At 39.0% G+C, this 53,347-nt stretch overlaps 5 protein-coding genes across 6 annotated transcripts in view; 2 read left to right on the top strand and 3 right to left on the bottom strand.

The window, feature by feature from the left end:
* LOC109828020 (ras-related protein Rab7-like) overlaps positions 1-1,075 on the top strand; it is a 7,441-nt gene extending 6,366 nt beyond the window's left edge. The window contains exon 7 of one of the 2 annotated variants that reach the window (XM_020395055.1): positions 457-1,075. In XM_020395055.1, coding sequence (XP_020250644.1) covers positions 457-523 — 67 coding nt within the window. In that variant the 3' untranslated portion in view covers positions 524-1,075. The remainder of the gene's footprint in view (positions 1-456) is intronic. The other variant, XM_020395056.1, reaches the window with a different exon arrangement.
* A 12,368-nt stretch (positions 1,076-13,443) lies between these two features.
* Positions 13,444-22,503, top strand: LOC109828019 (protein CLP1 homolog). Its single transcript, XM_020395054.1, has 12 exons — positions 13,444-13,564; positions 15,199-15,461; positions 15,550-15,618; positions 15,834-15,935; positions 17,629-17,870; positions 18,054-18,192; positions 18,974-19,030; positions 20,207-20,329; positions 21,057-21,292; positions 21,873-21,917; positions 21,996-22,097; positions 22,190-22,503. The coding sequence occupies exons 1-11, from the start codon at positions 13,444-13,446 to the stop codon at positions 22,081-22,083; spliced, it is 1,485 nt and encodes a 494-aa protein (XP_020250643.1). The 3' UTR covers positions 22,084-22,097; positions 22,190-22,503.
* Positions 22,504-27,355: 4,852 nt separating this feature from the next.
* LOC109828016 (serine/threonine-protein phosphatase PP2A-1 catalytic subunit) lies at positions 27,356-36,220 on the bottom strand. The gene is made up of 6 exons (XM_020395051.1): positions 35,812-36,220; positions 31,043-31,157; positions 29,621-29,729; positions 29,464-29,541; positions 28,563-28,754; positions 27,356-27,913 (listed from the first exon to the last, which is right to left on the bottom strand). The coding sequence occupies exons 1-6, from the start codon at positions 36,062-36,064 to the stop codon at positions 27,740-27,742; spliced, it is 921 nt and encodes a 306-aa protein (XP_020250640.1). The 5' UTR covers positions 36,065-36,220; the 3' UTR covers positions 27,356-27,739.
* Positions 36,221-37,601: 1,381 nt separating this feature from the next.
* LOC109828018 (protein MAIN-LIKE 1-like) lies at positions 37,602-39,374 on the bottom strand. The gene is made up of 3 exons (XM_020395053.1): positions 38,740-39,374; positions 38,024-38,651; positions 37,602-37,666 (listed from the first exon to the last, which is right to left on the bottom strand). The coding sequence occupies exons 1-3, from the start codon at positions 38,881-38,883 to the stop codon at positions 37,602-37,604; spliced, it is 837 nt and encodes a 278-aa protein (XP_020250642.1). The 5' UTR covers positions 38,884-39,374.
* Positions 39,049-41,619, bottom strand: LOC109828017. The gene has a single exon (XM_020395052.1). It carries the CDS (start codon positions 41,617-41,619, stop codon positions 39,049-39,051), a length of 2,571 nt encoding a protein of 856 aa, XP_020250641.1.
* Positions 41,620-53,347: the final 11,728 nt, after the last annotated feature.

Here is a 53,347-nt window from a genome sequence, read left to right as displayed (position 1 = left end):
AGCTAACTAAAATTCATTGCTGGACATGCATCACTTATTCTCACCTGTTGAGAGAACGTATGAAAGGTACGAGTTGCTTAAGAAATATGCAGAACATATGATGTTGGAAAACACATGACATTTACACTTCTAGTATTTTCAGCACAGACTTTCATTTGATTTTACATGTAGTACGGGTTGTAGGAGAGAGTGGATGGATTTAAAAGGATACCTGTTGATCACTGTATCTTTATTTGATGATGGTTCGCTTGTGTGTTGGGCTGACACGGAACTGGTTGAGAATTCGTCCGAAATTACCCCTCTGTGGACTCTGCGCATACCAGGCTCAACGTGCACAGCGCTGCCCCTTCTATTCAAGAACAATCTACTTTCATGATAGTTTTTGGCTCAACGTGCTTATGTTCTGCTTGTTTCTTCTTTTAATGTATTTCTTTTTCTTTTTTTTCCCCATTGCAGATATTTCCAGAATCCCGAACCAGCTCCTGAAGCAGAGCAGTCAAGAGGAGGAGGATGTGCCTGTTAGCACAAGATATCTCCCATATGGCAGGCGATGCCTTTCCTATTCACCTGCTAATTGATCATGATATTTGTTTTTTAACCATTCATTCATGATCATTTCCATTTAAATCCCCAATTGTTACCATATGTACACTTGTGCTTTTGTATTGAGGTCATGACACAAAGTGTAGTAGCCTAGAGCCGGTTAGTGATTATTCGCTTCCTTTTGACCCTTTTAACGGCATAAGCGAGTAGTCAGTACTCTGAAACAAGTGTATCATATATGTACATTGTTTTTTTTTGAGGGTTTCAACCTTCGCAGTCTGTTGATGTGATGTGCAACTGACTCAATTGACGTATTGATTTTAAGGTGATGCCCCATGTGTAGACAATCTCGGCCTTTCGGTTCGATTATGGATGACGATTGATGGATGGAATCAGGTAGCACTGTAGGCTCTTGTGCTCTCTAGGTCAAGCGAGTAGTGGAGGTACACTCGTAAAGATTCCTCATTCCTTATATGCAGCATATATTCACAATTATGTACCTTAGCTTATACTTACTGTAAACAATTTGTCGCAGATTTCATTATCTTATTACTAATGTAAACTGGTTCTCATAGGATATCAGTCTATTTAGATGCAAAGTATGTTTCAAGATTGACCATGTCCTTAACAGTAAAATTTACTGAATAGCCATACATCAGGCCAGCAAAATCCCTTCGTAATTACACATCCAAGGTGCGCTCGCTCTCCACTCTATGACCCTCATCGTCATAGAGAAAGCAAGCATAAAACGTTACAAGGCTACCATTCGCGCTAAAAGCCAAGAACACGACCACTACAGCAAAAGGTGCTATCGACAAAACCTTATAGCTGAACAAGGCATATAGCTTCGTCGGAAAAAACCACACTGCCGACTTCAAGTACTGCCTCATCGCGTTCTTCTCCGTCGCTTTCATCAGCTTGTTGGAACACAAGAAGAGGACTATGAGGTTGAGATGAATAACGGCAGCGAGCCAAGGATTTCAAGTCGTCGAAGGACCGATAAATCTCTGAGAGCAAGTTGAAGAAGAGGAAGATGAAGATGAGAGGGGATATTAAGGATTGTTGCTCTGGGTTGGGTTTGGTCTCCATTGCTGTTTTTGTTTTCGAGAATTAAGGTGAGTTTAAGCTGGGCATTTAAATATCGAAGAAAATTTTAAAATCAACCCGTTCCGAATTTTAATCCCAAAAATCGACCCATTCCCAACTTATTTATCAAAATCGAAGAATTAAGGTGAGTTTAAGCTGGGCATATATAGTTGTTGCCTTCTTCTCATTCTTACATTTTGTGTTACCTTTTTAAAGTATAAAACTCATAATAAACAAGAAATCGAAGGAATTTTATTATTGAAGAACCTAATTAAAATCCACCAAGAATAGAAATCTGATCTCAAACATGGCTAGTTGTGATCAAAAGTCTGCCAAGTCTGAGAAGTTCACGTGTAAATTACAAATATCGAGCTAATCTGATGCGTTATTGCTTACAACCCTAGGTCTCCTCTCTGTGTAGATGGTTAAAATATACTCTTTCTTAGACCAATGCTTAGTTTGAGTCCAAGAAGTGAACGCCCATGGACTAAACACTTCAGATGGGCTTAAATATAAGCTACAATGAAGTTTGTTCGGGTCACACGTGAACATGACTGCATGCTAAACTCTAGCCCAGTTCATCCGATTCAAAGAAGACCCGAGTCCGAGTTAATCCTCTAGTTGGACTCTAGGCCGAGTTGAAAGGCGTCTTCAAGTCGGACTCTGGACCGAGTTGAAAGGCGATCTCAAATTGAACTCTGGGCTGAGTCCAAGTGTAGTAGCGAAGTTCGCTCAAATTCGTATGCGAACTTCGCCCAAAAGACCTATGTGAGCCGCATCATCCACATCCCAAGGATTATAGACAAGCAATTAATCTCTCAAGTCACGAGAGGTCTGAATTGATACTCGGCATAAGTCTGATACTTGAGTCCAATACAAGCTCAAGAAGTGGACGCCTAAATTAAAATGGCCCAAGCACATGCCCATGAAGTTCATTGAAACCATACCGAAGTTCGCCGAAACCAAAGCCGCAGTGAAGCTCACTAAAGCAGTAGCGAGTTTCGCCCAATAGCCCACGTGGGCATGTCATTGATACTAGCAAAGTTCGCTCATGGTCGTTATTGACGAACTTCGCTATGGTCATCATTAGCGAACCTCACCCATGACCATTATTAGCGAACCTCGCCCATAACCGTTTGCAGAAGCTACTTTTAACAAAACGGTTCACCCCACTAACTCACTCATTTAAGGGGGTTAATGACCACTAATTCACTAGAGAGTTAAGGCCTACTAAACCCACTTAATACTCCTAAGCCTATAAATAGACATGGTAAACATGAAAGAGTTTAGAAGCTACATCGACAAAGAGTCCATCTCTCCTCCATTCTCATTGATCTTCATAGATCATTGTTATCAGCTAATCATTTGGCTCGATTAATGATCATTGTGGGAGAGGATTCGTTCTAGCTAGTCGCCTAGCTTAAGCACCAATACTTGTGAGAAATGATTTGTTAATATATCTTCGAGTTAGATAATATCTATTCGCTCGGAGATCATCAGACATGCGAAAGACTAGATAACACACACGCACACGAACAAAGGCGAAAGTGGTATTCAGTTTCTTCTTGATATCTCTTCATCCAGAGAAGACTGCACATATTTTCCAAGAGATCAGATATCATTAACGGCAAAAGACTCATTGTCTTAGTCAAACCGTCAATGGAGTACAAGATTGACGCTCCATTGGCACACAGAAAAGAGCAGGAAATATAAATTTTCCTTATTTCAATTATTCTTTTTATTGTAGTTTGAGCTAATTATAATATAAAAGACTTGAAACACTCTGCAATTGATGACCGCACCTACCCATACTCCTTCATCACCTGCTAAAACCCCTCAAACTTTCACTTCTTACAAAACTCCCGAGGGCATAGATTTTTATTTTATAACCGAAATTCTTAGCACATTCTCTGACAAAATTCATGACATTTATTATGAGTATAAGGGTGCAAAAGAAATGCGGGAAGCAATAGAGTTTTTTATTGAATGGTAGGTGGTAAACCTATCAATGGCCAACTCCATGAACTTCAGGACTTCATTCGACACCTCTAGAGTCCAAAGGAAATACATTGTCTAAAAGTAACTCTTTACTACGCCCTACGTGTACCTTCATTTAGGAGGAATCTGATCAGTGAATCCATTCTGATGGAAGTTGGAGAATCAAATAAATTAATCATTTCCAAGAATAATGTATTTATCTCCTATTATAATGAACCTTCCAATAATGCATATTTTTCCTTTCTTTCCTCCTATTATAAAGGTTGAATCTTAGGGGGTGTTTGGTTCAATTTCTAGAAATTATAGAAAATGTTTTCCACCTAAAATATGATTTCCTTGTATTTCTTAAAAAAATTATAGGAAAAATTTTGAGAAATAAAAAAATATCAATTTTCTTGTTTTTTATACTTTGCTTGTTTGGTTCAAAACAAGAAAATAGCTAATAACTTCATAGAAAATAATAAGATTTGGTAGGTTTTTAATTAAATATTGTATGTGTCAGATTTCTGGTGATTTCCTCTCATTTTGAGAGGAAATTGTTTTTTGTAAAATTTGGTAGGTTTTGATATTTTATAGAAAATATTTCTGTAAATATTTTGTTGAACCAAACGCAATTTACAGAAATCTCTGAAAAACTTTTAATTACAAATTTACCATTGTCAGATGTTTTGAGAAAAGTTTTCTCAAAAAGTGTGTAACCAAACAGCCCCTTATGATAAATGGCATGCATGAATGATCTTTGACAAGCTGGTTCTTGGAATGAAATTATCTACATCCTTTAGGGGTACGTCTCTTGTGTATGTTTATTATCATTGAGAAAATGCCTCATCAATCCATTTTTTTTCAAAAACTAATCCTTTAGGTACCGTTTGGCAAATGGTTAAGTGAGGGGTTAAGGAGACTTAACCCATTCTTAACCTGCCAAACACAACAAATCTATATAAAGGTTAAAGTGAGTTAACATTCCATAATTTGCCAAACATAAAAAATATAGAAGGGTTAAGTTAACTCCTCTAGAGGGGTTAAAATGAGTTAACCCCTCAAAATGAGGGGTTTACTAATACTCCTATTTAGATGGAATAAGAGTTAACCCTTCTAATTATAAAGAAAATAGTCAAAATCATTGTTATTCCCAAACACTAAAACTGATCATAAGGGCTAAAATAAAACTTATTTAACGGGTTAATAATTTAGTCATTCGGATTATCAAATGGGCTAAGTACATTAATCCTTATCTTTAACCCCTCTTCATTAACCCTTTACCAAACGGGGTCTTAGTATACCTGAGTTTCAATTGCCCTGAAGGATAATGAAGGTGAATATGCGTCTCAATACGCATACACTTTTGAAGACCGAGCTTATAATATTAGATACTAGCTGTCCTAAAGCTGAGTGCCTCTTGACTTTGTAAAGACATAGGAAGATCTTACAAACCACTTGATACAGGGTCTATCTAGGGGACTTTAGTCCTATAATCATTGAGGAGAATTAGGTTAAGCCCATAGTTGAGGTCACCTGTAGTGAGAACCCGACTTTCTGATTGGCGAACTGTTCCCAAGAAGTAGGTTCATTATGGTATAAGCAAGTTGGACCGGTGACTCCCATATGGAGCATTAACTTTCGGAGTTACACTCCTTTTTGTAGCGTTAAATACATTTATGATTTGCACTATATTAGCTATAACTTCATGCCTATGATGACGTTGCTCTTATGATGCATCTTGTTAGGATGAGTTGTACTCTTAATAAATCCAACATATGATTTGTACGTAGGGGTACAATATCTAGGTGTAGCACTCTTGGAGGGCTTACCTAACCGTGAATGCCGCAGTTGAGGGACATAGGATGCTCTATAGAAACTCTCGTGAGACAGCATTTGTGAGCATGACCATTATCGCCCCAACCCGCTCGCTCAATGGATGAATGCATAATGTGTGTGAATTTCGACAATTTGATAAAGAGGCCTAATTCAAGGCCTAGTCCATTATTGTCTCTAAGGATGCAACAAATATCATTACAAGAAGGTTCAAAGCCAAAAGCTACCTACTGTAAATCCACGGTATAGGGTTGCCTGACCTTTTTTTTATTTTAAACATATTTCTTTCTCCTATAATCATCCTGAAACCCAACCTTTTGAGAGGGACTGTTGGGTTAGTTATGTTTTGTATGAAAAGATCGAGTTTCTAAGACGTCTTATCTTTTTCCTATGTTAATTATTCTTATCTCTAATTCAAGAAACTGAATTTGTTGTAACCAATCCTAATCTCCTACGCTTCTTTGGCACTCGAAATGGGGAAAAAATCTGTTAAACATGAGAATCATGGGGAGAGTTTGTGGGGAATCACAGAGGAAATGCTGTAAGTTTTGAAACATCTCTTTCCCAAGGCCTTTAAAAAGGATGCATAGAAAGAAAAAGGAAAAAAAAACTCATGCTCTCCTACACCTCTCTCTTTCTCTCAAAGCTTTAAATTCCACTGTTATAATGTGAGGATCCAAATCCTCTGTTGAATCTGGTGTTGTTGTTTCTGGCCATGATGAGCCTGAAACAAGGTTGAGAAGAATTTGCAAGAGAGAGTTGAGAGAGAATTGAGGGAGAATGAGAACTGAGAGAGAACTGAGATTGAGTTTGGGAAGAAGAGAACAATTCTAATTTCATTCATATCCTTATTCAGTGTTACAACTTCTCATTTATACAGCTCTCATCAAAACACAGAGAAAACAGAAACGTGCACCAAAACGTGCACACACTGTAACAACTCCAACAGAAACAGTTAATTCTATTCCTAACTAACTCTCAGCATTTATTACAATCTAAAGCATTGTGTAACAGCTCTAGGTCTTATGCATCACTTCAAACTCTTGTTTCCATGTTCTCCAGCTTCAACCTTCTCATTGCACTTAACAGGTTCCAGCTGCTCATCGCACTTGACAGGTTCCAGCTGCACTTGACAGGTTCCAACTTGATCACCTCCCGTACAGGCTTCCTTCAAGGCTTCCTTCCTCCGAGCTTGTACAAACAAAAATGATAGTGGACAGAACTAACACACTGGAGGATTGAACTAACACTTCGAGCTCCAACGCAATTGACAGGTTCAACTTCTCAGGCTTGTTCTCCAGATTGATCTCCCGTCCCTGACATATAATTTATAATTTTTGTTCATTCTTCGGCCAACAACCATCTGAGCAAGAGGCTTGAGGAGTCGCTATATCCTCAAGTGTTGGTCTTTCTGGGGACTTTTACCACTAAGAGATGGATTGCCGTGAAACCTACGCAAGGACGGACGTCTATTTTTTCTAGGATAGCATTTATGCGACTGCTCCCCACAAGCTAGATTATTTCTTCTTTAATTTCTTGTACATTGAATTGCATTTTTTATTTTTTTTTCTCCAATCATTTTAGATTTTGAGAGGAAAATAAAGAGAGATGAGCGAAACAAAGAAGAGAGAGACATAAAAGCTTTTAGAAAACAAAGATAGAGAGGAGAACAAAGTTGGGGTTTTAAGGGTTATTGTTGTAATTTACCGTATACCATTGAGAGTTAACCATGCTAGGGTAAAATAATCGGATGAAAAATCTTTCCCCGAAGCTCTTTTTGGAACAACTTAAAGGGAATGTGCATCTTGCTTAGAAATACCAAGATTTTAGCGCCAAATATAGAAATAAAGGAGACGGGGGTCTTTTATCAAGTTTTATCATGAAACCACGTTCGGAACTTCACTAAAAGTTTTACAATATATAACAATAGAATTTAACAATAATATTTCTCTCTTCATCAAATAATTTATGTACATCATGTAGAAATGGAGAAAACGACGACAAATTTCAGGAAAAACGAAGCAAGAATCAGTTTGAGCTCTGGCCGGTCGACCGCGACGTCAAGTACAGTCGACCGGAAAGGTGCACACTACAGGGTGTAGTTTCGGATCTCTGTCTAGTCGACCACGGCGTCAAGTGCGGTCGACCGCAGACTCTGTAATGGATTTTCTTGGTTTCTGTCATTCTGTCTGGTCGACCGCAAACTTTGAAATTGATTGAGGATAAATTCGTCAAACGATGACGTAAGCTTCCTCTTTGTAAACAAAAACCAAACTTAAAAAGAAACTTAAACGATCTCTTAAACTCTTTAAAACACTTGTTAAAATCCTCCTTGATATATATGAAAATGAAACAGTAAGGGGTATTTATAGGATGAAAAACCAAAGCCCAAAAACTAAGAAAACCCAGCGAAAGGATAAAAAAACAGAAAGCTGGAAAAACTAGCTGTTACAGACATCAGTCGACTGATACTGTTCATCAGTTGACTGATGAGCTGACCGTTACAGGCAACTCGCAGCTCATCGGTCGACTGAAGAACTCATCAGCCGACTAATGACCTTATCAGTCGACTGATAGTTTATCAGTCACAAAAACAGAAATTTTTGGCAATTCCAAACGAGTTTATCAGTCGACTGATAACAGTTTATTAGCTTGAAATGAACAAAAAAATTAAATTTCAAACCTCTTTTAAAAATAGCAAATAAATTCTAAAAAATGTAAAACTTTGGGAAAACTTTATAAACATGAATATAAATATGTTGGAAAAGAAATTTTTTAAATTGCTCTTACCATTTGTGAAAACTCAAAAATATTCAAAATGCTAGAATACATGTGTATATAAAACATGTTAATTTTAATTTTTAGCTCAAAACAAGTTTTGAAAACTTGTGTAATGTTTTTATGGACTTAAAAGATGTTTATAATGTTTGTATAGTCCAAAACATGTTAAATTGTATTTTACATAAAAACACAAATGTTTTGAGAAAATTCACAAATATATGTGTGTGTAAAATTGAGCTTGTAGAATTTGCACACATTACATATAAATTCTATACTAAGCATACCAAGAGGATATCATATGAAGCTTGATCTTGATAGATTTGATTTGCACATGCTTCAATATCAGTGTAGCTCATTTTCCTGGGCATACAAACCAAAAATACTAAAACCAATATTAGTCGTAAATTGTTTGTTAAATCATCATTAAAACAAGAAGGCCAACAACTGTTCGGGTTCGAACAGACACAACTCAACCGAACAGTTGCGACCCTTTGTGATTAGATGCGCCCATTAAACTTTAGTTTTGGTCCATCTTCCGACTTGAATATCTCATTCATTCGGAAACCGATTTGGATAAGTGAGTATACCAGATTCATTGCCTTTGAATGAAGAACGCGTTCTAACCCACTCCCATCCATTTTTAACAGTGGGACCCACCAAAAAGTTTAGCTCAATTTGCCCAAAAATTCACTTGGAGAAATCCAAGTTTCCCCAAGAATTTCAAAACATCCAACACCTATTATTTAAATCCCACTTATTTGTAATGGATATAATATACAACATATACATGCTAAAAATTGAACTTATCAAAGTACCCTTATCATCCAAATCTTACCTTTAGCGAGCCTTGCTTTGAACTTGCTACATAAACAAGAAACTAGTTTGCCTTGACTGCTCTGTTGGGACAAACCCGGGGCTCAATAGAGCAGGGTCGCAGCAATAGTAAAGCAAAAGTAGAGATAAAATGATAGACACACAGATTTACGTGGTTCGGCACTTGATTACCTACGTCCACGGGCAAGGATAGAAGAATCTACTATGAGGAGAAAACTCTGGAGTTACAAACTCTCTCTCTTTACAAGGAGAAACTCTCTCTATTTTTTCTCTCTCACTCTTCTTATATAAGAAGCTGTTCTGGGATGAGATTTCCTTAAGGATTTGGAGCCCTATTTATAGTTTTTTGAAAAATACTATACACAATAAAATATTAATATTTTACTGTAGCAGTGGGCCCCACCATTTTGTTTTCTTTTTCCTTTTCAACATTGGCTGCTGGATGTGAAGGGTTTTTTCGGTGCTTGGCTTCATTAGGCGCCTAACAATCTCTCACTTGAAGATTTGATTGAATATCAATCATATCTTCACACCATTCTTTCTATCTTGCCATCTTCATGTTGCTTACGTCTCTGACAGACCACAAGAGGATCGACACCAAGTAAATTTGTCGGTATGGACTGCTTTTGTCAAAAAATCTGCTAGGTTGTCCTTGGTGTGAATTTTCTGCATATCCACTGTTCCTTCTTCCACTTTCTCACGAACGAAGTGATACTGAACTCGAATGTGCTTGGTCTTTGAATAAAAGGCTGGATTTCTTGCCATGGATTTCTTGCCAAATGCAAAGCACTCTGACTGTCACAAAATAGAGAAATCTTCTTTTGTTCATAGCCGAGTTTCTCCAGCACCATCTTCAACCACATCGCTTCTTTACTAGCTTGTGTAGCTGCTACATATTCTGCTTCTGTTGTTGAAGTAGCCACAACTGACTGCAGTTTTGAAACCCAGCTTACAGCTCCGCCAGCAAGTGCAAACACATAACCTGTGGTGGATTTGCTATTATCACGATCACCTGCATAATCAGAATCAACATATCCACTGACAATAAAATCAGATCCCCCATAACATAATGCAACATTTGAGGTTCCTTGAATGTATCTTAGAACCCTCTTTACAGCATTCCAATGCTCTTTACCAGGATTCGCCATGTATCGACTAACCACTCCCACTGCTTGTGCAATGTCTGGTCTTGTACAAATCATCGTGAACATTAAGCTTCCCACTACTGATGCATACGGTACTCGAGACATCTCCATCTTCTCTTCTTCACTGCTAGGACACATCGTGGAGGATAACTTGAAATTAACAGGAAGTGGGGTAGAAATTGACTTACAATCTTGCATGTTAAAGCGTCACAAGATTTTCTTCAAATAGTTCTTCTGAGAAAGCCAAATCTTCCTATTAACTCTGTCTCGGTAAATTTGCATCCCTAGAATCTTGTTTGCAGATCCTAAATCCTTCATTTCAAATTCCCTAGCCAACTGAGCCTTTAATTCTTTGATACGATCTTTGTTGGGGCCTGCAACCAACATGTCGTCAACATACAACAATAAGATAACAAAGTTATTTTCACCAAACCTCTTGAAATATGCACAAGGGTCTGAATTAAGTCTGTTGTATCCAAGGCTCATGATGAATGAATCAAATCTCTTATACCAACACCTCGGCGCCTGCTTTAGACCGTACAGAGATTTGTTCAATCTGCAAACCAAGTTCTCTTTTCCTTTTTCTTCAAAACCTTCTGGTTGGAGCATGTAAATTTCTTCTTCAAGATCTCCATGAAGAAATGCTGTTTTCACATCTAGCTGCTCTATATGTAAGTCAAATATAGCGCTCATAGCCAGGACTATTCGGACTGTTGTTAGTCGCACTACAGGAGAAAATATTTCATTAAAATCAATACCTTCTTTCTGAGCATATCCTTTTACCACCAATCTAGCACGATACCGCTCCACTTGATCATCGCCATTTCGCTTGATCTTGTAGACCCATTTGTTTCCAATGGTCTTTCTTCCTTGTGGCAGTGACACAAGTTCCCAAGTCTTGTTCTTATGGAGAGCTTCAATTTCTTCCTGCATTGCTGCCATCCACAAAGATGCATCTGTGCCATTTATAGCTTCATGAAAAGTTGATGGCTCTCCATCTTCTGTTAGAAGACAGTATGCAACATTACTCTCCGTAATATACTCCGAGTGCCAAGTCGGTGGTCTTCTCTCACGAGTTGACCTTCGAACTTCTGGAGCCTCGGCCTCGACTGGTTCTTGTACATCATGCTCCGGTGTCGCTTCAGAAGAATTCGGATTATCTTCTACCTGAACAGCTACAGTCTCTGAGTCCTTCCTCGAACTGCTTTCTTTCTCTTCACTTTGTAGTTGGTTCTCTACAAAGATAACATCTCTGCTGATGATAACCTTGCGGGTAGTGGGATCCCACAGGCGATACCCCTTTACTCCATCAGCATACCCCAAGAATATGCATTTTCTGGATTTTGAATCCAGCTTTGTAATTTCTTGGGCATTGTACATTACGTACACTGGACTTCCAAATATATGGAGGTTGGAATAATCAGCTGGTTTGCCAGTCCACATCTCCATCGGCGTCTTCAATTGTATTGTAGTTGATGGAGATCGATTCACCACATAACAGGCGGTTTTTACTGCTTCCGCCCAAAAGACTTTTTCCAGATTTGCAGTAGCCAACATAGCTCTTGTTCTTTCCAACAGAGTTCTGTTCATCCGCTCTGTCACTCCATTTTGTTAAGGGGTATAAGCCGTACTGAATTGTCTTTTGATGCCTTCATGCTTGCAGAATGCTAGGAATTCACCGTCTGTGTATTCTCCTCCATTATCTGACCTTAAGCACTTGATCTTCTTCTCAGATTCAAGCTCTACCCGCGCTTTGTAGGCTTTAAAGACTGAGAACATATCCGCCTTCTTCTTGATAGGATACACCCAACATCTCCTGGAGTAATCATCAATAAAGGACACAAAGTACTTTGCTCCTCCTAAGGATGTAACTGGTGCTTGCCATACATCAGAATGAACCAGTTTCAGAATAGCCTTGCTTCTAGAACTCAGTCGATGTTGCTTGCTTGTAACACAATGCTCGCAGAATGGAAGAGCTACCGAATTAAGTCCAGGAAGCAGTTTCTGATCGGAGAGAACCTTCAAGCCTCGTTCTGACATGTGGCCTAGCTTGCGATGCCACATCATGGTTTGTTCTTCTCCACGGCTGGTTGATGCCACACATGAATCAGCTTCCTGCAGAGTCTCTCCCTTGAGCATGTACAGATTTGCAGCTATCTTTTCTCCTTTTATCACCACAAGCGCCCCTCTAACAATCTTCATGACTCCATTTTCTATATGAGTCTTGCACCCGAGCTCATCTAATTGTCCCAAAGACAATAGATTCTTCTTCAAGCCCTTCACATGTCGCACATCTTGAATGGTGCGTATTATACCATCAAACATTTTGATTTTGATAGTACCAATACCACAAATCTCCAAGGCATGATCATTCCCCATGAATACAGATCCTCCTGAGATAGGTTCATATTTGTGAAACCAATCTCTCCGAGAGGTCATGTGCCAAGAGGCTGCTGAATCTAGAAGCCAGACATCAGCAAACTTCTTTCTGCCTTCATCAACAGTGGTTGCTCCACTGAATAGAATTTCACCATCCTCTGACGTGCTGACAACGCATCCTTGAGATGTTGATGGCTCTGAAGACTTTTTATCTCCACTCTTCTTGTTGTGCCAACACTCCGATTTGACGTGCCCTCTTTTGCCACAGTTGTAGCATTTGATATTCTTCTTACTTCGTGATTTCGATCTACCATGGGCATGACTCCCACTGGAGCCACGTTCTGTTGATCTTCCTCTCGTCACCGACAAGGCCTTCGCTTGCTGCGAACTTGTCTGCCTGTCTTCCTTGTTCTTGCGCCGATTTTCTTCCTCCAGAACAGCGGCTGCAACATCGTCGAAGACTAGATTGTCCGTGAGGACGTTGTTCGTCAGGTTGATGATGAGTTGATCATACGAGTCAGGTAGACTCTGAAGTAGAAGTTCTGCACGTTCATTCGCACCAACTGTATATCCCAACGTTGTGAGTTGGGAGAACAGTGTGTTTAGGGTGTTGATGTGGTCGGTCATCGATGTAGATTCCTCCATCCTCAGAGTGTAAAGTCTTCTTTTTAAGAAGATTTTATTGTGCATGGATTTCGCCTCATATAGCTTTGTTAGAGTATCCCAGATCTCCTTTGCTGTCTTCTTCTCCTCTATGCTTGACAGCACCCCGTCTGCTAATGCCAGATGGAGATTTGCAATAGCATTTTCGTCCATCTCGTTCCACTTCTTATCATCTGTGATGTCGTCCGGCCTTACACCAATGGCTGCTAGACAATTATCTTTTCTCAAGATAGCCTTTATCTTCAACTTCCACAGTGAGAAATTACTCCCGTCGAATTTCTCGATCTTGAACTTCGCCGTCATTGCTTCTACCACGAACAGTAACTTCTTACTATTTCACGTAAATAGTACTGTATTTATGAACAGTAACCGTATCCATGAATAGTATCGTACTTATGAATAGTACCGTATTTGTGAACAGTGCCGTACTCGTGAATAGTACCGTCACCTCCAAAGGGTAAATGATAACCTAACTTATTTTCTGATATGGAGGATCCACTTTTGGTGGCAGCCACAGAGCATACGATAAGTAGATATATACAAGTACCCTAAGTTGGCTCTGATACCACTTGTTGGGACAAACCCGGGGCCCAATAAAGCAGGGTCGCAGCAATAGTAAAGCAAAAGTAGAGATAAAATGATAAACACACAGATTTACGTGGTTCAGCACTTGATTGCCTACGTCCACGGGCAAGGATAGAAGAATCTACTATGAGGAGAAAACTCTGGAGTTACAAACTCTCTCTCTTTACAAGGAGAAACTCTCTCTATTTTCTCTCTCTCACTCTTCTTATATAAGAAGCTGTTCTGGGATGAGATTTCCTTAAGGATTTGGAGCCCTATTTATAGTTTTTTGAAAAATACTATGCACAATAAAATATTAATATTTTACTGTAGCAGTGGGCCCCACCATTTTGTTTTCTTTTTCCTTTTCAACATTGGCTGCTGGATGTGAAGGGTTTTTTCGGTGCTTGGCTTCATTAGGCGCCTAACATGCTCCACACATGTACGCAATTTTTCATGCGATTATCACGTGCCAGTCCCTTTTAAAAGAGCTTTGCTACAGGGACCCAAAATATGTGACCAATAGAGGGGACAAGTGAGGTGTCTCCCTCCTATTGTATAATGAGTTGGCCATCATTAATGATGGCCAACTCATTATCCAATAGGTGGGAGACACCTCACTTGTCCCATATATTGGTCCCATATATTGGGTCCTTGAGGAATTTTTCCTTTTAAAAGGAATGCCAACTGTAAATTAATTAGAGGATTTAATAGCATGTGGCTCGCTTATTAGGCGAAGAAATACAAAACCGGCTATAAAACTTTTCCATTATTATTCATCCAGAGAATAAGCACTAAACCCTCAAAAGGGTTTGCATACTTTTAACCCAAATTTATGACTCATTATTTCTACGAATCAAAAGCGTGCAACATTAATCATCTTTTAACTCCACATTTCTATACTTAATATGTTTACTAAAGAAGAAATTTACAAAACAGCCTCAAACCATGTTTTAATTTTCAAAACCAACTCACTTTTTTTTAACCAAAATCGACTCACTTTTTGCCATGTCAGCTTAATCTCATTCCTAAACAGTCGGGGTTGCTAACCCCGACTGTTTAGGAGCTTATTAAACCCAAATTAGAAGCCTTAAACCCGATTTTTTATCTTTTAAATAGTTGGGGTTGGCAACCCCGACTAATTAGGAAACGAGATTAAGCTGACGTGGTAAAAAGTGAGTCGATTTTGGTAAAAAAAAAATGGACCGGTTTTGAAAATTAAAACATGATTTGAGACTGTTTTGAAAATTTCTTCGTTTACTAAAAAATATTGTAGTTCTCACGTTTATTTCATCCCCTCCTTTTCTTTTATTTCAAAATTTTGTTTAAAAAAATAAATTCAAACAAAAAAGTTATATTAAAAAAAAAACCCTTAACTCCGTATAAATAGCCTTCGCCGCTCGCTTCACTCTCTTTTTGTGGTTCTGCTGTCAAAATTTGGCGCTTTCTCTCGGTTTTCGAAGCCGAAGAAAATGTCGGGGATTCGCCGATTCGAGCTCGAGAAGGAGACGGAGCTCCGGATCGAGGTGGGCCCCGATTCCGACCTCGACGGTCGCTGTCGCCGCGCGGGGCCCCACGCGCCGACGATCTTCGGCGCACGCGAGGCTCCCTCTCGCCACCTGGATCCCGATCTCCGCCCACCACAACATCGCCGTAAGTTCGAAACCCTAATTGGGGGGTTTTCTCTTTTAAGTGGTTTCGTTCCTTTTTTTTTGGTTCTAAAACCCTAATTTTGTTCCAGATCTTCACTTGGAAAGGGGCTACGGTGGAGGTGGATGGAGTTAGTGAGGTGGAGTATGTTGCTGATGAAGTGAGTTCAATGGGATTTCTTGATTTTGGAAATTTTAGGGTTTGGGTTTAATTTTTTACCTTTATAGCCCCAAATCAACCCCATTTGCGAACTCGCCCTTCAAATTTTAGATATTTGCTAATTTACCCTCTAAATTCCACCACTTTGTGTGAGAATACACTAATATGGATGATTTGTAGAGTACATTTTTCATTAATTGATTGGTTTTGGTGTAGACACCGATGGTGAGCTACGTGAATGTGCATGCGGTTCTTGATGGGCGAAGGATTCGAGCTATCAAGGCTGCTGCTTCCGGCAGTGATATCAATTCAACGCAGGTATATGTAGCTTGTGAAAGAACTTTGTTGCGTTAAAGAAAAAGAAAAAGAACGGCAGAAATGAAGAAACAGAAAACAATGAAAAAAGGTGGAGATATGACATTTCCAGATAATGATTAAGTTTGTGATGACAAATTTATGTTCACCAGAAATTAACATGAATATGCTGTGTATTTGCAAATAAATGATGATGTCGGTTTTGGATGATATCTTCAATTGTCCTGGCTATATGTGCGGCCACAGCCAAATTCAACAACATAGAGTTCATCTCAAGAAGACATATCCCTTTAGTTTCAAGCACGATAAAGTTACTGGGTAGGTTATTCGTATTCCTTAGGCCAGGTTATTCATGTTTCTAGGATGATGTGGTTCGGTGTTTTCTGATGCTATATGCTTGCTTCTATGAGATATTTAATGTATGGCTATATGCCTACCTGGTACTTCTTTGTCCCTATGTCCTTTAATGAAAGAGAAACATGAAGGGTCAATAAGCTATTGGTTTCTGTGCCTATACGGACACATTTCTTTCATACCGCGTCTTTGGATGGTGTAGCTTTGTACTTCCTCTCTCTATTTGGAGTGTTTTAAGGGTCTGAAAATAACAATTTTTTTCTTGTTGATTATTTAATTAGTTAGTGACCAATTAGACTGGAGCTTTGGTTTATTCATCTTTAGGATAACATTTGTCCATCCATTAGCCTATTTTAAAGAGTTTAATGTTAAATGAGATATTGAATTGTATTTATTTGGGGTGAAATCTGCATTGGTGTTTCTTGGTTAAGTCTGATGCATACTCTTTGTTCGAGCTTTAAATAATGCTTGAGCAACTGAGTTACCCTCTCTAGGTTTTTTTCCCTTTCTGTTTGGTCTTGTACTTTCAGCTATGTTGTGCGGATACGGTTGCGGTGCGTGTGCGGACACGGGTGCAGACACAGGATAGGGCAAAATCGTAAAGGTTAGGATACGAGGACACAACTATATGCATGCAAATTAAAATTAATAATCTATAGATCGATATTGTTTTCCATTCACATGTTATGAGAACTAAAATCCTTGTAAATTGAAAGACCGCTCATATTTGAACTAGATATCCAAATTACCCTTTAAAATCATACTTATGAACTAGGTAAGAAACCTGCGCCGAGTCCAATTAGTTGCATAAATTTGAGGTGAAGTTACGATATATGAAGTTTATCACGAGTTTTATGAACTAAAACATGTGTTATATAATTGACTAATTGAGTACACATTTGAATAAAGGCATGTATATATTCAGGAGGAGTGTCCGACACAAACACAGATACGAGGACGGACACGGATGCACGAGCCTAGATGAAGTGTCTGGGTAACCTAGATTTTCAGTTTGTTGTAAAGTGTGCGTGAGTGAATGGTGATCAAATGAATTTTTACATTCTTTTAAAGTGATTAGAGAAGTATACATCTGTTTAATCACCTTGTTCCACGTGTGGGAAAGTGAAAAATTAGTTTCAATGTTCAGGTGAAATCAAGTTTGCTCGTGACATGTACCGTACATATAGTTCTTTTCTTTATAAAACTTTGGATCTATAGGTCAGGTTGCTAATTGTGGAATTTAGCTTTTCTGCATGCATTCTGACCCTTGACGTGCTTTACTATTGTTTCTGTTCTTTTCTCTTTCAAGGAATTTCATGCTTCAATTCTTTTAGTGATGCAGGGTCCAAGAGTAATGGTTGTAGGACCTACAGATTCTGGAAAAAATAGCTTGTCAAGTATGCTTCTTAACTGGGCCTGCAAACGTAGCTGGAAACCTACTTTTGTCGATTTGGATATCGGCCAGGGATCTATTTCCATTCCAGGATGTATTGCTGCTACTCCAGTTAAATTGCCAATAGATGCAGCTGGAAGGACTCCATTGGAATTGCCCCTTGTTTACTTTTACGGACACACCACTCCAAGGTACCCATAACTTGATAAACACTTAAATTCAATTTTCTTGCCCCAGCTTGAAATGTTTGATTTGTCACATAAGTTTTTTGCCAACATGACATTGTTTACTACACTGGATAATACTTGCTTACAATAAAATCCATTGTAAGATATCTAGTTCCAAGTATTGTTTCTGAATATGCTTTGTAACAGTACCAACATAGAGCTGTACAAAGTCCTCCTCAAGGAAATGGCTGAAACAGTGGAGCTACAGTTTTCCAAGAATATTGAATCTCGAGCTGCTGGCATGGTAATCAACTCGATGGGATGGATTGAAGGTGTTGGTTATGAGGTAGTTACTTGCATTTGAGTCCCAGTTTGTTATTTTCTCTTAATTATTACTAGTCTTTGTCTATAAACCCAAAGTTTTACCTTGATTTATGTTTAAACCTAAGTATTTTTATTTGTACCTTTAAACCCAATCAGCTTTCTCTTTTTGTTTTTGTAAATCCAATAGTATAATTCATAGTCAAAGTGTATTGTATTTATTCTTTTAGGAGGTAAAAACACCAAAATACCCCCAAATCTCCTTAAAACTCTCTCTCTCCTTAAATCTCTCTCTCTCTCTCTCTCTCTCTCTCTCTCTCTCTCTCTCTCTCTAACATATGAAATAAAAGCAAATTTTTTTTATCTTTTAGTATTATTAATTCTTATGAATTTTAATAAACAATCATTAGGAATCATGAGTCATCATGTGAAAAATTGTGATAAAGAAAATGATATTAGTGCTATAATTGTCTCAAATACGTACGTTACTTTATGCTAAAAAATAGGAGTTGAGGAATTGCGAGAATTTATACCTCAAAATACCAAGAAAGAGATGAATCATCACCAAAATTTAGTATTTAAACCTTGCGAATTAAGAGAGTTGAGGAATATTTAATGGGTTTATGAAAGTTAAAGAAGGAAATAAGAAAATTAATTGGGTCTAAAGATATAAAGAAAATTAATTGGGTTTAAACTTAAGTCATGGTTAACCTTTGGGTCTAAAGACAAAAACCCCTAATTATTATTTACTTTTTTTTGTGGATAATTCCAGCCTATACTTATACCTTTGTATTTATCATGTGCAGTTGCTTCTTCATGCAATTGACACTTTTAAGGCTGATGTAATTCTAGTCCAGGGACAGGTAACTCCAGTACATAATGTGCATTAGGTATTTATCCTCTCAATGAATACTATGTGAATATGTGTGTGTGTACATATGTACACACACATACATACATATACATATACATATATGTATATAGACACACACACATATGTATATATACATATGTATGTATGTATGTATATACACATATGTATATATGTAATATGTATACATATATACATATGTATACATGTGTGTGTGTATGTATATGGAATGATGGGTATGAGGTGGTGACTCATTTTGCTAAATGAGCTACCAAGACAGAGTGGTGAGTTCCATACTTTTTGATGTGACTAGCAAGGTGGGTTTCACCACATAGCTATCTTTTGGTAGCTCATTTAGCAAAATGAGTCGCTACCTCATTCTCATTATTTCCACACACACGTGTATATACATACACACGTATGTACACACACAGAATATATATACACACACATGTGTGTGTTATACAGGAAATAATAAGTATCAGATGGCGGCTCATTTTGTTAAATGAGCTATCAAGAGATAGCCATGTGGTGAGGCCCACCATGCTAGTCACATCACAGGTTTTTTTGGAGCTCACCACTTTATCTCTTGGTAGCTCATTTAGCAAAATGAGCCGTCACCTCATACCCATCATTCCCATATATGTACACATATATATGTATATGTGTGTGTATATATACACACATATACACATATGTATACATATATATGTATATGTATGTATGTATTTATGTATATGTGTGTGTGTATATATATACATTTTATTAAGACCCCTTTCTGCATCAGTTTCAAATATGAAATTAAGGAGAAATAATATAAGCCTTTTCCCAGCAAAGTGTGGTCAGTTTTGAAGTAATGCTCTGTTTGACTAATTTCAGGCTACATGCATGATCTAATTTTTTTTCTTGGGCATGATAATCATAGCTCCACAATCTAGCTGTGTGAAGGATGTTCTTTTGATGATTACTTGTCTTATATGTGCCAAAGATGAAATGGTCCCTAAATTTTTGCATACAAACATCTTACTAACTTCTGAAGCATGGGCAACGGCACAGTGTGACTGCTAAACTACCCCTCTTGTCTTCCATGACATATATGTGGTTATTTACATCTAAAGCTTTAGACAACAAAAATTTCATACTAACATATCACTTGATTCTTATACAGGAGAAGCTTTACAGCATGCTTAAGGGAAAGCGAAATGTAGATGTTGTTAAACTTCACAAATCCGGTGGTGTTGTTTCGAGGAGTGCTAAAGTCCGTGAACTGACCAGAAGTCTTCGGATCAGGGTATTTGGATTCTACTGTCTATCCTTCTATTTTTTTTGTCTGTTAAAGTTTCCTTTGCTTGAACGGTTGTCCCATAGCAAAGTATCCAAGTCAAATCTGTTTTTCCTCACCCTGGTGTCTAAAATAATATATTTGTTATAGGAATTTATCCATTTAACTATTGTTTTCTTATAAATGGATTGTTGTTTGTTTCATGCAAGTGAAGAAGCTTTTTTATCAGTTATTTATGAAACACAAAACTAAATAGATCTCCAGATAATTTTGCCTTCACTAATATTACGAAAGCAAACTTTTCTTCTGTATTCCTCTATAAAAATTCCACTTGTAAGGTTTATTTTAAAACTGCTACAATCATAAAATTCGTTTAATTTTTCTGTTTTGAACGACAGAATGGAATCTCAAACAATCTTCATTCAGATGTTCTTTATGAGACATAATGGTATCTCCAAAGGCAACTTATATTTCAAGTCGTCAATTTTCTTATTGTAAACTAAATATGTTTCCTAGGCATTTCTTTCCATAGTCAACAGAAGGCCCCATCTTTGACCTGATCCTTCATTTTAGGTTATAACCTTGAGGGTGATCTTTTACCTTATCGTCCTATGCTCCATATGAATTATTATATTCAGTTCTGTATATTTTTTTAGTTTTCTACATCTAATCAATTGCTTTCCCTTAAGTATTTTGTTGTTTCTTATTATTATTATTATTTTTTTTTCGGCTGCAGGATTACTTTTATGGGTCAGTGAAGGGTCTATCTCCGCATGCATATACAGTAAACTTCAACGATATATCTGTTTTCCGAATTGGTGGTGGTCCACAGGCACCTCGTTCAGCACTTCCTATAGGGGCAGAGCCTGTTGCAAATCCTATTCGACTTGTAACTGTCAGCATAAACCGCGAATTGCTTCATTCAGTTCTTGCTGTTTCATATGCAAAGGAGCAAGATCAAATTCTCTCAAGGTAAGCAGTATCAGTAAGTTGAATCTCCATACCAAAAGAATCCTTGTTGATTATATACCCACATAGAAGGCAAACATGCTTTACAGTCATATATAGCAATGTTCATATTTCAGCGAACGCACAAGAATCCTTACTTTTTGGCACTTTCCAGTTTCCACCGCATTTTGTCATGAACAGTTGTGGTTACTGACTTGAGTCATCTTATTGTTGAACTGGGTGTGATTGGCTCACGATGAGGTTATTTGCAACAAGTTAGCTACAAGAGACCTTATTCTGAAACTGTATCTGTTTAGTTTTGTGCTGCTTATCTCCAATGAAAAAAGTAGAAATAACAGAATTCATCAAACCTGTTTCCTTGTTACCTAAACCTTTTTTTTCCCCATTATCTAGGCAACCTACAGGTTGCCTTTTCTTTCTGCATTTTATTTCATTATATAGGCAATCCACAGGTTGTCTTCTTTTCTTCTTTCCTTTCTCATGAACAATGGATAACTTAATGCTTCATTTGTCAACTTTTTTCTTCTTCTCCTTTTTCTTCTTTTTTTTTTGTCGCATAGACAGCTGACAGATTTTCTGGCAGTAATGTTGCAGGGTTTGTTAATGTCATAGATATCGATATGCAGAGGTATGATCCTTCATTTACTCTTTTTTATTACTGGCTCTTTGGTTTATATTCTAATCTTTAGGGGTCATGTTATAACAGAAAAGTACTCACATATCTTTCTCCTTGCCCGGGAGAGCTCCCTGGAAAGCTACTGGTTTCGGGGACGCTAACATGGTCGGAGAGCTAGGGTTCTTTCGAGTGGTGAGGAGGCAGATTCCATGCTTTTTGTGTTTAGGTGCTTGTGAAAACCTTTTCTGGGTTTCATTAATCTTCTTCATATCTGGAATGTATAGATGACGGCCAGCAGCAAGCTAGGAGACGGTTCGTTGCTATCAACCTAATGCAGTTTTTACGATGCCAATACTGTCAGGAGTAACTTAGGACATATAAGCAGGCTTCAAGTTGTTCGGTTTGCTTTTCTGTTTTATTTTGATTTTATTCTGATATGTGTCAAATTTAAATCATGTTACAAGTACTGCTGTTGGTTGTGCTCTTGGCTGTCCTTGGTTGGTACCAGGATAGTGAGCATTGATGGGTCTGCAATTTTGGCTCGAAGTATTGTTAGACCAGCCGCAATAGAAGAGCAAATCTGAAAATATTAGATGCAGTAGTAGAGCAATTTGGATGGCAGGAGAGAGAATGAATTGGAAGGCAAAATTTGCCAATGGGCAAATCTGAAAACTCAGCCCCACACCTGCAAACCCACGCGTCCGACAGGTTTGCTGCAGGCCCAGCAGGCGCAGACGTGTCGCAATCTTATTGGTCCGGCTAATTTTCTTATCCTCCTATTTTTTTTATTTAATATTTTGGCCCATAATTAATTGAAATTATTTTTTTATTTTTACATCAATATTTTTCATTTTTCAAGCTCTATAAATAGAGCCTAAAGTTTGTGTCATTTGGACACCAAAAAAAATCTAAGATTTTTACACCCTATTTTCATTCCTTTTTGCAATCTTCCTCCTCCTTCATGGATCCTTCACAAAACTTTAATTTTCCCATGAACTACAACTTTCCCAACCAACCTCAAAATCCAAATATGCGACGTCCGGAAAGTACTCAGAATATGGGGATGCACCCCAATTTTCAAATGTTGTATATGATGCCACAAAATTTTGGCATGCAATACCCATACAACCATCCTTATATGCCATATGGCTATCAATCAGTCACTGGAAATAGCTATGTTCCATCCCACATGAATGATCCAAGCACGGATCCGGATGTTGATCCAAACACACCGTTTTAGTAGCGGATCGACTGATATCCCTGAATTTTCAACCCAGATATCGCTGGGAACTGCTGGTGGGGATACTCCCCATAGTTTTCTACCACCAGCCCAACAGTCAGCCAAGAGAACAAGTTACGATACTTGGAGCACCGAAGAGAACAAAATCTTACTAACGGCTTATTTTCACGTTAGCAATGACAGTGAATTGGGGACAAATCAAAAGGGCGATACTTTCTGGGGTAAAATTACAAACTATGTGAATGAGCGCACACAAAGTGGGAAACAGAGGACTTCAGGGCGGTGTTCAAGTCATTTTCGACATGCTGGAGTTTGCTGCAGGTCAAAAGGAAGTTGCACGTGCTAAGAAGCTGGAAATGTGGATGATCTTGAAGAACAAAGAATATCGGGATGATGAAGATGAATATGCATATAGGATGTTGAAGAAGGAGTTGTTTGGAGAATAATTTGCATAATCTGTGTTGCAACTATTGTTTCAATTTCTGTAACGTGTGTTTCATGCTTTGAGTGTTTGTTTGAATAAAAATGTGTTTGTTTGAATAAAAGTGTTTGTTTGAAATGAAAGCGACTAGTCTATCCACTAACTTCCGACATTGAATGCGACTACTCTACCCACTAACTTCTGACATTGAATGTGACTTGTCTATCCACTATATTACAAAAATTGAACGTGACTACTCTACCCACTAACTTCTGACATTGAACGTGACTTGTCTATCCACTATATTACAAAAATTGAACGTGACTACTCTACCCACTAACTTCTGACATTGAACGTGACTTGTCTATCCACTATATTACAAAAATTGAACGTGACTACTCTACCCACTAACTTCTGACATTGAACGTGACTTGTCTATCCACTATATTACAAAAATTGAACGTAGCTACTCTACCCACTAACTTCTGACATTGAATGTGACTACTCTACCCACTAACTTCTGACATTGAATGTGACTTGTCTATCCACTATATTACAAAAATTGAACGTGACTACTCTACCCACTAACTTCTGACATTGAACGTGACTTGTCTATCCACTATATTACAAAAATTGAACGTAGCTACTCTACCCACTAACTTCTGACATTGAATGTGACTACTCTACCCACTAACTTCTGACATTGAATGTGACTTGTCTATCCACTATATTACAAAAATTGAACGTCACTACTCTACCCACTAACTTCTGACATTGAATGTGACTTGTCTATCCACTATATTACAAAAATTGAACGTGACTACTCTACCCACTAACTTCTGACATTGAACGTGACTTGTCTATCCACTATATTACAAAAATTGAACGTAGCTACTCTACCCACTAACTTCTGACATTGAACGTGACTAGTCTACCCACTAAACTTTTCATTCAATATTGTTAAATAAACTGATTGGAATTCGGAGGTCATTCATTATAAATAGGAAACCACACATCAGATGAAAATCACTCATTATCAACACTTATCCACCAATGGATCTACCCCAAATGACTTCAATTTCGAAGAATACTTTCGACAACAGTTGGAGTTGGTTTGATGATTAATAATATCGTGTGTTGTGTTGTTTTTTAAGTAATTTTTAAATTTAATTAATGCCATTTAAAAAAATTATATATTATTAATTGCAAAATTAATGCCATTTTTAAATATTATATATTATTTATAAAACATATGTGAAATAAATAAATATGAATGTAGAATGAATAAATATGGTGGGGTATATGATAGAGTGATGTGGATGAAAGATAAAATATGGTGAGGTATATATAAAGTAAAAAGTACATATTTGCCTTCCTACTGTGGAGCTGAAAGAAAAGAGGGTGCTAAATATTGAATTGGTGGGGACATAAGCTGAGGTGGATGGAAAATATTGCCCATCTGCTGCTGATAGTCTTAGGGTATGGTACACTGAACTCCCCATTAACTTTCAGCAAATTGCAGTAAGCCCAAAATAACTTATAAATTGCACTAAACCCCCAATAGCTAAAAATTCAACGTGTGCGGATAAGCCCCACTGACGGTGTCAGTCCACATTTTGTGTTGGTGACACATTAAGATCCTAAATGTGTACTAATGCCATCGTGGCGATTGCCTGCAAAATGTGAGAACTTATTGGGGGTTTTGTGGTATTCCAATAGTTATTGCGGGTTAAATGCAATTTTAGAAGTTATTGCCGGTTTCCTGCAAAATGCTGAAAGTTCTTGGGGGTTTAGTGTAATTTAGCCATATTAATACATAGAATAGGCAGTCTAACGAGCTTTTGACTTGTTACTTTGAATCTCAAATCTCGTTCCATATTAGCATTTGTTAATCAAGATTGTCGCTATCATTTGGTAATTAACCAGATATCTTAAACCTTGGTTGTGTAGGTGATTGGTGCTATGATATTGGTTTATGTACTTTTTCCTTCTCGGTTGAATGATGTTCTCAGATTAATGCCTCTCCATTGTGACATGCTTTGAGCTTGTATGAATGCTACATTACAAAATTGCAAAATTTTATGATCTGAAGGACCTTACAGCGATTTCAATGATTTAGTGGATTAATCTCAAATTATTGAATTTGAAGGATTGGTAACCTTAATTGCACGTACAGCCTATTCTAAAAGTGGTTAGTTATTTGTAATTATTCCTTACAATTTATGCCACTAAATATGATAAAAGCCAAAATAAGAAGCCAACCTGCAAACTTTTATTCTCTTTGGATGGAATTGTGAAATATATGTACATGAAAGAGGAGGACATCGCATGTTATAACTCCGTAGCCAATATGTGCATATATGAAGGAAGAGAATTCTTAGCATGTTATTATTGCTCAATAGACAATGTGTGTAAATTAAAAAAGAGAATACAGTGTACTACAGCTCAATACTTCATTTTTTTTTTCCTTCCCTCCCTCCCTGAATGAATATATCTGCTTTCCCATACCTCTATTAAAGAAAGGGCTACGAAGCCCTTGTTATTCCTGCTAAAAACTTGAAAATTCATTCAAGAGCGACGAACCATTGTACACCAAGATTTACATGGTTTGACTGAATTCTTGTCTGCTCCGCATTGTAATCAATAGAGGTTGACAACCCATTATTGAGTCAGGGATACTGATCCTATTTATCACCATCCCTTAAGAATGAATCTTTTATATTTTGAATCCAACAGTCCCACTCCCAAGTATGTTTTATTTTTGCTTTATATAAGAAAATGTCCATACATGATATATATATAACGGTTTTCTTTCATTTTTATTTTATTTTATTTTATTTTCCTTGACTAGCCGAGTCCCCCCCCCCCCCCCCCACACACAACGCACGGACCACACCTAAAGGGACTAGAATTCTATGCAGGACCCCGCACGCACATGGATGGGGTGGGGGTTCCGAGACTATAGAAGTGGGGCAGGGAATTACCAAAATTTCTCCTCTTTATAATTTGAATGGATCAAAACCTCCCGCACGGTACAGGAGGTTCTGATAGGATGCGGACTCCCTGAAAGGACATCCGCTTTCCCATCTCGTCCATTCTACTAAAACAACTAAGGTTTCGTAGTCTTCAATGGATCATCTATTATAACTATTTCACATCAGTTTTATATTTGCGCCTTCTAATGCTTCAGAGATATCATTCGAATGACTAATGAAGTCTTTCGAACATACAAGCTGACCGAGTTGTTTTCTTTTCGCAAGGTATTCGATTCTTGCAACGTTGATTGAATCAATGCGGAGCTTGGCGCTTTCCTGATCTTGCATCAATTCGCATATCATAGATGCTACTAGACTAAAAGTGCTGCCATTATGGCCGCTCCTCTTCCTACGTTGGTGCGATTTGGAAAAATATCCAAATATAATATTTTTTTCGTCGAAGGGTTGGAAAAGGTTGTAATTTGTTGTTGTCAAAGAGTAGATTTGTACTTTATCTTCTGTTTGGTTTCCTGTTAAATTTGGAGTCTTGACAGTTTGATGAAATTTTCCTCTCAAAGATGCACACTTCTTAACCATAATTTCCTCTCAGAGCTGCATCCTTCTTAATCTTAACTGGTATGCATAATTAAATAAATAATCAATCAATTAAAGTGCTCTGTTTTTGTTCTACTACTGCTAGGTACCTTTCGTAATGAAATGTAGATTGCTGCAAACGTACATTCAACAGCAGCACTCAACAAACTGTGTACAAGAAAAGCGCGTCAGCTCGAGAGACGTTATGTGAAACAAGAGATTGCTCAGTAAACTATCTGCATTAGAAACAAACGAATGTTCTGTGCTGTAGCTCAATACACTATGTGCATATATAAACAACAGAAACCTTTCAGTGTTATTGCTCAATAAATAACATATGCGTACATGAAAAAGAGAGAACTTGCATGTTCTCTCAGAGGGCTACGTATCGCTGCTTCTCATTTCTGATAATAAAATACCAAAACAATACGCAAGAAAAATCCTACCGAGTTCTCTTAAACTATAGAAGCAGCAGCAAAAGAATGATGATGCTGTACGTCTCCATTTTACCAAAACTCTCTTTTCCAAGGAAAAATCTACAGGGGGGCACTGTAGTAAAAGTACTAGTATTTGTACCGAGTAGGAGGAAGGGTTATCCAAGAGATCACAGAAAGTAGTCAGGGGTTTTGCGTGTAGTATCTGGCTCGATTTGCCTTGGTGCTGGATCAAACTGGAGAAAGTTCTGATCCATATTCTCCCCTATTTCCAATATTGCCGCCATGTTACCACAACGATAACAGTAGTTCGGAGCACTGAATACAGTGACAACATTTTTATCCTGCACATGAACGACGATTATTTCATTTTAAGATGATAGTTAAACACCAATAGTAACAGTGTTGTCACTGGGGGAGGTATCCTAACATAGGGGTAAGAGCAATGGTGGTGAATTGTAGTAACGAAGTCCCTTCCGTTACATCAGAACTTCGAGTTGAGGGCTATAATTTTGTGCTCTAACTTACACTCGAACAGTACTATACCCCTTCTTGAAGTTGAGACCGTCAACCAAGTTGTCGGTAATCTAAATAACTATACGACCATGATTAATGAGGTATTGGTACAGTGAGTGGTTCCTAACTTCCAGTGGTGATGAAGTATTGTATAGAAAGTGGTTCATAATGTGCTTGCCTGCTTGGTCCTGTGAGTTTAGATTTCTTTTGGATTATATCTAACCTGACAAGCAACTAAAGCAAGTAGTCTTATTATGAAGCATAGTTAAATAAGTGAGCGCAGTTGCATGGTTGTATCCTCCAGACTCCAAGGAAAACAAGGGCAAAAAAGAATCTTACCGTGTAATTACAAGGGTAATCCAATATGTGACTTTTGATTCATTTAATATTTACAGATTCGAAAACTAAATAAATATAAATGTAATGGTAGTTCATACTTATATAAATAAATAATTCAGTTTCACCAAGCCAGCTCACCTGACACCAATTGTAACCTTCCATAACAAGCTGATGGGCTCTGGCAACAAGAGAGAGACCATTTGTGTGATTAAATTGTTGGGCAATGTCCTGCCCGAAAGTGTACCCAGCTCCCCTTGGTGATATTCCCCATCCACATCGATCATCTGGATCAGACCACAGAAGATCACACATCGGGCCTTCATGAGGAACCTACATACAAAATCACATTAAATGAAAGCGTGAAAAATCGTATAGAAGTCTGTATTATGGTTAGTAGCATATAATCCAAGGTTCCAGCGCAAGTGGATGTGCAAACTAATTACTCACTCATGGTGTTGTGCACTAAGCAGTGGCTGAGAAAATCATATTAGGAACAGTATAAATTGAAAAGGAACAAACAATAAGATGTGTAGCTACGGTATAAGATGATTATGACATTGAATGAACAAACAAAGGTAACAGCAGATAAAAACATTGATTTGCGCACCCAATAAAGTTAAGGTTATTTCTCCTATCATGGCAGCACAAAGGAACTAAAATCCAAATGTTTGAAATCGAGATATTAGTCTTTTCACATATCTGCAGGGGGTTCTTTAAAGAGAGGAGGAAAAACAAGAGGAAGAGGAAGTTGGGAGAGGTCAAGGAATGTGGAGTTAAAAAGAATCAAAAAGATGGTAATTCTTCATGCTTACTGCATAAAAGTCGAGCAAAAATGGATTCATCTTCTTTCTTTACCAAAAAAACAGAATTCAGAGAAATTATTTTGTCAATAGTATCATTAGCTTCACTACTGACATCATCACTACACTCACTACTATATTGTTTATCATCCAATAAATTTAGAGCCACATTGAGAATACACTGTCTTTCACAAAATTGAGCAAAATAAACAAGCCATTGAATCAAACCATATCCATACCTCTTGTATACGGTCAAGAGCACGAATATTATCCAAGGTATCCAATGATGGGGAAAGACCACCATGCAGACAGAAAACCTAAAAAATATAAGTACTGGATGTCAAAAAAATTGGCCAAAATAAAACATAAACAAAGAAGAATGCAAGAGAAACAAACCTGATTCTCAATCAAGGCTGTAAGTGGCAGGTAATCGAAAAGGTCAGTAAAATATTTCCATACATTTGCATTTCCATATTTTCTCAAACATTCATCATAAAATCCATACCTGAAACCAAAACCTTTTAACATATTGATAACAGCATCATCTTCAGAAGATGACTTAGAGAATCTTTAGATGCTAAGAAAAACAACCGTTAACAAGAAACAAACTAGTTAATGTGACTCATTCTTCGCCAACTTCTCTCTTATACCTCTGATTCTGATTTGTATAAAAGAGTTTGTACTACATAAAGAGATGAACAAGTAGTAGAAATTCTTCTGACTTCTAGTTACTTTAGTAACTTTACATGAGCATGTGACAAGAAGCCACAAAAGCAAGTTCATAAAATAAAAAATTGTATTACAAATTATGTATGATTCAGAATGTGTAACAAAATGCATGGTACAAAATAGGTGATGTTGTAAACCAGGGAGACTTTGACAAGGAATGACTACACCAGGATAGGTATAAGAGCTAACCACTTAAGAACCAAGTCATACAGCAGGATGACACTGTCATATAATAGCATGAAGAATAACAGAGTTAAAGGGAACCAACCGGTTAGATTGATCAGGCAAGAAGCAAACAACAAGATCTAATCCGTATAAAAAGATCCATATAAAGACCCAAAAACAAAAAAGACTGTAACACAATAAGGAACTAAGAATGACTGGTGAATATGGATGCAAGGCAGGATCATGAACGTAAGGTAAACTACTAAAAAAGCCATATGAAACATTGGAAAAACACTAATCAGAACAACACTCAGAATATGCTCTGACCTGACTGACAATTCTAGCCCACGAACATTGGGTTATTCTTCAAAAAAAAAATATCATCACCGTAAAAGTGCAGTCTAAGTTCTTTAAACGGAATGAAGAAATCCCTCAATGAAAAATCCAGATTGTGGAAGCAGAAGCAGAAATGAGTTTCTTTGAGTAAAACATAACAGAAAAAATACCCATGCTGTAACTAATATAAGCAATCTAAGTGAAGCAAGGATGGCATATTCCATCAAACAACTGCTTGTTTTCTTAGCAACATTGAATAATGTCATTGTTATCGAAATAAAACATACTGTGCCACATGATTAAAAAAAATCAATAAGTACTTGCAAAACTGCAAGGTATCAAAGTAATGTCTCCTAAAGGTAGATCAATAGTTATAATTCTTAAGCCAATGAATATCAATCTTTGACCAAAATTTTATGCATGCATCTAGACACCATCCTACAAAAATTTATCCTTCAGTCCTTTACGCATATAGCATGTAACATTCATACTGGAAATTTATTACTGCTAACTTTTTCAGTATTTGTTTCTTCAGCAGAGCCAGAGGCATAGTACTGTATAATAGAGTGGAGAATAAGAAGCAGTTACACTTGGGTTATTTGCCGACTCTCATGATTTCCTCTAAGAATTGTAACTCTGTCTCTGTAACGAACTTTCAGAGCAACTAGAAGTGTGACAGTCTCCACCGAGTAATAACCACGATCTGCATTAAAAGGCATCACAGCCATTTTTGTGGAAACATGTGAATAAAAGATTCAAAAGGTACACGTTAACGGATGCAACAAACCTGATCAAGTACTAAAAACTGATGAAAACAGACATTTGCAGAACACATAAAACACAGGTCATATTAACGAAATTAAATAAACAATTTGCAGCATGTGTAAATCAATAACCATGCCATTAGATTAAATGGAGCAAATACAACTTCTGTGTTCAACACATCAGTTTGAGTAGCATCCTCATCAAGGTTAAGTACGTAGTTAATAAAAAAGGAGAGAAGATATCATCATAAAAGGAGAGAAGATAGCACAAGTAACACAACTTCTTTTTTTCCTCTTTTTTCCTCCATAAGATAGTGCTCACTCTTAACTGGTTAATAAAGACATTAGAATCAGATTGAGCAGCACATCATGTTTTTGAGGCTTTCAACATTTATGCAGCAAGAAAACTAGCTCCCAATAAGAGTTGCCTACTAGACTGAAAAAACAATCCAGAAACATCCATCTGCCATGATAAATCAACCCCACAGGAATTGCCATATGCTACCAGAACTTTTCTATAACTTCTTTCACATGATTGACAGGTTAATCTTCCGCCTTCAAGGATTTAGTCCAGTATAATCTGTGGGTAAACCTGTAGCAACAATTCTAAATTTGCGCAAAAAACAAAATTACATAATGTGACTGCCAATCTTTTGTAGGATCTTTTACACAGATTTCATTATTTTGATATTTGCGTAACATTCTATAAGTTAAAAGTTAGATGACGGATCAGAAAGCATTTCCTGATGCTATTAGAGGCAAAAGATAAAAATCTCAAACATGTTTGAACGTTGATAAGTTAGTTTTAGCAAGATAAAGCTGAGAAGGTATTGCGTCTATTTTGAGTGCCTTCTGGAATATTTCACACCTATGATACTCAACATCCATTGGCTCTGCTAGCTTTGATAAGGGGAAACAATTTCTCCAAATTCAGTCCAAGCTACTGAAGACGCCCAAATTTTCATAATTTTGACCCACTTTTGACAACATCCTTCATATTTTACTTGCAACGCCATAAGTGCCAATCAAAACATGAAGTTGCTCATATGCACATGAAACTCCAACAGCTAATTTAGTAAGCTAAATCAGCTCATACTACCATCCAGGTTTAGCACATTCCACAGGCATCCAGATGGATTCTTTCCATAATCAAAGGCAAGTGCTGCAAAGAAAGTTTTCTGATCCATTCAGCACCTCATACACTGCAGGCTGTTTTAACATTATCATGGATTGTCCAGTGACTCCATCTTGATCACTTCCATCTAACATGCACCAAAACTGATTTGGCATTGTTCCACTTGTCTTTCAGTTACTCCCATCAAGATTCATGACATGACCACAATTTTAGAATGCCAAACCCTCATTGACTAACCTTTGAATAACATCAGAAACTGATTAGGACTCTGGAGAAAGGACAAGCTCACATTGGTACCTTTGGGGGACTATCTCAATTTCTAGTTTTGGAAAGCTTCAATAGTTTGTTCAACATGCTGCCATTATGAAAGTTATCATTACTGGTTTCCATTACAGTTCTACCTCTGACAAGACAACAAATTAAATAATTCGATATTTGGAAAGTTTCAAGAGCTTCTCCAACATGCTGTCATTATTACAGTTCTCATTACTAGTTTCCATTACAGTTCTACCTCTGACAAGACAGCAAATTAAATAATTTGATAGATCATGTTCTATCATAAACTGATGTTTTGGGGACAATTTCAATGACAAGTGATTGCTTGGACAACAAGGATTTCTTCTGGTGCAATATTTTATTGTGTACAAACAATAAACTAGAGGATGCACATTCCCGTTACAAATTTATTCATGAGCATCACTATCTTCCCTCCCTCCAACAACAGCTTAACCATGTACAATTTGATTTGGCTTTCACAGCAGTACACATCCAGAAATCTCCAATTTCTGGCAACTAACTATTAGCAAATTTATTACCACTAATTTACATCTACAATCTTTAGCGATAACTTGAATCACTTTTTAGTTCCAAGATTTTAAGCTTAAATCAAACACTGCAAGCTAAATCCAATATTTCTAATTGTTAAAAAAAAGACTATATCTTTACTCCTCTTTTATTCCTTCAAAGTTGGAAACTTGGAATAAAAACTTTACCAAATTCAAGTTGAACTTGTTAACCAATTACCTATAACAATTCAAAAAATTGCTCGAGCTCTTTGTAGGCTTGCAAGGCCTATATATCAGCTATTTTTTTTAAAAAAAAATATTTGAGTTCAAAAGTTACTAATAAGAAAGGCCCAAATAAAAAAATCATAGAAATTACTCCATATTCTAATTATCAAAATTCTCCTAATAATCGATGCATTAAAAATTTTACAAGTCACCAACCCTGAGATAAAACCTAATTCAAGCCTTAAACATCCTAGACCCCTTAGACTACAAAAGCTACCATCTATGAATCAGCAAACCAAATTTCACAAAGGTGACCAAAATAAGCCCCCAGAATTCGTTTCGAGAAGATTGTTGTCGATCTTAAACAACTCAAGGAGATCATAGACATGAATATCACCGCAGACAATGATATGTAACTTCACGGGCTGAACATTTCATTCCACCATTTGAATCGCCTTCACGTGATTGATGAGAATTCTGGCCTAGGGCTCAGAAAGAAACTTGCATTTCCTTAGAAGCTCGATCCGATGGTCAAGAATCACGTGCGTTATACCTTAATATCATGACATTGAAGGTCCTCCATATTGATCTTAGTAAAACAGTTATAGGTTAAGGTTTGGCCATCCATACATTTGAAAATGACAATCCTACACAGATATTTCTAGATTTTTTAGATATATCATTAGCAGTTTTTATCATTAGCATAAGGGATCGATTCAATAATCCAAAGTACAAAAAATATTGACGTACATAATCACCCATGAAGACATAATTTGTATCGAGCCGAACAACAAACGCCAATCTTGAAAAGCTCAAGGAGATCATGAACATCATCACGTTTGATGATTGGACACTTCATGGGCTGAATATGCCATTCCACCATTAGAACTGTCATTGCATGTTCATAGATAGTCTTGACACCGGCCTCATTGAGGAACTTGCATCCCCTAGAGAACTGAATCTGGCAGTCAAGATCTGTGTGCGATTGCATCATAGAATTCTAGGATTTTAGCTTGATTTTAGGCTTTTTAACATTAGGTTTAGAGGTAGAAAGTTCCGAAGACTCCATACATTTCACAATTATAATCCTAAGTCACAGATAATTCTAGTCAATTTAGTATCAAGGTTAGGATTACGAGTCATTAACCTGAAATTTTGTAGAAGTAACCTACATAATCCCTCTTAAAGAGACAATAAATACTAAAAGATGGCCATCTATCTTGAAGAGCTCGATCAGATTATAGAACTGGCCAAGGATCTTGTTAACAGTAACGAGGCACTTCAGGGACTGAACGACCCACCCCTCCATTATGATCCTCTTTGCCTGCTTGTAGAGAGTTTTGACTTTAGTCTCGGAGAGGAACTTACATTCCCTTGAAAACCCGATTTCAAGTTCGATATCCGCATGCATTATGAAAATTCTACAGGTTTTAGATGGATATTAGCATTAGGTATAGGGTGATAGCTGCAATCTTAACTTACTGATAACTCTAGGGTTTCTACTGGATGTTAGCATTAGTGTCAACAATCCAAAATTTCAAAAACTGACTTAAATAACCTCCCATGAAGAGATAATTTGTACCACAACAATCACCGCCAATCTTGACGAGCACAACTAGATCGTAGAATTCGACATTAATGTCATCATAGATGGAGACCAAGCACTTCAACAATTGGATGTTCCATTCCTCCATTACAATCGCCTACGCCAAACTGCACGGATCTTTGACCTTGGCCTTGGTGAGGAAAATGCAGTCCTTCAAGAATTTGATCTAGCGATAGAGATGTGTGCGAAGGAATTGTAAAATTCTATGGTTTAGGGTTAGGATTACTGTTAGGGTTAGGTTCAGGCCTCTAGACCCCTAAAAACACTAGAAGCTACCATCTTTACCTTTCAATAATCTCAATTTAGAAAAAATGGCCTACATTATCCCCAGTGAAGAGATAATTCTTATCTAGCAAACTGCTGCATATTGACCAATTCAATCAGATTGTACAACTGGCCATGGATGTCGCCGCCGACAGTGATGGGGCACTTCACCTACTGAACATTCCATTCCTCAATTAGAATTGCCTTTGCCGCAGCCAGACTGCAGAGGGCCTAGACCTCGGCCTCCGAGAAGAACTTGAATTCCCTCAGGAACTCAAACTGGCAGTCAAGGCCTGTCGAGCGATGGCATCATTGAATCCCAGGACTTTTAGATGGATCTTAGCATTAGGATTACGGTTAGGGTTAGGCAATCCATACATCCACCAACTGAAATTCCATGGTTCCTTTAGATGAATATCATCATTAGGTTTAGGGTTAGGGTTCGGCAATCCATACATTTGACATCTGCAATCCAAGATCTCCAACCACCACCCAGACCCCCCTCAAAACACAAAAAAGCTACCATCTTTACGACTCAACAATCGGAAATCTTCAATAATAATAAAAAGAAAACTGACCTACATAATCCCCCATGAAGAGGTAATTGGTATCAGGCAGATCCCCTCCAATCTTGAACAGCTCGAGGAGATCGTAGAACTGGCCGTGGATGTCGCCGCAGACCGTGACCGGGCACTTCACCGGCTGAACGTTCCACTCCTCCATCAGGATCGCCTTCGCCTGCTCGCAGAGGGCTTTCACCTCGTTCTCCGGCAGGAACTTGCATCCCCTCAGGAACTCGATCTGGCGATCGAGATCCGCGTGCGATGGCATCGTGAAATTTCTAGGGTTTTCGGAGAGACCTTCGCATTAGGGTTAGGGCTAGGGCTAGGGCTTGGAGGGGGTAGAAGATGATGATGACGAGGAGGAGGAAGAGGGAACGGGATGGCGATGAATCCTCGCAGGGGTGCGTTTTCTTTCTTTCTCTCCTTGGACAAATTTTCAAAACCACCCTATTTGAATATTTAACCGGACAAATTTTCAAAACCAACCCATTTGATAACCTAATTGCAAAAAACGACCCGTTTCAGATTTATTTAGAGAAACCGACCTGGTTTCAGCACTGTCGCTGAAACCAGGTCGGTTTTTCTAAAAAACTTTACGAAACTTCACGGGAGTTCAACTCCCGTGAAGTTTTTTCTCATAACAAAACTTCACGGGAGTTGAACTCCCGTGAAGTTTCGGAAACTTTTTTTCAAAAACCAACCTGGTTTCAGCGCTGAGGCTGAAACCAGGTCGGTTTTTGCAAATAAAACTGAAATGGGTCTTTTTTTGGGAATAGTTTATCAAATGGGTTGGTTTTGAAAATTTGTCCATATGGTAAAACTGAAATGGGTCTTTTTTTGGGAATAGTTTATCAAATGGGTTGGTTTTGAAAATTTGTCCATATTTAACCCCAAAAAAACGACATGTTTTGAACTTATTTGCAAAAAACGATCTGGTTTCAGCCTTGGCGTTGAAACCAGATCGGTTTTTGTGAAAAAGCTTCCGAAACTTCACGGGAGTTGAACTACCGTGAAGTTTCGGAAAATTTTTTTTAAAAACCGACCTGATTTCAATGTCAGAGCTGAAATATATTGGTCGAGGCGGTTTTGGAAATATATTGGTTTTGAAAGTTCGTCCTTCCTTTCTCTTTTCCCCCTGGTTTTTTTGTAATATGTGTTTGTGAGTTTTTTAGTCTTTTGGTCGAGGCGGTTTTGGAAATATATTGGTTTTGAAAGTTCGTCATTCTTCCTTTCTCTTTTCCCCCTGGTTTTTTTGTAATATGTGTTTGTGAGTTTTTTAGTGTTTTGGTCGAGGCGGTTTTGGATATGAGTGGAGGGCAATCGCTGCAAACTTTAATGGACGTTTCCGCATATATATGCGTAACAAGTGAAGTACAAAGGACAAATTTTCAAAACCAACCCTTTTAGCATTTTATTTGCAAAAAACGACCTATTTTGAAAATAATTACAAAAACCGACCTGTTTTCAGCCCAGCGCTGAAAACAGGTCGGTTTTTGTAAAAAAGTCTCCGAAACATCACGGGAGTTCAACTCCCGTGAAGTTTATCGAGAAATTAAACTTCACGGGAGTTGAACTCCCGTGAAGCTTAATTTTGCTTAAAACTCCACGGGAGTTCAACTCCCGTGGAGTTACAGTCGAAAATTTCCAGCGAACCGAGTCTCTGGCAAATTGTGACTGCAACTTCACGGGAGTTGAAATCCCGTGAAGTTGCAGTCCACAATTTGCCAGAGATCGATCTCTGGCAAATTTTCGACTGTAACTCCACGGGAGTTGAACTCCCGTGGAGTCTGCAACTTCACGGGATTTCAACTCCCGTGAAGTTGCAGGTCACCCAGCATGCACAGCTTCTGTGCAGGTTTTGTATATTTACCTGTAAATCATATATATGTCAATTTATTTGCAAACAACAATATATACATGATTCAACCATGAATTAAACACACACGATTATGTATATGAACAACAATTTATCTTCAAAAGTTCAGTATTTGAAAATTCAGGAAAGTTACAAAATTTATCAAAATAAGTTCATATACAACCCAATATAGCTCCCCTCCTTCCTCTCCCTCTAATATATAAGTACAAATATTCAGGTTACGAATGAAATATGTGTGTGTACAATTATACCTGTATGCCAACGGATACTGCCCCTCTAAGTCACGGTGCATAAGTAAAGTGGGTCGTCCAATATGAATGCGCTCCCATGACCAAATCTGTATCAACGTACAGCATCCCTTGAATTCTTTATTCTGCATCAGAGATACTCTACTCAATTCTCGATACAAATATGCCAACACCGCACTGCCCCACGATAGTGCCCCGCATACACCAAAATCCTCCAGCAGTGGCAGCCATCGTGCATGTACGAGAGTCTTGCTCGCATCAGGAAATAGTACGCACCCTATCATGTGCAATATGTATGCACGAGCATGAAACTGGAGCGTCTCATCAGAGGCATCCTCTGGTATGTCGCCCTGAAATGTCTGACGAAGCCACGATAGCTTCATCGCACCACTCCTCAAGTCGGGAACCTGTCCAAGTAGCCGGCCACATACCTCCGGCCAACTATGATCGTCGGTGCCCGTAACTACCGGTCCATCAATCCGGAGCCCAAGTATGACGGCCACGTCCTGTAAAGTGATCGTGCACTCCCCTATATGCATGTGAAAGGTGTTGGTCTCTGGCCTCCACCTCTCAATCAAAGCAGTGATAAGCGGCCAATCAAGCCTGATATAACGAATCGTCGAACACGGTCGAAAACCGGCCTGAGCGATCAAAGCTAGTACCCTCTCATCCTCTATGACCCATGCCGAATGACTATGGGAATGCTCGATCATCGTGTACTCTGGTACGGGCTGCACATAAAACGAGAATCAGTTTTAAGTATATTCATTAAAAAATTACATTAATCGAAGAAATATATATCTAATTTATTCGTATTACCTCTCCCGAACCAATATGGTCTGAACAATGACTCGCCTGAAGGTACAAAACGTCGGGATTCTCCGGTCCCGGATCCATAATGAATAGACCTGTGATTAAAATATGAGCATATATACAAAGTGCAATGAACACAGTATCATACATAGCATATTACAAATTGGTTCGGACATAGTGCAAAACGCTACATAATACAAATGCATGGGTGAAATGAACGGAGTTGCATACAGAACATATTACAAATAACGAGTATCATACGCTTCAAAGATAACAACTACGAATGACATAGTGCAAAACGATACATAATACAAATCAACGCCTAATACTAACTGGACACCTATTTTTGTTGTGACCCGGTTGATCACATCTACTGCACTTATTTCTCCTCCTAGCTCCTTCACGTCCGTCATCCATACTATTTCTAATACGCACGGAACGAGGGCGCCCCGCCGATCTTTTATACAGTGGAGGTAATATCCGTGGCCCATCTTGTGTCCAATGTCGACTATCGTATGGTGGACGAAAACACTCTTTGTAGGTTTGTTGATAGTTGTATGCAGAATACCAAGCGTCGACAAATTCATAATGTGAAATGCGAGCACCACCCTGTAGGTCGGAGCAAGCTGCTACAACATGTGAACAAGGAATCAATTGTAGTTGCGGTACATTGCAAGTGCACGTACAAGTGTGATCCACCAACATATTGACTTTGTAAGAGCGATTTTCTCTATGGGTTATTCCCTCGAGCACCTCCCATTCATTAAAACTGTATCGTACAACCTGAAAGGACTGAGCTTGTACAATCCGAGCCGCTAGCATTTCATCAACCTTCGGTGTTAGCTGGGAGCGCATATTTTCACCAAGTTCTCGACGTCGAACAAAGAATTTATTAAGCCTGTAAAAAGTTTTAGCAACTAGTGCCTGTATTGGCATGCCGCGTGCTCCCCTGAGCACGCCATTGAAGCTCTCAGACGCGTTCGTAGTCATCATACAGAACCGTCGACCGCCATCCTCACATAAAGCCCACTTATCAACATTGTTTGGACCCAAACTAGTTTCGATCCAATCATGTGCGGCTCGTGAAGTGAACTTGATCCTCTCTCGTATTTGTTCATAAACATATTTTTCTGTTGCACAACCGGCTTGCCAAAGTAAGTCTTGAACCTGAGCGTTTCCATACTTCTTCTTGAAGTTGTCTCTAATATGTCGCAAGCAATAGCGATGTGCATGTGGTGGCGGGAAATGTCGTTGGAGTGCTCTTGGAATTCCTTTCATCCTATCGGATATGAATGTAATCGGCCGCGTCCCCACACTAGGGATATGATATCTAATGCATGCAAAAAACCAAGCCCAATTCTCTGTATTTTCAACATCAACCACTGCGAATGCTAAAGGAAACAACCCGCCATCCGCGTCAACTCCGGTTGCAACAAGCAAAACGCCTTTGTATTTACCATATAAGTGAGTTCCATCAATGCTAAGAAGAGGACGGCAATGACGAAACCCCTCAATACAGGGCCCAAATGCCCAAAATACACCGGTGAACCGCCGTTCTCCGCCATCAACGGGGTCCGAAGATACTTCGTAGACAGTCCCCGGATTTTCTCTTTTGAGTGCTTCAAGATAATGAGGTAAGATCTCATACGATTTATCCCAATCCCCGAATATTTTTATCATCGCCTTCCTCCTAGCATTCCAACACTTGTGATATGATACATCCAAGTTGGTGGCTTTATGCACTAAAAGACGGATATCTTTCGGCCTTAGATCAAGATCCTCCCTCAGATGCGGTAAAATCAATCGATATATAAAAGAAGAGGACGCATTCTTGTTATTCATCTCTAATCGAGGATTGCTACAAGTGTGGAGTCCATTGTATGCCGTGATTTTGAATTGCCCACCTACTCTTGAACCCGAGCGTGAATTAAGCTTCCACGGACACCTCGCATTGCCGTCGTGGTGTCCACTATTATCTTCGACATCGTCATCTTTGCGATAGAAACAAACCACATTATAGCTTGTAGTATTATTTTTGGTTGGCCTGAACTTCACATTTTTTGCAATGGAATACGTGCGAATAGCATGGATCAATTTCTCCTTACTCTCGTAAAGATCTCCCTTGATGAATGAGAAGTCCTCGGCCTGTGTATCAACACCGCTATTAGTGCCAATAGAAACACTTTCCATCGCGGAGTTATCAATCCATTCATCTCCTTGAAGTTCATCGGGTGGCGGATCCTCTAAGCCGACATACTCATTATTAACATAAGCCCCGTCGATGTGTTGGTTTTCCCCGTCATCACGATCTATCAAGGTCATGCTATTAATTTGTAATCCCTCCTCTTCATCATCATTCTCGGATTCAACACTTGCATTATCTTCTTGAATTCCCGTGTTAGTATCGAAAGCATTCGAAGTGCCCACGAACGAAGGACCGCTCATGTATTGTGATTGTGTCCAACATTCATCTTGTTGAGGAGATAAAAAGCCTACAGAATCAACTTCAGGATCCTCCAACATGCGGGAATACATTCCTTCGTAGTTCAACGATTTGCCCAAATCTCTCTGATGTTTTTCAATGAACAATTCGACCGAACGCTTCTCGTCGTGTAAGACATGAATGAGACCCATATCGTAGTCACTTGATATTTGAATGCCACTTGTTCTGTTCTCCACAACAGGATAATTGCAAACCACACTGAGGTGATACTCACGTGAGTTAGTTAATGTAAGTTTGTGTAATTCATTAACCAAATCATCGAAAGTACACGATTTTGTTATGAACAACGGTCTCGTCGTGCCTCCTTCATAAACGGGCATATTATTCTCGAGGTAATTAATCTTCCCATCATAAGAACAGAGAATTACAATTCGATCATTCATCGTTACCTCTGAAGAGTGAAAAATTCAATATCAATATTACACGAAAAGCCAAATAAATATTGATTGTTACTAATTTTTACATTTAGGTAGTAACTCTAATTTCCACATTAATTGATAATTTCACCTCTAAATACGCAAAATTATTTAATACGTCTTCACAAAATTCGTAAATAATTCACAATTAAATTCTAAAATCTAATTTATATCATACATATGCAAAAATCTAAAATCTAATTTTTCTTCACAAAATCTAAATAATTCACAATTAAATTCTAAACTCTAAATACAATAATTTTCGAAATTATTGATAATTTTTTCTCTAATTTGACAAAATTATTGATAATTTACACACTAATTCTTCACAAATATCACAAAATTATTGATAATTTTCCTTCTAATTTTCACATTTATTGATAATTTTCCCTTTAATTTTCACATTTATTGATAATTTCCAATCTAATTTTCACATTTCTTCACAAAATTCGTAAACAATTCACAATTAAATTCTAAAATCTAGATTTCTACATGTAATCACAATCAAATAGTGGGAGAATACAAAAATTAGAGGGTATAGCTTTTTTAGAAAGAATTTACCTTTTTTTTTTGAAAATCGACTGAGATTCCGGTCGGATGCGGCGCGCGGCGGCGTGCGGGATCTGGGGCGGCGGCGGTTGGAGCTGGGGCGGCGGCGGTTGGAGGCTGGTGGCGACGACGGAACTGGGAAGCGGCGGTTGGGAACGAACTGGGAGTTTAGGTTTGTGGGCTGGGGGGTCGGGGGGGGGGTCACAGCGCGCTTTAAAAGGTTGCCGCAACTCTCCACGGAGTTCAACTCCCGTGAGTGTGCAGTGCCAATTTTCAGAGAGCATTCTTGGAAAATTGGCACTGCAACTTCACGGGAGTTGAACTCCCGTGAAGCTGCAGTCACAATTTCCAGAGATCGATTCTCTGGATTTGCTGACTGCAACTCCACGGGAGTTGAACTCCCGTGGAGTTTTAAGCACAAATTAAGCTTCACGGGAGTTGAACTCCCGTGAAGTTTAATTTCTCCATAAACTTCACGGGAGTTGAACTCCCGTGATGTTTCGGAGAATTTTTTACAAAAACCGACCTGTTTTCAGCGCTGGGCTGCAAACAGGTCGGTTTTTGCAATTATTATCGAAAACGGTCGTTTTTTGCAATTAAATGTTTAAAACGGTTGGTTTTGAAAATTTGTCCGAAGTACAAATAAACTAGCTTTATTTTTTTGCGTAAATATCAGGAAGAAAAAAAAACCATTAACTTTTGGATGATTAACCGTAGAACCCCTTAAGTTCCCCTTAAGTTCAGGGGTTATCATAAAACCTTATTTTAATTTTGAAATTATTCTCATGATATTAATGGCGCTGTTAAAAACTCTAAAAAAAAGTTTATTATACTTTAGAAGGAGAGAGGATTTACAAATTACCAACGAAGTATTGGGGATTTGAACAAAAAATATTACAACTATTTATTTTGAGTTGGACAAGTTGATCGTTTGGCAAGTAGGAGTTTGAGTATGTGTCAACAGAGATACATTGGCCAAATGTATGAGAGTAGGTTTTTTTCCTCAATTTTGGGAAATATAGAGCTATTTTTAAGTCCAACAGTTTCTCCATCTCATTCCCTAAAATGTGGATGGAGAAGAAAAAAAGAGGGTCTTTCCTCAAATCTGCAGCATTCTGTAAAAATCCTTCCTTCTCCAAATTCTTGAAACTAACGTTATCATAAATATCTCACATTCTCCAAAGAAGAACAAATATATATCTAATATTCTATTGAGTTTTATATTGTTATAATAAAATATCAAACATTTATTTTCTTAATAGTTATTGAGTATGTAGGATGTTTTATAGTTGTAATAAATGCCTAAATCCCTAAAATGGGGAAGCTGTTGGATTTGGAGCAAAAAAAAAAATAGAGAATTTGGCATTTTGTTTCCCCATTTTAGATAAATTATGGTGAAGCTGTTGAAGATGCTCCTAGAGGAAAAGTAATGCAAATTTTTTTGGCTTAACTATCATAACTTGAAGATGTTAGCATAAATGGGCAAGTGACATGTAAAAGACTCTTTCAAACGTCTATATCCTGAATTATTTTATATGAAATGTTTCCATATCATAATTTGCGTGGCACCTTTTTTTTTTTAAATGATATAAATGGTAGAGTGACACAATAATGAACAATTGTATATATTCATCATCTGCAAACGACATCAGCATTGGACCTATGTAGTTGGTAGGATTCAAATCACTCATGCTAAGAATAATTCCAGAAGCATGCGATCCAATTCTATAATTGCTATCCGAAGCCAATTACTATATATGTATTTAAAAAATAAAAATTTAAAAAAAAAACCAGAAATTTGTGACGTACTAAGATTTATCCTAAATTTAAACAACTTTTCGTTTATCAGGCACGTTCTGGAGACACATTTAACATCGGAAAAATACTTAAAATTTTTAGGGGATTAATTTCAAAATATGAAGATAAAGAGACTAATATCCATTTAGCGGACTAATATCAGAAAAATGCTAATTTAAATTATCAAAAATAGAGTTAGATAGTTTAAGTTGGTCCAATCATTTGAATGATGGTTAATTACTAACTTCAAAATTTTTTTGGGAACAAATTGATTACAAACTTTATTATCCGAGTTTGCACCATGTTGAAAGAGTTGGGGGACTAATTTCAAAATATTTGTAAGATTTGAGGGCCTAATTGTGAAATATGAAGATTAGGGAGATTAAGTTCAAAAATACCTAAAACGATTTGGAGGACTGACTTCAAATTATGAAGATGTAGGAGACTATAATATCAAAATTTGAAAGTCTTTTGGATTAATATTGGAAAGCCCCTCGTTTGAATTACCGAAAAAAGTGTTGTGTATTTTAAGTTGGTCCAATTATTTGAATGATGGTTAATTATAGACTTCAATTTTTTTCCTTTTTGGGAACAAATTAATTACAAACTTTATCATTCGTGTTACATGCTAACTTTGATCCATTATTATACACGTGGTCTTCGTCTAACTATTCTTATCAGTCGTGGGTTGATTTCTTTGACCACGTCAGGCATTTTCAGTCAAACTTGACAGAATAAGTTACTGCAAACTAAAATACTAAACATTAATTTAAAGGCTAAATATCATAAAACCCCCCTAACTTTGGACGATTGCCAGATTATCCTCCTTGTTGATGTATGATATCAAGCAGTCAAATGAGGGGAGTGATTAAGTTGACGGAAGTCTTCTAACCCTCCGAATATCCGGTTATTGAGTAAGTTGTTCTTCCATGCATAAGTAGCAAATCGTAAGAGGGCAGAGTTAGGTTCCCTGATTGCTCCTTCGACGATCAAGTCAGTGAGTTGCTTGAGTGAATAAGTGAAAATAAACTACAGTAGTTCTTAAGCACATTTAATAGTGAGAAAGATCTTACCTTAATGTTAAAAATAGTACCGCTATTTATAGTGGTAGTAGAAGGATAGAATGATAACTTCGGCCAAGTATGGGATGGTGGCTACATCAATCTTTGCTTTACAGTATTGGTCGACCAGTGGAGGAGAGATCATTTCGATATTTAATACGAAGTGATTGGGGGCGTGCGGCGCCGACGTGATCGATGTGTCATAAATACTATTGGGGGCAGAGGAATGATGACGCCCATAATGCATTTAATGACATTTATTGTGAGGTGATTGGTCACCAGTGCACGGGAGGGGGCTCGAGACTCGAGGCATTTCGTCGCCTTTCTACTCATCCTGTGGTCAAGAAGTACCGCCTTTTGAATTGTCCTCGCAAGGTGTTGGCTGATTAGTCGGCCAAGTGAGTGATTAAGCAGTCGACTTTGCTAGGGGACGATACATAACGCCTTTCGGATCATCAACACATGACACCTTTCGGGTCGTTAACATGTGACGCCTTTCGGGTCGTCGACACATGATGCATTTCAAGTCGTCAACACGTGATGCATTTCGAGTCGTCCTTGCAAGATATCGGCATGTCGAGTCGACCGAATTGGACCTCTTATTATCTTTGAAACACTGACTTGATTATGTATAAAGTGGGACACTTGTGTGCCATTGATTGGAGTTTATTTTTCATCACTAAAACGGCTATAATAGTTGGCTCATTTTATTTGGAGTCGGCCTAGGTCGGGTCCGAGTGAAATGCAACAGTTCTTGCTGAGTCATGAGAAACATTAGTGAGGGATCTGAAAAGTTCTTTAGATGCGACGTGGCTGACGTCAGCAAATTCCTTTCAGCTGTCGTTGCTTCATATTTCATGCAAGATTGTGGGCTATTCAAGGCGAGCATGCTTTGTCTCGATTCGAGAAAAGTTGCTTCGAATTCTAGAATTAATCCGGGCCATCGGTTGGAGTTCAGCTTGTCCGTTGAGATTCTAACAGTTAGAGGCCTAGCTGTATTATAAATAGGCTGTTGTGGTAAGGGAGCGGTAATTGCTTTTCAAAATTCTAAATTCGAAGTTACCAAGCGCTCCGATCATCTTTTTCGGTAATGATTCATAGCACTAATGGAGACCTCTGCTCTCAACGCTAGGCAAGAAATGTTGGCTGAGACCCACTCCAAAGTGATGCTACCTCAACTCAGATCTCTCTACGGGAAGTATGATATTCCTCGTAGTTATAAGTTGACGGCGTTGACGAGATCGCAGGCAGTTTATGACCATGACGATAGTCGGGATCCTCTCTATCTAAAGCACTTGGAGTCTGGCTTGCACCTGCCTCTGCACCCCTTCCTCCACCGAGTGTTCATTGCTCTGAGGGTGTCGCTGATGTAGATGAAGTCAAATGTCATCGCAATGTTAGTGGGGTATGTGGTAATCTGCAGCTAGCTGGGGGTCGAACCGCCCTTGAACGTGTTGCACCATCTGATTGGTGTTAAAGTGTACCAAAAAGAAGCCAATTATCACTTCTAGGCGGTTGGCAAGTTTAGGATCATCCTCAATCTTCCTAACTCGAATAAAGGCTAGAAGGAGAGGTTCGTCTGGGTTTCGGGAGATGACTCAGACTTAGCATGCTCCCATTGGCCCGAGAAAATAAGGGAGGCTCTAATGGCAGGGAGACTGTCGAATGCAGAGAGGCAGGCCCTGGATCTGATCAAGAGATATGCCGGCTCTCGTAAGATGGAGTATCTACTCGACAATTCCATCTTGAGAGTTATCAGCATATCCACCGAGACACCTATGGCAAAGGACCAACAGAGGACGACTAGGCTAACCATGCCCGTAGAAGAGGTTGAGAGGGCACCACAGATCCGTCTGTTGAGCCTTAGGAAGGTGTTTGTTGGAAAATTGCAGTAAAAAGACAATGAAAGAAAAATTTGACTTGTATTCCTCTCAAAATCAATTATAATTTGGATTCCGATTACAAAAGAGAGGAGAATGAATTTGATTCTCCCCTTTGTTTAATTCTGGGTTCTTCACGGTGGCGATGAGATGCCTCCCTCGAATGCTCGCGTCGAGTTTGCTTCTCGTTGACGATCCGAACGTCTTGATTCACTGGAACGTGGCCTTCTCCTCACGATTCGACGCTGTGGAGAACTTGCGTGGCAAGTTTGAAAATAACTCGTTGATAACTCTGAACGAGTTTTAGAAGAACTTGTAGAGCAAGTTTTGAACTCTGATCGAGTTGATAACTCTGATCGAGTTGATAACTCTGATCGAGTTGATAACTCTGAACGACTTGCAGAGCAAGTTTTGAACTCTGATCGAGTTGATAACTCTGAACGAGTTTGAACTCTTGAAAAAGAGTTGATTTGAACCGAAAGTCGGTTATAAGCCAAGGGAATGCTCCTGTGGTCGATCGTTGCTGAGGATGAACGTCGATCTCCCCCTTGCTGCCAAGTCCCAGATCCAAAATATGCCAGCCTTTTGACCGAATCTCCCTTTGTTGATGAGAAAAAATTCGATCCTCAAACTCAATTGAGTTTCTGGTATTTATAGGGGATTAAGAGTGGTAACTACCCCCTTAATCCGCTCTTAAGTGGGGCGAAAATCCCTCAAATCGTGGGGGAAAAACAGTTCCTGGAACTGTTCATTGCGTGCTTTGAACGAGTCAAACGCTGAAAAATAGCGTTCAGGGCCCGAACTCTGCGTTTTTAGACTAAAAACGCAGAGTTGGGCCTATTTTGGTGGCTGAACGCACAGGCCGCGCAGCGTGATGAACTCTGAGACGCAGAGTTGGGATATTTTAGGCTAAAAACGCACAGGTCGTACTGTTTTAGAGATTAACTCTGCGTTTTGATGTTGAAAACGCAGAGTTGGGCCTGTTTTAGAGATTAACTCTGCGTTTTGATGTTGAAAACGCAGAGTTAAGCCTGTTTTAGGCTGAAAACGCACAGTTCGTGCTGTTTTAGAGATTAACTCTGTGTTTTGATGTTGAAAACGCAGAGTTGAGCATGTGCGCTTTGACTCTGTAATGCAGAGGCGAACCTTAGGCGGGCTTGGCGGGCTTCAGGCTAAGTCCAATGTTCTGACGAAGTCCAGTCTTGCAGACGGACTTCAGAACATAACTTGCTACGAAGAACAGGTCATAACTTTCAAACCGTAAGTCGGAATTAGACGAATTATATATGAAAATCGGCTATCTCGACGAGGCGGATCCATCCGAACCAAGCTGAAGGCGAAGGCTTCGGTTCGCTTCCTCCGTTTTGCCAAATTCCTTACGGTTTGAGAGATATATGCGTTTTAATATGAAGAGACCGTCAATTTGTAGTCTCTTTTGCTAGAGCGTTGCAAAGATCGTCACCTTGTAACCTTCGTCTTGGCTCTTTGAAAATATGAGAGTCGTTAGATTGTAACTCCCGATGTTGATTGTGAATGCTGTTGAATTAGAGCTTTCATCAGTTGTCGTGAAGGTCGTCAGATTGTAGCATTCTACGTGAAAGTTCTCAAATTGTAGCCTTCTGGAAGTCGTCAGATTGTAACTTCCATCATCAGTGTTTGATGGGGGATCAACTATCTATTGTGATTTTTAGACAGCCTACAGAAGGACCACCGGTGAGGCTAGCGAATCGCCTTTGTTAGGACTTAGCCCCTGGGGAGGCCACACGATCTCATGCTTTGGTTGCCCACACACTGGTTAGATCGACAAGACCGGTGCCCTCAACCGCTCAAGCTAAGAGAGCGAGGAGGATACCCCGAAAGGTCAGTGGTGGGGGTCTGGACGGGCGACTGAAGCAGTCGAGGCTGACGTCATCCACCTGGATGAGGGGTCCTCGGCTTGTGAAGAGGAGGAAGGTGACAACTGAGAGGCCATGGTAGAGATCGAAACTCAGGAAGAGGAGGAGAGGTCTCATGTCATCCCTGCCAAGCTGTCTCATCATCGAGGAAAAGAGTTGGTTGCAGAGGAGGCAGTTCCTTCGATTTTAGCATATCATTATCCTCACCGGGTTGGTGTTTGCGGGAAAATTAAGAAGAAAATTGAGAAATAAATTTGTATTAATCTTCCTAACTAACTTAGGAAAATAATAAATACAATCTCTCAAAGTAATCTCTCTCTAACCAACTTAGAAAAAGAAATTACAATCTTCTCTTATCGGTTTCCCGATTTACAAAAGAGAGAGGAATTATCGGAGATCCTTCCCTTTGTTTAAAACTGAATTCTTCTTGGTGGTGATGGGAGTTTGAATCTTATATCCCGTTAACGATCCAAGCACCTTGCTTTGTAGAATGTTGTCTATTCCTCTTGACTTGACGTCGGGAAGAACTTGTGAGACAAGTTTAGAACTCTTAATGAGTTTAAGAACTCTGTAAAAGAGTTAATTTTAGAAAGGAAGTCAATCCTTTTTACTGAGATAAGCCTCTGGCCAATCTCCAAGTTCTTCAACCAAAAACGGTTCAAAAGCCAAGGCAAAAGTTTCAACAAAAGCCAACAACAAAAGCTTACAAGACTCTTAGGGCTCTTAAAAGTTTCAACGACCATTTTTTAGCTGTAAACACAGCTATTTATATGGTCTAAGAGGTATAACTGACCCCTTAAATCGCTTCATAATGGGGGTTTAATGCCCTTTTACGTGCAAAATGGTTTTGGAACCGTTTAAAATGTGTTTGAAGTGGTCAAAAACGAGGTTCACGTTTAAAATCGACCTTCGCATTCAACATATGAAACACGGAGGCGAGCTTCGTGTTTGAAGCTTGAAACACCAAGGTGAGCCTCGCACTTTGGAATAAAAACATGGGGACAACCCTCGCGTTTTGGAATAAAAATGCGGGGATGACCCTCACATTTTAGTTTGAAGAGACCATCAATTTGTAATCTCTTTTCCAAGATCTACAAAGATCACCGTCTTGTAATCCTTGCAATTGGTTCTTTGAAATGTGAGAGTTGTCCATTTACAACTCTTGTATGTTATCGTTGAAGGTCGTCGAATAATAACCTTCATCGGTTGTTGTGAAAGTCGTTAGATTGTAACTTTCATCTGTTGATGTGAAAGTCGTCAGATTATTATGAGAGTCGTCAGATTGTAACTCTCGTATGTTGATGTGAAAGTCATCAGATTGTAACTTCCATCATCAGTGCTTTATAGGGACCAGCTATTTACAGTAATTTTTAGACAGCCTACAGTTGGCGAGATTGATACAGAGGCTTAGGAGAGGATGAGGATGCTGTTGATTGGGTCCTCAAGTGTCAGCCCTCGGTATACTAGGGAGCCCTCTTCGGAGCATCGCCACCATCCTGTTTACCATCTTGATGCAAGGGGGTTGGTGTTCGAGTCCCGTATTGCCTAAACGAGAGTGGTGGAGTAGTTATGGCTGCCTTGTGACGTGAAGATCCTAGGAGAAGTTTTCAATGTCGGCCACCATCAAACACTTCGGAGTTACTTGGCTCATGGGGCTCTCATGGAACAAGAGCTCTTTGCCCGAATGGAGAAGATCTGAACCTCTTACCTCAAACTCCATTGGGGAGGTGGAGGCTCACCAAGCTGATGTGAGGGGCGACCTTGAGGAAGCTCTCAATGAGCTGTCAGCTAAGGAGCAGGAGTTGGATGGCTAGCAGTGAGAGATGGAGGTGCGAGAACATATGTTTGAAGATCTGAAGGTCTCAGATGCTCAAAAATCCTCTGAGGTTGATAGGCTCAGGTGCAAGCTCTAAGAGAGCAACAGGAGGGTAAGGCACTTATCCGAGCAAGTCACGTAGGTGCTGCAGGATAAAGACTGTGATATGGCACATGTTGAGGTTGAGCGCCAAGCTACCCAACACGCCAGGGGAAAGTTTGAAGAGTCAGAAATGGCCCAGACGAGGCTCTTACGAAGAGAGCTATCGTCGTGAGGTGTCCCTAGTTGAAGCCCAGAGCTGTATCGCCTATCTGGAGTCAGAATCGTATCGATCAAGAGTCATCGAGGAGTACCGCCACAACATCATTTGAAAAACGAAGGTGGCAATTGCTTGCAAGGCAGGTTTCGACTATCTCATGACACAACTTCTAGCTGTGATGCAGAGCCTATCTAATCTCTTCCATTGTCCTCCAAGGGTCTCTAAGTGTTTAGATGAGCTCCGAGAGGTAGAGAGGCTAGGAAGGGGGCTTGATCTTGGTGAGAGTGATGCGGGGGATGAGTCAAATGATGAGACCGTTGGGGGCTCTGGCGAACAGGTCAAAGATGGAGGCAAGGGCTCAACTAGGGAAGATGAAGGAGGGCTCACCTGGTGAAAAGAGTGATGGGACCGAGCGAGAGGTTCAGTCGCCTCCTTCGCCGCTTTTTTTAAGTTTTGTTCTTTAGTTTAGGATTTTATATCGTCTTAGGCTGCCTTGTAAATGCTATCACTTGTAAATATTTTTTAAAGATATGAATTAAATGGCACTTTTGGTTACTTCAAAATTTGTCTCGAATTGTGAACTGTTAATTATTATGTGCCTTGAATTATTCTTCAAGTTGTTGTTTTGAGTCGGCTAAGCCTTGAGTCCTAAGCTGTTTGTTGATGGTCATGGTGCCCACGCCGCATTCATAATGATCTGTTGGTTTTAAGATCTTGGATTTATGTAATTGAGGGCAAGCGCTTGAATCAGGGTCGGTCGAGTCGATTTCTAAACATCCCTTAACTGATCATAGTAATTAACGAGTGGAACAAGCTTAGTGGCTGGCACTTAGCTTTACTAAGGATAGGCGCTTCCTATTATTCGAGTCGACTTCATGAAGGGTCGACTAATACCACGTTCTTGGTCGGTCACGCAAGTTTTCAGCTCATAGGAGGGACGAGTTGTGTTGACTGTGACTTGAACGATCGTAATATTGGTGAGTTCCGAAGCGCCTTTATGAGAAGGTAAAAAGACATTATTGAAAAGACTTTATGACATCATTGATCGATAAGTAACATTGGCGTTTCGATTTTCGTGCGGAGTGGTTATGGAGTAAAGGGGGTGGTGCCTCATTTTTTGAGATGCTCGTTTAGACTTCAAGGTCGATATCGCCCCGCTTACTTTGAATAGGGGCAGCCATTCTGATTTCTCCATGTGTCACGCTTGGTGTCTATATATATTCCTTTGTTGTGCAAAGGGCTTTTCTTCATGAATTTTTTCCCTAAAGCTCGCTGCTTTCCTAAGTTCAAGTCCTTGTTTTTCGGCAACTTTGCACCAATTTTCGATGACCTTTTGTGGATGCTCAAACCTCTACCACTGACTGTAATGAGGCGAGGATCGATCTCCTCGGGCCTATTCGCTCAAAGATCTATGTTCAGGAGCCCAAAGCCTACTGTGATTTCTATGATATCCCCAGAGCCTTTACTTTATCGGCGTCTGGCAGCAACAAGACGTATACTGCCATGGCAAAGACACATCGCCACTATACCTAGCCCATCTGGGGTACGAGCTTCAGTTGCCGCTTCACCCTTTCATTCGACAGGTATGCAATGCTTTGGGGGTCTCCCCTTCGTAATTCACACAAAATATCATCGCCATATTAGTGGGATTTCTGGTGTTTTACCAACGGGTTGGTGTTGAACCTAGCATGCACGTGTTCAACAACCTTGTGGGCATCAAGATGACTAAAAAAGATGTCCATTATTTTTTCTATTACACAGGTGGCTGCAAGTTAGTGTCGGACGCCTTAGAATCCAATAGGGATTGGAAGGAGCAATTAGTGTAGGTTTTTTATGCTGACGCCATCCTATCTTGCCCTAATTGGCCTGAGATCAAGAAGGATATGCTAAGCTACAAATTATTTCAGTTGAAGAGAGGTAGCAACTTAAGAAAGTTCGCTCCTATGCCAGGTCTTGGGAGATGAGTAATCTCTTTGAGATGTCGTCGCTTAGGGTGTCCGGCGTGTCTAGAGTACCCCCTAATGAGACCGAAAAGGCATGAGCTGCTCTCTTGGCCCTCCTACTAAAGAAGAATCCTTTAGAGGTCCCCACTCCGGGGGAGCCGGGACCAGCCATGAGGCCCCAAAAGTGATTAAGGGGGGAATTGGTTCCCGATGAGCTGAGTTACCTACAGTCAAGGGCAGCTGAGATCGCGACTAGGTTGGCTAGACTAGGGGCCGCCACCAAGAAAAAGTTGGATAAGTAGAGGAGGCTAGATAGAGGGCAAGGGTCCAGTGGAGCGGTCGGGTAGACGCAAGTTGACTCGGCCCCGAGCCAGCTTCAGGTCCCTTCCCCTTCCCGTTAGTCAGATGTCACCATTATTAACGAGGCTTCCCCTCCCAAACCAACAAAGGATAGCTAGGTGGTCGAGCCTACCGGTGTTGTCGCTCAGGCTAAGG

The sequence above is a fragment of the Asparagus officinalis genome, unplaced genomic scaffold (genome assembly GCF_001876935.1).
Source record: "Asparagus officinalis unplaced genomic scaffold, Aspof.V1 AsparagusV1_Un635, whole genome shotgun sequence".
NCBI classification, from domain to species: Eukaryota; Viridiplantae; Streptophyta; class Magnoliopsida; order Asparagales; family Asparagaceae; genus Asparagus; species Asparagus officinalis.
Note: the sequence above shows the minus strand (reverse complement) of the source record. Positions and strands in the feature narration are given on the sequence as shown.

Excerpts from the sequence above, each read along its gene's own strand:
- LOC109828019 (XM_020395054.1), top strand. The coding sequence starts at position 13,444 with ATGGCTGCTAGACAATTATCTTTTCTCAAGATAGCCTTTATCTTCAAC. Across the intron at positions 18,193-18,973 it reads TTGAAGGTGTTGGTTATGAG|TTGCTTCTTCATGCAATTGA; the intron begins GTAGTTACTTGC and ends TATCATGTGCAG. Across the intron at positions 20,330-21,056 it reads CCAGAAGTCTTCGGATCAGG|GATTACTTTTATGGGTCAGT; the intron begins GTATTTGGATTC and ends TTTCGGCTGCAG.
- LOC109828016 (XM_020395051.1), bottom strand. The coding sequence starts at position 36,064 with ATGCCATCGCACGCGGATCTCGATCGCCAGATCGAGTTCCTGAGGGGA. Across the intron at positions 29,730-31,042 it reads AGTCGGCAAATAACCCAAGT|GTATGGATTTTATGATGAAT; the intron begins GTAACTGCTTCT and ends TTTTGGTTTCAG. Across the intron at positions 29,542-29,620 it reads CAGCCTTGATTGAGAATCAG|GTTTTCTGTCTGCATGGTGG; the intron begins GTTTGTTTCTCT and ends TATATTTTTTAG.
- LOC109828018 (XM_020395053.1), bottom strand. The coding sequence starts at position 38,883 with ATGTATGATACTGTGTTCATTGCACTTTGTATATATGCTCATATTTTA. Across the intron at positions 38,652-38,739 it reads ACCATATTGGTTCGGGAGAG|CCCGTACCAGAGTACACGAT; the intron begins GTAATACGAATA and ends TTTTATGTGCAG. Across the intron at positions 37,667-38,023 it reads TAAAGAATTCAAGGGATGCT|GTAAATATACAAAACCTGCA; the intron begins GTACGTTGATAC and ends TATGATTTACAG.
- LOC109828017 (XM_020395052.1), bottom strand. The coding sequence starts at position 41,619 with ATGAATGATCGAATTGTAATTCTCTGTTCTTATGATGGGAAGATTAAT.